General features: G+C 38.0%; 1 protein-coding gene and 1 long non-coding RNA gene across 2 annotated transcripts; both read right to left on the reverse strand.

The window, feature by feature from the left end:
- Window positions 1-27,879: 27,879 nt before the first annotated feature.
- On the reverse strand, window positions 27,880-49,232 carry LOC126725547 (exocyst complex component SEC6-like). Its single transcript, XM_050430329.1, has 10 exons — window positions 49,062-49,232; window positions 48,847-48,933; window positions 45,497-45,541; window positions 44,763-44,841; window positions 30,936-31,005; window positions 29,737-29,824; window positions 29,538-29,627; window positions 29,245-29,361; window positions 28,779-28,841; window positions 27,880-28,279 (listed from the first exon to the last, which is right to left on the reverse strand). Exons 1-10 carry the CDS (start codon window positions 49,218-49,220, stop codon window positions 28,148-28,150), a joined length of 930 nt encoding a protein of 309 aa, XP_050286286.1. The 5' UTR covers window positions 49,221-49,232; the 3' UTR covers window positions 27,880-28,147.
- Window positions 49,233-67,230: 17,998 nt separating this feature from the next.
- Window positions 67,231-69,567, reverse strand: LOC126729040 (uncharacterized). The gene is made up of 3 exons (XR_007656467.1): window positions 69,489-69,567; window positions 69,288-69,345; window positions 67,231-67,379 (listed from the first exon to the last, which is right to left on the reverse strand). It is a non-coding gene; the product is annotated as an uncharacterized LOC126729040 (long non-coding RNA).
- Between the last annotated feature and the right edge of the window lie 2,522 nt (window positions 69,568-72,089).

Consider the following 72,089-nt stretch of genomic DNA (forward strand, 5'->3'; position numbering starts at 1 on the left):
CTATCCCTTTAGATTCAATTTTTGAACATTTGGAAGGACGCTTGTTAGGCATTGAAGTATCAACATTTGTTTCAACAGAAGTCCTAAGTTCTGAATGACTAATATTTTTTTTCTTAAAGAATGTATCAATTGTTTGTTGTTTTCTCATTATTTGACACCTAATTTCAATCCCAAAAAAAATAAAAATAAAAAATCAATTCAACTAAATAAACAAATACACTTGCAGTTAAGTAATGACTAATGACCTTTTAGGATAAAAAAAACTAAATAAAAAAATCAATCAAAAGTATAAACAAACAACATAAACCAAATACCTAGACTCTGTGATAGACTCACGGCCCACTACTCCAATTTCCTTCCATAGATTTTTTTTTTTTTTTTTTTTAATTTACTTACACAATGCAAGCCGGTAAGCCCCACCCAGCCCCCACTTAAGGGACAAGACAAACAACACAAAAGCCAAAAGGGAAAAGGCTAGTCTGAGTCTCAGAGTCATTGGATCAAATAATAAAGAATACAATAACAACAAACACAAAAAGACAACAGAAAAGTAATAAGTATAAATTGCTTTGCTGGAAAGGGAAATCACATACTAACATACGCATATTTCATATTTGATATTTCTATTCAAGTATCAGAATTTAGTTCAGTACTTCAGTTGTAGAGAAAAAGAGAGAGAAGTCAAGTAAAGAATGAATGAGATACCTTGAGGAGGCAGCAGCGTCATGGTGAGCTCGTGGAGGCAACAGCGTCATGGTGAGCCAGTGGGGTTTCTGAGGTAGTCAGGCAAAGGTGTGAGCCGGTGAGCATGACACTATTGGAGTTGGAGGCATGAACTAAATGGGTAAAAAACTAAGGGTAAGGACGTAAGGCAGAGGCATGAGGTGAGGCATGAATGAAGATTGTTCATTTGTTCTCTCTTTTAGATTGTTCAGATGGTGAGGATTGAATGCCTTTTGTTTGCGTTTAATTAGGTGTTTTAGATTTTGGTTCGGGCTGGGCTAGAAGTGTTATGGTTTAGAAAAGAATAACTTGTTTGCTTAGGGAATTGGGGCTGGCTGGTGGGGTTGGATGTGGGCCAAGTTTTTTGGTGGGGCTTAAAGTTGTATTGGACTAAAAGTCTAGAACTCCAGAAAAATTTTTGAGAAAAATATGGGGGGGGCCAGATCTTAAATTTTGGGGGGCCAATGTAATTTTTTGACATAGTTTAGTGGAAATTTGAAAATTTTTGGGGGGGCCAGGAGCCAAGTGGCTTCGCTCCTGTTGGGAACCTTTATGTGATTGGAATTAAGATTTTCTTGAGTTTGAGAGTTAAGTTGTGATTCATGTATAAGTTTAAATACTTAAAAAGATTTGTCAGTAATAAGTTTTGGTCTTTCATTTAGGTGACAAGAACGAGAACGTGGACACCTGAGCTCCTCTTATTTAAATTTCTCTCATTTTCTGTTTTCAGGTAAGGGATATGTGACATGTGCGTTTGATAAGTATAAGGATTTTTTAGAAAATTTAATATGCATTAAAACCTTTCAATTAGAGACATTATATATAAGCATGATTTAAGTAAAGATAGATGTTCGTGAGTTATTGAATCTTATATATATGATAATTTTTAGCATATTGATGCTATTACTAATACCACGAACACAGTATTTAAGCATGAAGTGGATATGCTATTGTTATGAAATATTTATGTAAAAGCATAATTATTAGAAAATTTTATTTTTTGGCCATTATAAGTGGTGAGGACTCTGTTATACCTGCCCTTGCTAGGAACGGCCAACTTGTGGAGGATGCTAACCGACCCCATGGTTGATGATTTGATCACACCGAAAGGGGTGTGATAGTTTCTGATATGATCCTAGGATTTCCTAGCATTGTGGAGAATGCTGGATACCTGGCACAATGTGCTAGAAGCCTCCCAAAGTTGTGACATACTTACAATTGGACTGAGTAATATGTTATTAATAAGCGATTAAGCTATTTTGAATTTATAAGAAAATTATGATGATAAGAAAAGTATGTTGAATGTGTTATAAGGCTAATGGAAAGTTTATGATAAAGTATTTTATAGTCTATTTAAACATAAGGTTGCTGAATTATGTTAAAGTTCCTTATTATGTCTTTTTATTATATATGAAAGGAAAATGATTTATTTTCACATGAAAGTTCATAAGTTATTTTAAGAATAGTATAAATACTATTAAAGACTATTTATCAAAGCTGGCATATTCATAAAATACTTGTTTTACATGCATTATTATTAAATTTTCGTGAAGCTTAAAACTTTACTGGGTTTCACAGCTCACCCTATTATATTTTAGTGCACAGGTTCTTTCTTGGAAGCAGCGAGAGTATTAGAGATGGCAAAGAATCTATGGTTCTCATTTGATAGAATGTATGGTTCTTTTGTTATATAAAAGTTTAGCTCTTTTGTTGTATAGATGTACTTGATCCTTTTGAGCACAGATGTACTTTAGAACCTTAGTTTGTTTTGAACCCCAGTTGTATGTCTTTGGGGTTAGGATTGTAAATAAGAGTATTGCTAAACATTTAGTTATGTAATATTTACATGAATACCTTAAGTTTCAGCCAAGTTGTAATCTTGCAAAGTTCAAAATGAAATGAAGTTTCAAAGTTTTACGAATTTTGTATATTGTGGATTTTATGCAAGGAAATAAAAAGGAATATGAGAAATGATTTTTGATAAGCACCTTCAACTTTAGTTGGTTCGTGTTAGTATTGAGTTAAACTTGATATTAACATACCAGTCATTTTCTAAATTCTAAAGTACAGGTTTGAGTCGTGACACCAGTTGTACTATAATGTCATTTGTAGTTACATGTATCAAACTATATTCATATGAATTTCACATCTAATGGATTTTCAATATAAGTACTAATTTGTAAGTGACTTGAAGTATTGTTAACAATAATATTAATGATCAAAAAAATGTTAGAAGTAATTTTTACCTTTGGAAAATCGTTGAATACCTATTTGTACGTTATGTTTTTAGAGTATCCTTGTTCTTCTTTATCATTGTTCTTTATTGAAATCTTTAGACATAGTATTATAAAATTGGCCATTTTTAGGATATTGAACTATTTGAAGAATAATAACCTTTGTTCTAATTATAGAACCTATCATAATTTTTGCTTCCCGTATGTTGCACGGTTTTATACATAAATTTATATGATACATAATTTATTTGAGAAACAAAAATCAAATGAATAGTTTGAATTGTAAGAGAGACACTTCATGTAGATAAAAATAAAAATAAAAAACAAATGGCAAAGTTCTACATATAGATTAAAAACCTTTCTTAGGGTTCTTGGAATCTTTTATGACAAATTTGAAGAAAAAAAAATTCAAGAAGAAAATTATACCAAGTTAATAAAATAAATAAAAAAGAGAGAGAGAACCATATAGATTGTAAAATTGCATATGAGTCTATGACCACTTATTGCCAGGCTTTAAATTTTTTATTTTTTAAAGAGCTATCCTTTCCACTTTGATTCAAAAAAAGAAAAGATTAATGAAGAATTTGTTGGGAATAATACTAATAATTAGCAAAAAAGTATTAATTAATGTTGCAAATGGATACATAATTCTATGCAAACTAAAAAATAATGAAGCATATACTTTTAAGCCTAATTACATCTTGCAAAATAATAAAGCATTCAAAATATTGAAAGGCAATTTAAGTTCATGTATGCTTGCATGAGATACGCACCTGTCCACATTGCTATAGTAACGATGGAAGCCTCATCTTTGAGATAAAGAATCAATGTAATGTTAATAAAAGCTGCCTAAAAGAGTTAAAGATTTAATAAAGATTAAAGAAAAAATTATCAAGTGTAAATAATTATCTCACTAAAATAAGGGGTAAGATTTCTGCCTAGAATTAAATTAAATTGATAATTCCAAATTAAATTTTAAATTGATAATTTTTAATAAATAAAAACATACTAAGCAATTGATAAGTCCAAATTTGATATAATCTTGATAATATTTTAAAATTAAAATTGATAATTCAAGAATACACGTGTAGAACATCTTGATAATTTGACGGAATATAAAAATCAAATTCGAAAATTGTTAAAATTAATCTATTAGTTCTAACCATATTTAATCATTAACTCTAAGACCCTAAGCATATAAATTAGATCAAAGCTAAGAAAATTAGTTTAAACAAAAGGCAACCAATACACAAAACCTAATCAATTTAATAAAAACAAAATACAAAAACAAAGAAGGAGTCTTTAGAAACTTAACAAAGTTTTCGAATGTTTTGAATTCATTAATTAAAAATCACATGAAGACAAAGAATCAATAGTAACACCAAAGAAAATAATAATAATAATAATAATAAGAAGAAGAAGAAGAAGAAGAAAGAATGCACACCTGCATTGTCATGGGATTTAGGCATTCACATATTGGAGTAAGTTTCACTCCAAAAAGGATGAAGAAGAAAGAATGCACACCTGCATTGTCATGGGATTTAGGCATTCACATATTGGAGTAAGTTTCACTCCAAAAAGGATATATAAGTGATAGGCCAAAAGCGTATTGACCCCTTGTAATGAATTAATTGATTAATTAACCAAGTTTATTAATTAATCAAATTAACATGCAAATGCGTGGTAGCCCAAACAAATCACCAATAACTAACTATGCAACAGAAAATAAATAACACGGTGATTTGTTTATGAATGGGGAAAACCTAACGACAAAAACCCCATCGGGTGATTTTTAGGTCACCACTCCCGAAACTCCAATATTATCACAACAAGCGGTTACAAGTAAAGGAATCTCAAGTACCTTACTAACCTACAGTTGAACTCTTACCCCAATACCCAATTGGACTTGTTCTGTAGTAACAATTTCCCCTTTTGATGCATGGCTCCTAAGTACATGACTAACCAATTGCGCAGATCCCAGTACGCGACTTTAATCACCAACTAAGAAGTTTGTTGGCTGCAAAGTTCTTCAGTTCATCCATACAATGAAGATCAAGAAGATGCTTGGTCACAAAACCCTACGGTGCACATACACAGCAACTTCTTCAAGAGAAAGAGATGAACTAGGGCAAGAACTTCGTCTCCGATCACAATTTGCTTGAACAGAGTTTGCTCAATACTTGTATAACTTGTGAACTCTTTGACGGTCCTTAAAACAATCATTTTATATGTCTAGGATTAGGAGAAAAGAAGGCCTAAAGACACATCTACGGATCCCAAGAAAAACAAATCAGAAATTCTGTTTTTGTAAACCTCGACAGATACAAGTTGTTGAGCATCTGTCAAGCTAGTTGTCGAGCCACGGGGCTGAAACAACTTCTTAAACCTCGACACATGCTAGCTGTCGAGCTTTAGTAACTCTGCACATTTAGCTTGTTTTCTTGGACAGACTTGAAGGCTTCAACACTTGATCTTGAAACATGGTTTCTTGAAGTATTTAAACACATCCTAAATCTACCCAATTACAAGTAAAGTGTGTTTTGTCAAAGGATAAGCCAATTATATAAAATAGTGATATATGTTCTTAACAAGTGAATCACATATGTCCTAACAATAAGGTTATATATATTGGTAGAGTTCCATTTCATATAGAATTTATTTAAATCCTATTGAAATTAAGATATCTAATCAATGTGTTTGTTCTTATCCCATAAAAAGTGGAATTAAAAAAAGGTCATATGAATAGAATGAAAAAATAAAAAGTTGATATCAACATAATGTAAAATGTTGGGGAAAAAAAGAATGTGAATGGGTTACTAAGAAATATAAGATAGAATTTTTTTTTTTTTTTTTTTTAAGGATGTATAAATTGGTATAGTCCCATTTGTTATAAAATTTAAATCCTATGAAGTAATGAGGAAATATAGGATATAATTTCTTTTTTAAATGATGAATATGTTGGTAGAGTCCATTTGATATAAAATTTAAATCCTATTGAAATTAAAAATTATATATATTTGTTGAGTCTCATTTGATATAATTATAGAGTATAAATCCTATTGAAATTATAATTTCTAATCAACGTTAATATAAAACATAATGAAAAAGAGAAGCGAAAGAAAACGTGATTGATAGCTATAAGGAAATATGATAGAATATTTTTTTTTAAGTATTATCAACGCAGAAATTATCAAATTAATGGAGATATATACTATTTCTTGGATTAGATTTATATTAATGGAGTTATTATACAATTTGTTAGGATTATCTAAAAATTCCCTAATTAGGTGATAAGTTAGGTCTCCTTTAAGTATAGTAGTTGTATGGCCACCAAACAACTAATTTTTTTTTTTTAAGAAATTTTATGCAATTTGGTGCAGCCACTTGGTGCAACCACAACTTCTAAGCCCAAATTTTATTATATAGTATATGATATCGTCAAAGTTAAAAGAGAAAATTTAAAAATTCTCAATTTTGCCCCATGTGTTCATCTTTTGTGTGTGTGTGTGTAAGTGTGAAGTGAGTTATTGGATTCTACATACAAAGAGATTATCCATAACTTTGCTCCACAATCCCTAGAGACCTTGAAATTCTCTCTCTGTCTCTCTCTCTCATATACTTGTTGATCTCTAAAGGGAATTTTTTTTACCTTCCTCATGCTTATCTACAAAGGTTGCCCATCTTCCCATAAAACAAAACACCTAATATTTCTCTCTCTCTTATCTCTTTCAAGTGCCAAAGGTCTCTAAAACACTAAATTTCTACTCCATTTCAAATCACAACACATTACTATTGCAAATAGAATAAGAAATAGTCATTGCAATCCAAAACATGTCTCAAATCTTCTTTTTTTTTTTTTTTTTTTTTTCAAAAAGATGCAGGCTAAACTACTTCAATTCAAGCACTTCATCTTTCTTTTTCTTTTTCTTTTTTTCTTTTTTTTTAAAAAAAAAATCTTTTTCAGTGTTTTTGCATATGCATGGTAATGTGGTTGGCCTCTCTTAACAAAGATATATGTTTTGTTCATTCAAGTATTGCTGATTGGAACTAATAATTCCCTCTCAAAAATAAAGTTTCTCTCGCGGCTAGGGTTTAGGGTTTCTCTTCCCACACGTGTAGAATTTTGTACCTAACCTAGTTTAGGTTTTTGTTCCCTCCAAACTCTTGGGTTTGATAGGACAGTGGGGTCTAGTGGATAGTGCAGTGGTGGTCTCTTCTCAGTGTTGCTTCGGTCATGGCTAGTCTGGAAGAGTTATGGTCAAGGTTTTCGCTAACAGAGGAAGAAGAGGGTGGGGCAGAGGTGGCTCACCAAGGTGAGGCAGTGATTCATCAGCTGGCTGGTAAGTTCTTTACTAAGCGGGTTCTGAATGTCGTAGCGGTGGCTCGCACTTTCAAGCCACTGTGGAAACCTGGTGGCGAACTGAAGATCCGAGATATCGACGACGGTATTTTGTTGTTCGAATTTGAGGATGCTTTAGACCTTGAGGGGGTGCTAGAATACAAGCTATGGTCCTATGATAAGAGTCTAGTGGTGTTCAAGAAGGCAAATGATATAGAGTCTATCCCATTCTTGGAGTTTGACTGTGTGACATTTTGGGTGCAAATTCACAATGTCCCTGAGAAGAGTTTGAACCATAAGACCGATGAAGCTATTGGTAAAACCATTGGTTCAGTGATCCAAGTGGCAGACGCAAAGGACGATGGGACAGGCGGAGGTTTTTGAGCGTCAGAGTTGCCGTTGATATAACCAAACCTCTCCCTCGCTGCCGCAAATTATGGTCTGAGGGAAAACATATCGGTTGGGTTGGCATTCGATATGAATGCTTGCCTAACTTTTGTTATTGGTGCGGTCAGGTTTCGCATGGTGAGAGGGATTGTCCGGTGTGGTTGAGAGGGAAGGGTACTTTGAAAAAAAAGGATCAACAATATGGTGAATGGATGCAGGCTGAACAGTTCAAACAGTCAAGGAAATTAGTTGTAGTGATTTCAGGAAGTTCTCGCAACCAAGCACCATGGAGCAGGAAATTTAAGAGTCCGACTAGTAGTAACAATGCCCATTCAAATGATAATTATTCGGCTTCCTCCAAACATGGGTCCAAGGGTGTTTCAGTTTCTACCATGAAAATGCATTAGAGGAAGAATGATGTAAGGTTGAATTTAATCAACCATCTTGTTGACTTTATTCCGTGCAAAATTTGCTTGTATTTCAGCATTTAGTAACCCTGTATTTAGGTGAGTGTAAGGTTGAATTTATTCAACCATCTAATTGGCTTTATTCCGTGCCAAATTTGCTTGTAATTCAGCATTTAGTAACCCTGTATTTAGGTGGGTTTGTTGTAAGGGTAGTGAGTGAGATAGAGTGAAGATTGCTCAAGAGTGTGCAAGAAAGCAGAGTGTCGCGGCTGGGACTCGTGGGTGTCTCGCGGCTGCAAGCCGCCAGAAGCAGCACACGTGCCAAGCATGCTGGAAGATGAACAGTCATGCTAGCTGGAGCACTACAGGACAAAACAGGACAACTGGCCATACGGTTAACTCGCGACTGGATCTCGCGACTTAGTCAAGCCGCGAGGTCAAGCCGCGAGCCACCCCTGTTTTGTAAAACCTGACGTTTCACATTCCTCTCCCACTCCAGTATAAATACCCCTTTTACCCACGATTGAGAGAGAGCTTCCAGAGAGAATTTTGAGAGAGAAACCCTAAAGAAAAACCAGATTGTTTCACCCATAATCTCTACCTTAGAGTCTCTTCAAATTCCTCAACTCTCTTCCTCTCCATTGTCAAATCCTTGAGAGGTATTATACCAAACCTGGTTCTCACCATCATCATCACTGTGAGACAGCTATTTGGAGTTCTGGGAAACAGTTAGGAAGGAGCCAATCTTCATTGGTTGATGCTACGGTCTAGTAGCGGAATCCGGGAAGCTAGAAAAGAAAAAGGTTCGGCGCAACCTCGTTGGAGCAAGAAGCTTGGAGGGCTTAGATGCACTGGGTAGATTAGGCTTGGAGGGTCTATTGCTGTCCTTGTATCCCAACTGTATTTTCTAGTGGATTGATTACCGCTTGGAGGGCGGCGGAGAGGTTTTTCGCCGAGGACTTCGGTTTCCTCTTCGATAACACATTGCGTGTTGTCTTTGTGTTTGCATCTTCCTTCCTCTCTATCTTTGCCTTTTTATTATATGCTGTGGTTTTTATTTTGTTATGGCTTAGATAGTTTATAACCAATTTCATATTATAGCATATGTTAAGTTTCCGCACATTACTTGTTTGACATATTTCTTGATTTGGTTAAGTTGTATTTTGGGGGTCTAAACGTTCAAAGGTGTTTTGTACACGTTTTTGAACTTTCAGTGAGTTTTGTTGTAAGGGTAGTGAGTGAGATAGAGTGTTGAATGCTCAAGAGTGTGCAAAAAAACAGAGACTCTCGGCTGGATCTCGCGGGTGACTCGCGGCATCAAGCCGCCAGATGCAGCACACGTGCCAAGCATGCCAGAAGTTGAACAGTTATGCTAGCTGGAGCACTACAGGACAAAATAGGACAACTGGTCATTCGGTTATCTCGCGACTAGATCTCGTGACTCAGTCAAGTCGCGAAGCCAAGCCGCGAGTCACCCCTGTTTTGAAAAACTTGACGTTTCACATTCTTTTCTCACCCCAGTATAAATACCCCTCATACCCACAAATGAAAGAGAGCTTCCAGAGAGAATTTTGAGAGAGAAACCTTAGAGAAAAACAAGATTGAGTCATCCACAATCTTTACATAAAATTCTCTTCATATTCCTCAACTCTCTTCCTCTCCATTGTCAAATCCTTGAGAGGCATTTTTACCAAAACCTTTTTCTCACCATTTCTATTACTGTGAGAAGGCTATTTGGTGTTTTGGGAAGTAGTTAAGAAGGAACCAATTTACATTGGTTGATGCTATGGTCAAGTAGCGAAATCCAGGAAGCTAGAAAAGAAATAGGTTCAACGCAACCTCGTTGGAGCAAGAAGCTTGGAGGGCTTAGGTGCACTGGGTAGATTAGGCTTGGAGGGTCTATTGCTGTCCATGTATCCCAACTACATTTTCTAGTGGATTGTTTACCGCTTGGAGGGCGGCAGAAAGGTTTTACACTGAGGGCTTCGGTTTCCTCCTTAATAACACATCGCGTATTGTCTTTGTGTTTGCATCTTCCTTCCCTTTTATCTATGCCTTATATTATCTGCTGTGGGTTGTGATTTTAATTTGGCCTAGATAGTTTTCCAATTCTGTTTTATAGCTTTTGTTCATTTTCTGCACACTAGTTGTTTGACATAAAGCTTGAATTGGTTAATTTGTAAATTGGGAGTCTAAACGTTCAAGGGTGTTTTTATACTATTTGAACTTTCAATTGATATCAGAGCGGGTAGACTTCTAGTGGTTTCATTACCATTGTGTGATCCTTGACTCCCTATTGAGATGGATCGGTCTCAATCACTAAATGCACCTCCATATTTTGATGGTAGTAATTATGCTTTTTGGAAGGTTCACATGAGAGCATTTCTATGTTCCATTGATGAATCAGTTTGGGATGCTGTTGATATAGGTTGGACCAGGCCTGAGGAAGCCAAATCTACATGGGATAAGGCAGCACTCGCTGCATCTAATGCTAACAGTAAAGCACTCAATGCTATTTTCTGTGGTGTGTCTCCAAATGAATTTTACAGGATCTCTCACATTATCGTTGCCAAAGAAGCATGGGAGATATTGGAGACCACTTATGAAGGCACGAAGAAAGTAAAAAACACCAAGCTGCAGATGCTAACCACTCAGTTTGAGGAGTTAAAAATGAGTAAGGATGAGTCCTTTGACTCTTTCTATAACAAGCTAAATGAGGTGATTGTAAGCAAGTTCAATTTGGGAAAGAAAACGGAGGATTCTAAAATTGTAAGGAAGATCCTTCGATCATTGCCGGAAAATTTTCGTGCCAAAGTAACAGCGATTGAAGAGAGCAAGGACCTTGATGACATCAAAGTCCAAGAGCTGGTTGGTTCTCTTCAGACTTATGAAATGTCGCTGCCCAATCAATGGAAGAGTAAATCTCTTGCTCTTAAGACCATTAATGAGAAGGTAGAAGACCATGACTCATCGGGAGAAGATGTGGTTGACAAAGATGTTGCATACCTTGTAAAAAATTTCCGAAAATTCTTGAAATTCAAGAATAATGGCAAATTTGGTGATAAAGGAAAATTCCAAAGTTCAAGAAGGGAGAAAAGGGAATTCAAAAAGAAAGATGAAAAAGAATCCCAATCTACACAAGGTGTCACTTGTTTCGAATGTAATGAGCATGGACACTTTAAGAAAGAATGTCCAAATTATTTAAAATCGAAAGGCAAAGTGTATGCCACGACATTGAGTGACTCAGATTCATCCGACTCAGATTCTGAGGAAAGCTGTGACGGAGAAGGGAATTATTAAGCTTTTATGACTATTGCCCATGTTGAGTCTTCAGACGAGTTGAATCTGCTTGTACAAGAGCTTGGAGTACATAGTGATGAAGAATCATTTAGAGCTGTTGAGGAATCAGATGCAGAAGAAGATGAAAACACAGCCAATCTTCAAGACAATTATAACTCACTCCTGGAGAGGTCAGGTGAGTACACAAGGGTGGCAAAGGCAGCTGTGAGAAAAATGAAGAAGGCAGAGGAAGATTATAAAAGTCTCCTAATTCGCTATAAGGAGGCCAAATGTGAGATAGAAACACTGAACGGTGAGCTGTCAGAAGCTTACACAAAAGTGAGATTTCTTGAACAAGAGGTTGTGCAAGAAAATGCTAAAATAGAGAGGGTCACTACCAAGAAGTTAGATGATGTTATTTCATCTCAAAAGAGCTTTTCAGAAAAATCCGGATTGGGATATACCGGAAGAAGTAGCTCATCTGGAAATGTCACTAAAGAAGTGAAGTTTATAAAGGCCAAAGAATTAGCTGATGTTGGCCCTATTGCTGAGAAGCCCAAGATAGAGGAGATGAGGAATGTGGGGAACGAATAGTTGTTGAATTCACGTAATCAATCTGTGGGCAGGTCTGAATCCCGAGCCAAGTTTCGGCCACGACCACAAAGAGGTCCTAGATCAAATTATGTGTGTCATCATTGTGGACTTCAAGGGCATACTCGACCAAATTGTCAAAAGCTGAGAGCAATGAATAGTACAACTCCTCAAAGGTCACGAGGACCTAGAAATGATCGGAGAAATTGGGCTGGTGAACCATCAAGAGATTAAAATGGTGATCCCGGAATGATGAACGTGATGAAGATGATTTGTGCATTCACCAACTGCTTGGAAAGCTTCACACGAAGGCTCGAAAGCCCTAACTCCCGTACCCAATCCTATAAGAAAATCACCCCAAACGCAAGTGACGCGTGGGTGAAAAAGGGTACTCATGCATAAGCATTACAACATGTCCATGCATTAATACTTCCTATGCTTTGTGACAGTGTTTGATTGTTTGCTTATTGTTTATGTTAATGGTTGTTTGTTTGTCTTTTTGTGCATACTTTTGGTCATTTTTGTTTTTGATCAATCTTTTTCTTCTTATGTGTCAAAAATCCAAAAATCACATAAAAATTAGAAAATCAAAAAGTTTAATTGACATTGGTGAGTTTTGTCTCAAAACTTGTTTTGCTTTGTATCTTTGTGCTAATGGCTTTGTGCATTTTCGAGCATAGCTTGTTTCTTTGCACTCTTATCACTGTGGGAGAAATCTTGAAATCTATGTGATTGTTGTAAATAGATCTTCAAACTTGTCATGAATGATTAGTGAATGGTTATATTGATCTTGAGACATGCATAGACTTGTGACTATATATCTTCCCACTCTTTATTTTTGTTTTTGCTAAAAAGAGTTCACCAAATGTAAATCTCCAAATGAAAAGAGATATTGAGCTGCAAAAGCCTGTCGCACATACTAGTATTCGACTAGGAAAAAGGGAAAGCGACCAAAAATTAAAGTGAATGTTTATTCAAAAAGGCCAAAGGCTATCTCATCAAAGTGAAATATCAAATATCACTCTCACAATGAGAGGTGATTGTCTCAAAAGGATCAAAAAGATCAAATGTTATGATTGAAAGTGGAGTCAAATATAAAGCTCCAAATTATGTTATCAAGTCTTGTGGGAGGTCATATATGCATATTTCTATAATTGAGATAGGTCACATGATCTAGTGCTAATTGTGTATGCCTTGGTTGAATTGATCATTGAAACTTCACATTAGACTAAGGACTATCTCATTGTTGATATCCACACACAACACACAAGTTTATGTTCAATAAATGTCATATTCATTTGTGTGATTGTACTTGATAAAATGTGTTTTCACATGCTCAATCTTTGTTGATTCAAGCACAAAAATATTTTTGAGTGTTTTAAGTGTTTTTGGAAAGTATTTTGTTCTTAAAAACTGAAAATTTCAAAAATTATTTTTGCCCTGTTTTGGCGACTCAGTCGCGGGTAAGTCAAGTCACATGCCACAGTCGCGAGCTCGCGGGTCAATTTTGGCAACTTGTTCGCGAGTGGAAGGTCCAGTCGCGAGGGTTACACAGAGATTTTCGCGACTCAACTCGCGACTCTCTCGTGGGTAGACCTTCTAGTTGCGAAAAACACTTAGAAAATTTTTTTTCAAAATTTTGTCTTTGAGTGTTTTGGCGGCTTGACTTGGCGTCTTGTTGGCAACTCACTTCAGTCGCGAAAAACGCGTGTTTTGCACAGTAAGGGCAGTTTTTAAAATCTTTTTCAGTTGTCTCTCGAACTTTTTGTGACTATTCATTGTCTTTTCTATCTGAAACTTCTCAAACACACCGTGTTACCCACTTCCAACTCCATTGTTGCTTCATTTCTTCTCAAAATCATCAAGAAAAGGTATGGGTCTTATTTTCCTCATCTCATATTCTCTGTTTAGTGAATGTTTTTCTTGCCATTTGAGTAGATACTGTATTCGAAACATTCTTCTCTTTGTTTGTTGGGTATGGCTGATTGTGTTTGTTGTTGCTTTCATCCGTTTTCATATTGTTGGTCACAATGTGCTATTCCTTGTTCTGTGCTTTGGCTGTTGTTGATTTTCAAACTCTTTTGATAAATGGGTTTGGTACTTTTTGTGACTTACTCCATTCATTTGTGTGTGTGTTGAAGTATGCCTGCGGCATTGGATTACTTATCTCATATTACTATGTTTTTATGTTGACATAACATGTGTGTGCTTGCGTCTTGAAAGTATCTCTTTAAAACACTTCATTTTCTGAATGTTATGCCTCACTGCCATGTGCTCTATTTTGGGTGTTTGTGGTTTCCACTGGTCTTTCTTTTTGATGTTTTATGCCTGTTCCTATCTTATGTGGTCTTATTTATGCTATCCGTCCTTAATGTTCGAATGTTCTCAATCTGTGCATATCATGGTCATGGTAGACTGTCTCATTGACAGTTATTTCTAAATTTGTGTTTCTCTGTGATCTCTCGCTCTATCACCATTTTGATGCACCTGCTTCATTTTGCACTTTAGTATTGATTGTGGTTCTGTTTGGGTCTGACCTGTCTTAAGTTTGTATTTGTGTATAAAATAGTTTACACTCTTATTTGCATCTAATCATGTTGATATTCATCTTGTGTGGTGCTGTTTTTGGTTCTTTGCTATGTGCCTATTCTCTTGCAAATGTCTCGTCGATCCTCTAAGGGCAAAGACATTGTTACTGACGATCCAGCAACCCCAGTTGCTAAACGGACTCGACTCTCATCTCAGTCATCTCAAGACTCCAATTTGGAGAGGTTCAGAACCCCGCTTACCTCACACATCTACTCAAACATCTTTGACAAGGCATCTCCTATAGTGGATCGGGTAGTTGAGTTTGACACCTTAGGGACCACATTTATCCCTCAAATCTTTGAGCCACGAGATTGGGCAAACTTATTTGGGAATTTTGTCGATCCAATGGATGAACTGGTTAAGGAATGCTACTCTAATACAAGTGATCTTGGAGTTGAACTAATTTGCTGGGTCAGAGGAAAGGAGTTTGGCATTTCCCCGAACTCCATAGCCGATATTCTCTGCATCACTTAACCTCAGAATGTGGATCTAACTCCGTATGATGATCGAACTCCAGAGATTCAAGACATTCTACAAGTTCTAGGATCTGATCATGAAGTATCCAGTACAGGCACATCCATCAGCACCGCAAAGTTTGCACCAAAGCTAACCACACTAAAGTTGATCATGCTTTCTAATCTCTACCCACTGTCCAACACTACCTTCATAAATCTTGGGAGAGCTCAATTCCTTTGTGATCTTATTACAGGAGCCCCCATTGATATCTGTGCTTACATCTTTCAAACCATGAGGAAGACCACGGCTTGAACTGCAGCTCGAGGATGTATTCCATTTTGCAGTCTCATCATGAAGTTCATTCTTCGTGAAGGCATTGTTCCTCCTTCAGATGGAAAAATGTTGACCCGTCAGCGTCCAATTTCCATGTACACTCTACAAGCCAGCAGAAGTCATTCCTCTAAAACACCAAAGAGTGCACACATCTCTCCGGTTACTCCATCTACTCCTGAGTCAGAGACACCTGTACATACCACACCTACTTCGCGTGTCATCCCTGAAGTTCCACAAACTAGCATTCCGCAAGCACAGACTGATCCTCAAACTGATAGAGTGGGTAGTTTGCTTGAAAATATTCAGAAACGTATTGACGAAATGGTGAACCTTCTCTACTCCACCAACAACCATGTTCAAATGCGACTCGAGACCATGGAGAATCAGCTAGAAGCTATTCAACAGAAATTAGACAACAGCCTTTAGCTATTTGTGCCAAAAAGGGGGAGAGCATTTAGTAAGGGGGAGAAAGCTCAAAGGGAAGTGTGCATAGTAATAGGGGGAGTACACACATACTTTTGTTTTAAGACTTATCCTTTAAATTTATAGTTTTTTTTTTTTTTTTTGGATATCTTATTGTTGCTATGGGTTTGATACACTGTGGTTTTGGTGTATTTTTGTTTCTAACTCATAACTCATAAACTTGGTTTACTTTATATATATTGTTGATGTTATTCAGTATATATTGTGATTTGTACCCATGTTGCTTTTGTAAGCTTTTAGGGTTATGTTTTTATGCATTTTTGTAGGCTTTATGGTTTGTACCATGCTTTATGCAGCCTTTTATGCTTTGTTTAAATCAGTACTTCTATCTAAATGTCTTGCATTTTCTTTTAAGTACTGTCACTCTTGTGCCCTTGTAGGATTGTTTCTAGATGCATATACTTGATGTATTATGCATTAGTTGAGTGTTGGGCATACAAGTAACTTGCATTGTTCTTGTTAACTTGTATGTTCAAGTGTTCATTCCAAGTGTGAATAAGCACTGTGATCTCTACCTTGTAATGATTACTTGTTTGATCAAGCCTTGATTTGGTTCTTAACTTCATCTTTGCTTGATCACTTTATGCCTGTTTCATATGCATTTCATATTTTCTGCATACAATGATCATGGTGTATTATTGTGTTTCAGGAGTTTCATGTTCATATGATTCAAGTGCTTCACAGCTTCTAGAGTTAGGTATGAGTGAGTTTTGCTCAACTGCTTCCAACTCACATGTTAAGTCTAGAGTCTGTTTTAGGGTTTTGTCACGGAATAGCCAAAGGGGGAGATTGTAAGGTTAAATTTAATCAACCATCTTGTTGGCTTTATTCCGTGCCAAATTTGCTTGTATTTCAGCATTTAATAACTCTTTATTTAGGTGGGTTTTGTTGTAAGGGTAGTGAGTGAAATAGAGTGTTGAATGCTCAAGAGTGTGCAAAAAAACAAAGACTCACGGCTGGATCTCGCGGGTGACTCGCGGCTTCAAGCCGCCAGATGCAGCACACGTGCCAAACATGCCAAAAGTTGAACAGTCATGCTAGCTGGAGCACTACAGGACAAAATAGGACAACTGGTCATTCGGTTATCTCGCGACTGGATCTCGCAACTCAGTCAAGTCACGAGGCCAAGCCACGAGCCACCCCTGTTTTGAAAAACCTGACGTTTCACATTCTTTTCTCACCCCAATATAAATACCCCTCATACCCACAAATGAAAGAGAGCTTCTTGAGAGAATTTTGAGAGAGAAAAACAAGATTGAGTCATCCACAATATTTACATAAGAGTCTCTTCATATTCCTCAACTCTCTTCCTCTCCATTGTCAAATCCTTGAGAGGCATTTTTACCAAAACCTTTTTCTCACCATTTCTATTACTGTGAGAGGGCTGTTTGGTGTTTTGGGAAGCAGTTAAGAAGGAACCAATTTACATTGGTTGATGCTATGGTCAAGTAGCGGAATCCGGAAAGCTAGAAAAGAAATAGGTTCGGCGCAACCTCGTTGGAGTAAGAAGCTTGGAGGGCTTAGGTGTACTGGGTAGATTAGGCTTGGAGGGTCTATTGTTGTCCATGTATCCCAACTACATTTTCTAGTGGATTGTTTACCACTTGGAGGGCGGCGGAGAGGTTTTACGCCGAGGGCTTCGGTTTCCTCTTCGATAACACATCGTGTGTTGTCTTTGTGTTTGCATCTTCCTTCCCTTTTATCTATGCCTTATATTATCTATTGTGGGTTGTGATTTTAATTTGGCTTAGATAGTTTTCCAATTCTGTTTTATAGCTTTTGTTCATTTTCCGCACACTAGTTGTTTGACATAAAGCTTGAATTGGTTAATTTGTAAATTGGGGGTCTAAACGTCAAGGGTGTTTTTACACTATTTGAACTTTCAAATGATATGGGAGGGCCTGAGATAGCAAGAGGTGGCAGTCCGAAGGTCAGGGTGCAAAGTGATAATGATGTCAATGAGGGTCAAAGTGTTATCTTTTCATCTCGGATTGAAAGGGGTGTGGTGGGTCTATCTTTGAAGGAAGGATTGGCTGGAGGTAATAATGCTGCTTCTGGAGTGAAGACTCGGTTAGGACCACTTGAGGATTGTATGAAACTAAGTGAAGGAAAGTCTATCCCTCTAAGAACTTGGAAGAGAGTCGCTCGCTAGAGCCAAAAATCCAATGTAGACAAGCAGCCTAGTAGCATGGATAGGCGTCCAGAGCTGGAGTTCACTGAGGTAGCATTGAATAAAAAACAGTGTATGGTTTTGTCCAACTCCCATGATAAGGAGAATTTTGAGGTGGTGCTGGGAACCAGCCACCACCGAATGCCATTTGCCTTAGTTGGAACTATCGTGGACTTGGGAACCCATAGACAGAGGATGAACTAGTTGCTTTAGTCGGCAACAAAGATCCCAAATTAGTTTTCTTAATGGAGACAAAGGTTGACAAGTTTGTGTTGGAGCAAGTAGGAAGAAAAATTCAGAAATCTAATATTTTTGTGGTTCCGCGACATAATATTGGGGGTAGTTTGGCTTTGTTTTGGCCAAATGATATACAAATGGACATCCAATCTTTTTCTGACAATCATATAGATGCTATTATTGACCATGGAGTTGATCACGCCTGGAGGTTTATGGGTTTCTACGGTAACCCCGATACCGCCAGCCGGGAAGACTCCTGGTCCCTCCTTAAAACTCTTAGTACTTGGTTTTCTTTTCCGTGGATTTGCATGGGTGATTTTAATGAAATTATTTTGGCTAAAGAGAAACAAGGGTGGCTTGATAGACCGGAACGTCAAATGCAAGGTTTCCGTGATGCTCTTGATTTTTGTGGATTAAAAGACTTGGGGTTTAATGGATTTCCATTCACTTGGAATAATAGACGACCTAGAGATCAAAATGTTTGGATTCAATTAGATAGAGGTGTGGCTACAATAGATTGGATCCTCCGATTCCCGACCTCTTGAATTCATCACGTGGATGCTTTTCATTCTAATCATAAACCCATCCTCTTGTATCCGGATTCGGAGCTCAAACATTTCTATCGTAAAGGTCGTCCCTTCCGCTTTGAAGCTATGTGGTTGAAAGACAATACTTATGAGGGGGTGGTAAAAGATTCGTGAGGAGATGATTCAGTGGTGGGTTCAGCTTGGAGCTTCATTAAAAAGATTTATGCATGTCATGTATGTAATTTGCTGCAAAAGAAGTTGGCTGACTTAAAAAACATGGAGGAATCAGATGGGTATAGGCAGAATCCTACTCGGCTTCAAGCTCTCAGGGAGGAAATCCAACAATTAAAAACTAAAGAGGAGATGATGTGGAAGCAAAGATCTAGAAATGCTTGGCTGAAAGAGGCTGATAGCAATACTAAATATTTTCATTGCTAAGCCAACCAAAGGAATAGGCGAAATCATATCTTGGGTATTGAGGATGAGAATGGGGTTTGGATTGAAGAGGAGGCAGCAATGGGTAAGGTGATTGAGAGGTATTTTGAGGGCATATTCACTTCTTCAAATCCTTCGGGTTTTGAGGAGATTCTTGATGGTGTTCTTCACACTATCACGGCAGAAGACAATGTGGGAGTAGGCAGTGATTTTCATGTAGATGAGGTGCTCCAAGCTCTTAAACAAATGGCCCCTCTCACGGCTCCAGGACCCAACGGTATGTCACCCATCTTTTTTAAGTCTTTTTGGCATATTATGGGCAAAGATGTTACGGAGGTGGTTCTTAATGCTTTGAATTCAAGTATAATTCCTGAGTCTATTAATACCACATATATTGCTCTTATTCCAAAAATCAAAGACCCGAAAAAAGTGGCTGACTTTAGACCCATAAGTCTTTGTAACGTTATTTATAAACTTATTGCTAAAGTGGTTGCTAACCGTTTGAAGAAGTTTTTAATCCAAATAGTGCCATGATTCTCAAAGTGCTTTCTTGTCGGGATGACTTATCTCTAACAATATCCTGGTAGCATTTGAAACCTTGCATTATCTTAAAAGAAAGACTACTGGTAAATTGGGGTACATGGCTCTCAAGCTAGATATGAGTAAAGCCTACGATCGTGTGGAATGGGAATTCTTGGAGAAAATCATGATCCACCTGGGGCTTGATGAAATATTGATTCGTATTATTATGTCATACTTGAAGTCAGTTTCCTATTTGGTGCTCTTAAATGGCCAGCCAGTGGGTAGAATTAAACCTTCAAGAGGTCTACATCAAGGTGACCCGTTATCCCCTTATTTGTTCTCATTATGCGCCTTGGGATTGCAGATTTTAATTCAAAAAGCTGAAGTGAATGATGATATTAGAGGTGTTGCTATATGTAGAAATAGTCCTCGGGTCTCCCATTTATTTTTTGCAGATGACAGTGTGCTCTTCTGTCGTACTACGAAAGTTGAATGCCAAAGAATCTTGGAGGTCTTGGTTGTCTATGAGAGGGGTTCAGGGCAAAAAATAAACCGAGAGAAGACCAATATTTTTTTCAGTTCAAATACACAAGCCCATGTTAAGGCTTGGATCCAAGCTCTACTGGGGTCCCAGCTATTCGCCAGTATGAGAAATACTTAGGCTTGCCGACTCTTGTTGGTCGGGCTAAGAAGCAAAGCTTTGTCTACATCAAGAAAAGGGTCTGGAAGAAATTGCAGGGTTGGAAGGAAAAACTCCTCTCCCAAACTGGTAGGGAAGTCCTTATAAAGGCTGTGATTCAGGCCATCCCTACCTACACCATAAGTTGTTTCAAGCTTCCTAAAGGGTTGATAAAAGATTTGAAGGTCTTAACTCGTAAGTTTTGGTGGGGATATGGTGAAGGTAGCAGGAAGGTTCATTGGGTTCATTGGAAGAAACTTTGTCAAGACAAAGATTTGGGTGGAATGGGGTTCAAGGAAATAGAAAAATTCAATGATGCGTTATTGGCCAAGCAAGTATAGAGGATGATAAACAATCCTAACTCTCTTTGTCATCGGGTATTTAAAGCTAGATTTTTTCCGAATTGCTCAATTTTGGAGGCTAAAGATTCAAACTCGGGTTCATATGCCTGGAAGAGTATCATGAGTGCAAGAGATGTTATTAGAAAAGGAATGGTGTGGCGTATAGGGAATGGGCAAAATGTGCGGATTAAGGAGGATAAATGGTTGCCGGGAAGTCCCGCTTGCCCTATCACCTCACCTTTGCCCACTGTTGCAGCTAAGACAAAGGTCCAAACGCTTATTAATTCAAAGTTGGGCGTGTGGAAAGCAGACCTTATGAAACAACTATTCTTGCCGCAAGAAGCTTCTGCCATTTTGGGTATCCCTTTGAGTCGTCGCTGCCCTCCAGACAAAATTGTCTGGGCTTACACTCCATCAGGTGCATTTAGCACAAGCAGCGCCTACAAGCTCTTAGCCTCAGGTGCGGATGGAAGTCAAGCTGAGAGTTCAAACCGGTTTGCTCAAAAACAGTTCTGGAAGGGAGTTTGGGGGCTTCGGGTTCCTAATAAGTTCAAGCATTTAATTTGGCGAGCGTGTAATAATGCTTTGCCAACTATGAGCAACATGTATCGGAGACAAATCACACCTTCAGACAATTGTGAGCTTTGCAATCTCTATCTAGAAGACCCACTGCATGCTATTTGGTTGTGCAACGAAGTGGAGACAACTTGGAGATCGTTTCAGTGCTTCAACCATGCAACCTTCCCCCATCCCCAAAGCTTTAGCAACTTACTATCTCTTTTTTTGCAGGTCAAGGAAGATTATAAAAAGGAAGTATTTGCTATTGCAGCTTGGCTCTTATGGAATCGGAGAAATGCCATTCACTTTGGTAGACTTGTGTGCCCCACGGCCCAAATTCTGTCAATGGAAAGCAACTTGCTGCAAGATTTTCTGGCGGTCCAACAGATTAACGCGGTCCAGCCCTCTCATCCCATCAAGCAACATTGGAGCACCCCTGACTTAAGCTATCACAAAGTCAACTTCGATGCTGCCATATTCAGGGTCTCACATTCGGCTAGAATTGGAGTTGTTGTTCGAGACTAGAGAGGTGAATTTGCTGGTGCTCTATCTTCCCCTGCGACACTGTCCCAATCAGTTGCTGATATGGAAGCTTTAGCATGCCGCAAAGCTGTCGAATTTGCTGCAGAACTTGGTCTACAGAAGGTGCTTTTCGAAGGAGACTCAGCAATGGTCATCACTGCTTTAAACCAGAATAATGCTGACTTCTCATCATACGGTGTCATCATTGAAGACATCCGCAGTCAAGCTTTAGTTTTTCAGTCTTTTGCTTTTAACCATGTTGGTCGCTCTTGTAACTGTGTGGCTGATACATTAGCAAAAAAAGCAAAAGGCTTTAGGGGTGCTCGGGTTTGGCTTAATTTCCCACCTGAGGATATAGTTCCTTTACTATTGTTTGATATTCACTGAACTGTTTCCATTTTTTTTTTTTTTTTTTTTTTTTTTAGTTCTCAACTTAAAATTCATTAAACTGAAAAGGACTTCATACAAGTTACATCATGCTACACTTGTGCAGAAACTATAGGTGGAGTATCCTCCACCCAAATGACCCTATCTATTACAAACTTGGCATTTCTTGCCAAAATATGAGCTACATAATTTGATTCCCTGCAAATGTGAGACACATTCCATGCTTCAAAACATCGAAGATCCACTCCTATGCCTTCTATGACATGTTGGATGCTACTCAGTACCAAGCTTTGATCACAAATCGAGCTGACCACAGTTTGCGAATCACTTTCAATGATAATCCGTTTGAGGCTGAGATCCCATGCAAGTTGTACCCCATCTTCCACTACCTTTGCTTCTATCTCTAGTGCACCCAGAGGCAAGTCCCATCTTTTACTCATTGCTCCCATAATTTGTCCCTCTTCATTCCTAATCACCACTCCACTTCCACAACACCCAATCTCCCTGAAAACCACACCGTCTATGTTGATCTTATACTAGTCTTATTTAGGAGGAGACCAGGGAAGTGTGGTCTTAGGGGGATGCCTCAATTGTGGTTGTTTCTCCTACTTGATTTCGTCAACATAATCAGCCACAGACCGGATCAAAACCTCGTTACCTTTACATTTCCCTTCATGAATTACCAAGTTTCTATTGCTACATAAGCTCCATGCCGTCACAGCAAACATGATCCAATCAACCTGTGGGTGTGAATTCAATGTCTCCCATACTATATCTATGAACTCATTTAGTGGATCTTGCAACCATGGTAGCTTAATTTTAGTTCCACTCCAAATAGCCTTCGCATAATGGCAACCCCACAAGATATGACCCGATGTCTCACTTTGTCCACACAATGCACAGCAGTCTTCACTCCCCACACCCCAAGTTATAAGCCGATTCTTGGTAGGGAGGATGTTTTTGCAAGCTCTCCACATAAAATGATTTATTTTATTTGGGCAATTTAGCTGCCAAATTAGCTTCCAGATGGACCTCATCTTTGAACTATCTGAGCTGCCTCCTGTTTGAAGTCAAGTATTCCTTTCTTTCAGCCATTTTTGCGCAACCACATATGCACTCTTAACTGTAAACTTTCCGTGAGTGGTCCATGCCCATATAATTGAATCTTTTGGCAATCGAAAACTAACTACAATTCCTAAAACAACTTCAACTTCATAAGGGAGAAAAGTGCTTCTTACCTTAGTTATATCCAAGCTTCTTCTATCAACATCAATTAGGTTCGAGACTTGCACTGCTTCATGCTGGGGCTATCTTGGGCTGAATACTTTGAAGGATTCTGGGCTTGGGATCCACTGATCATCCCAAATATTTACCCTCTGTCCATTACCTATATTCCACCGATACCCCTTCACAATAACCTCTTTTGCTGCCATAATGCTCCGCCAAGCATAAGAGGGTCTTTGGCCCAACCGAGCATGAAGGAATGAATCCTTTGCAAAGTATTTCACTTTATATACTCTTTGCACCAAAGAATTGGGGTTTTTCAGAATTCTCTGTCCTTGCTTAGCTAAAAGGGCTAAATTGAAAGCCTTAAGGTCCCTAAACCCCATACCCCCCTCTGCCTTTGGTGTACATAATTTCTCCCACGATACTTAAGCTATTTTTCTTTCCTTTTCCTTCTACCCCCACCAAAAATTACCCATCAAAGAGTTCAGGTCCTTACACAATGAATCTAGCAGCTTGAACACACTTATTGTGTATGTAGGTGTGGCTTGTGCAACGGCTTTGATAAGGACTTCTCAACCTACATTGGATAACAGTTTACCTTTCCACCTTGCGGTTTTCCTTCCCACTTGGTCTTTAATCCAGTTAAAGGCTTTCCTTTTCCCCCTTCCAACTGGTGGTGGCAGACCAAAATACTTTTCATGATGCCTAACAATCTCCGCCCCGAACTTTCGCTTAACTTGGTCCTGAACATCCCTGCCCGTGTTCTTGCTGAAATATAAGAAGGTTTTGTCCTTATTAAGCTTCTAGCCCGAAACACGCTCATGATCCTCCAACACCTTCAACACCTTGTCACACTCCAACACCAAAGCTCTACAAAATATTATACTATCATCTGCAAATAACAAGTGTGAAATACTCGGTGCCCCTCTACTCACTGCCACCCCTTTAATGTTCCCATCTCTCACCTCTTTTTTCAACATTGCCGACAGCCCCTTGGCACACAATAAGAATAAATACGGCAAAATCAGATCCCCTTGCCTCAATCCTCTTGATGGAACAATTTTTCCTTTTGGCTCCCCATTTATCAAGACAGAATACAACACCGTGCTAACACACATCATCATTAACTCAATCCACTTCTCATGGAACCTCAATCTCCTCATTATGGCTTCAAGATACGACCATTCGACCCTATCATAGGCCTTACTCATGTCAAGCTTCACTGCCATTAGCGCTTCCTTGCCTTTTCTTCTCTGATCAATGCAATGCATCGTCTCGAATGCGACAAGCACATTATCTGTTATTGATCTACCAGGCACGAAAGCACTTTGAGATTCATCAATCACCTCCCTTAGGATTCTTTTCAACCTATTCGCCAGAACTTTAGAGATAGTTTTATACACCACATTACATAAACTTATAAGCCTAAACTCAGTGATTTTTTTGGGGGGAAGCAACCTTCGGAATGAGACAAATATAGGTTTCATTAAGCTCACGGGGCAACACACCAGAATTTAAGACTTCCAACACACAACTGATAACGTCAAAGCCAACGACATCCCAATACTGATGAAAGAATAAGGGTGACATACCGTCAGGGCATAGCGCCTTTGTTGGATGCATTTGCTTCAATGCTTTCCAAACCTCCTCTGCCTTAAACTCTGCCAAGAGCTCGTTGTTCATGTCTGAAGTGACCCTAGGGGATATTGCACCCAAACTTGCTGCAAAGTTGGAAGGAAAGTCTGACTTGAAGATATTTGCTAAGTATTCTAAAATTATGGTCTCAATACCCTCTTGATCATCTGTCCACTCCCCATTCTGATTTTGCAGCCCCCACTCTGTTTTTATTCTTCAATAAAAGCCCAGGCTTGTTGTCTGGTTTCTCAAAAAAAAAAAAAAAAAAAAAAGTATTGCTGATTGTATTCTGTTTAGGTGGCACTCTTATTCTTTGTTTTTAATGTCGTGGCATTTTTTATTAATTGAGCTGGCAATAGTCGATGACCAGCCTGGCCATACGTGCATTATATGTGTATTTCAAATGTGCACCTAGCAAAGCCCTCAAAAAAATATATATATATGCAGAGATCCTTTTCTCCCCAGTTGGAATGTAGAGATTCATTTACAAACACATTGTGTGCAAGAAAATATATTATTAGATAATTTTCTTCTTTTTTAAAATAAATTCCATGCAAATAATTGAATCAAAGAAGTGCTTGATTTTGGCGCCTTCAAAATTGAATTTTGGTTGTAATTTACGAACTATTCCTATTTTAAGATTCTCTTTGACAATTTTGTATGGCAGTTTAGAAGGTACCGATGTATTGGAAGAGTCTATGAAGAATTGCTATTAAAACTTTGAGAAAAACATTGTTAAGAGTTGTTTCTTACCAACATTTGAGTAGAATATATATTATGTATTGAGAATAAAAGAAAAGTAGAGACTACTGGCCTTCTTGTTGAGTGGTAAATCTTTCTTTTTTTTAGGTTCAATTTGGTGTTATTCAATCCATGGAAGGGAGGGCTACCCCTATCATGTGTAGCCTATACTAAAACATATTTAAAGAAAGAGTTGCATGCCAATAAATTAAAACCTTCCAAGTCCACCCGTGCTAATTGTGCAATTGTTTACAATGAAAAGCTTCAAATGCTTACCATTCTATAATTTGTTAGGATTTAGGTTGGAAAAATATTCTTGACAATGTAATTTGCATTGAGGATATAATTTTGTGGACCAAAAAAAAAAAAAAAAAAAAGTTTGGAGCTAAATAGAGAATTTCCTTTTGAAGAAGCCCTCTCAACTAGAGATTTCACTTATTTGCTGGACCATTTTAAGCAAGAAGCCCCCTTGAGCGAGCTTGTCAAATAGCGTTTTTTAAATAATCAAAGTATATTGAGGAAGCGTGATTTTTCTTATGCAGAGCATTCTTAATCTGTGTTACCTACATTTATTTCACACTTGCTAAGAGAATTTGTATGCGTGGGAAGACTTGAGACTTCACGCTCTTCTCTGGGAAGAGCAAAGAAGAATTGAGACGGGCAAATCATTTTTTACGCTTTAGAGAGTAGAGAGAGCTTTCTATGTTGAACGCATTGTTGCTACCATATTTTCATGACTTCCAATCTTTTGCTTTCAACTTTTTACGATTTATACCTGTTGTACTCTACTCTACTCCCCTCAGCCCTCCTTCTCTCCCCCTAATTTAGATAGACCATAAATGTTCTTAGAGCATCCACAGCAGTGGAGCTAAAAATTTGGCTTTTTTAACTCCACCAAAAGTTACTTTAGAGTGAACCGGATAGTTTTAGAGAGGTGAGATGGAGAGATGGGAGCTTGAGAGTGATGAGAGAGAGGACGATGAGATGAAGAAGAAAAGAATGAAAAAAAATAAACAACCAAGCATTATTTTAATCGGGAGTGCTGAATAAATTTTTTTTTTTTTTTTTTAATAGATGACTGCTACAGTGCACATCTATAGATAGATGTGCACTGTAGCAATTCAGCTAAAAATTATTGCTACGGCTCCTTTGCTGCGTGGCCCTTTTTGGTATTTTGGTGGAGCTAAAATAGCTATACCACTACCACAAATGCTCTTAGCTAACAAAAAAGAAACTGTGAAAGGACATATATAACCTAATCCTTAAATAATCAATACATACATACATACATACATACATATATATATATATATATATATATGGACCAATTAATTACCATTTATTTAATCCAGAAAAAAAAAAAAAAAAAAAAAAAAAAAAAAAAAAAAACCTTATTATAAACCAAAATAACTTAAAATTGAGTTCAGAAAACTGTCTAAAAATACAATTTTGCAGTTGTCCATTCATATTTCAAAATTGGTTTAGAACTGAACTCATTCAGTTTTTTCGAACTATTGAATTTCAACTATTGTGCCAAATTACCCAGCTTGAAGTAAAGTCCCGGCTATGACAAAGCTTATATTAAAATATTTTCCAACCGATAACATGTTTTCAAGGTTTTGAAAAGTTTTTATTACATGTATAATTATACTCGATTTTTTAATTTGTTAATTTTCCTTGATTTTCCATTGACAAAACACTGCCTTGAAAGACCTTTCTAAAATTGTAAAGAGATGAACAGAAAGAATTTATAGATCAAACAGTTCCCAATAATAACAACAAATCCCAAAAAGGGCGTCTGACAGATTATCTGACTATGCTGCCTAGATAAAATACCATATCAGATTAGTCGCTATCTCTGACCAGTTAGCAAAACCAATTGTCAAGTGGATACTTCTCCCTCTTATCGAACCTATATCAGAGAAGGCTACAGGAATCCAGAGATAAAATATATAAATTCATCAGCCTTCACAGAGATTCCTAACGTTTTCATGTGAGTTATTAAATAAACTTTATACAACTTAAATTTCATGTACGAGGGAGAGAGAGAGAGAGAGAGAGGGAACAGCATGCACAGGACAGAAAAGACTCTTCACTATTAATAAAATTAAAAATAATACAAATATCACCTTTCGATAAAAGAATAAGATTTACAGCTCTATACAACAAACAGCATTGTCTTTCTGATCCAAAGACTATTCACTATTTATAGAAGCAATATTCACTATTTATAGAAGCAATCAATACAAATGTGACCTTTCCATCAAAAAGAGATTACGTGTCTATACAGCAACAGTATAGTCTTCCCGATCCAAACACAGGTTACGGGTATCAAAATTGCATTACTAAGTCAGCTTTCGCCATAGATATCCCTTGGAAGCTGATAAGCACTTCACTTTTGGGAAAACAAATCCTGCCTTAGGGGGGTTTCCATCAACAAAAGAATTCTCGTAAATCTCTTTGCACTCTTGTACTACCTGTTTGAAAAAATAACAGAAATATCAAGCCTACAGAGGGCAGAACTCAAGTATTTTCTCCGAAGCAACATTGGGAAACGAAACAAAAGCAAAGAAATTTTAAACTCTGCAACACGAGACAATTATAGCTCCAAGTCACTGTAGGTCAAAATTTCTACTATAGAACTTTGGGTAACTGTACTCCCTAAATTAATGGAGGATGTAAAATGCCCCAAGGTTATATGTTCAACATAAGATATATAGATGGAATATATTCTATTGTGGTTTATACCCATATAACTTAGTAAACATGGTCCTTGTAACATTTATAAAGCAGTACACATCTCATGAGGCAGTGATTTGCACCATTACTTAGGATCGTCCTGTAAAGTACTATGAAGTAATTTTGGTCTCCATCAGACATCATAATACACCGTAAGGAAACTCATTTCTCATATTTTAGCATCCAACACTACATCTATGATTTAAAGCTGAGAAGAAGAACTAAAACATTGCATACCTCCTTTGCATCCTTCCTCGGTATGCCTTCCCGTAGACCAACAAGTTTCTCAACAACCTCAGGCTGCAAGAGGAAAATATCGATAATTAATTAATGAAGAATCTGTAATCTTCAGGTACTTTAGAAGAGGTCAAGATTTCTATGCCTTATCTTCTATGGCAGGAAATTAGCATTAACTTAAAAGAGAATAATGAAACACTGACCCAATTGACGGATAAACCATGATTTATAATAATAAAGTAAACCAGAAGATAATTCTAGGAGCACCGTATTGTTTATTAATAATAAGTAGGGGAGAAAGTGGATGACATGGTCTCTAAATATATAATTTATTTATATTTAGATTACTAAATTATTCTAATAACCTCAAAAGATTAATTGGTTTACTTAAAAGGTGCATTTTGAAATTTCCAGTAACAAAATTGCGATGGAAAACTCAAATTTCTTCATTAATAAAATAGATTACCGGGCAGTCAGGTTGATGTTCAAGAATATTTGTGTAAATGAGCGTGAAGGTATCCAGGCTCTCTGCTGAAGCAAGTTCTCTTAAATCACTCATTATCCTGACTCTGTTTTCAACTTTCTGCAACCCAAGTGAGGAAAATTAGAATAAAGAAGCATCGGAAGAAATTAAAAGATAAATTTAACCAAGAATTAAAATAAATAAATAAAATTCTCTGTGATAGGAATTCACTTCAAAAAATAAGGAGACTTTTCAAAAAACCACCCAAACACTTCCAAAACATATTCAGTACTTACAGAAACAGTCAAATATTCCCTAAAAAAGTCCATAAGAACTTCTTCATCCAGCCTCATCCGTTCTATAGTATCTTCCTTGATATAGTTTCTCTAAAGTCACAAGCATCATTAGGTTCATCATGTTGTAAAATAAAAATAACTATATAAATTACAGGGGAGTACAAACAAAAGCACAGTCTTTTCAATGTGAAATAAAAACCTGTATTAAAAGATGATCAACGTAAACAATCACTGTTTCCTCCAGGCAAGCTTCAACGAATCTCCTAAATGATCTTTCTTCAATGTACCTTAAATACCCAATATAACATGCAAAAATAAATGTCTTATTTTTATGTGAGACACAGCAGTACCATAATCATCATAATACGGTAATACCAAACCAAAGTATAAAAACCTTAATCTGTATTCTGCAACAACAAATTTTGTTAAAAATAAGCCAGAGTTCCAAAAATTGGTGATACTCAAGCAATTTTAAGGCAAATTAATAAGTGATTTTTGGGTTAATTTAAAACAAATCGGATAGAAGGAAGACTCAGGCACAAGCATTTTACATGTAGAGTTGGATCAAATCAAACTCTACTTGGGACAAAATCTAATGGAGAGACTAGGCCCCAATATCTTGATGCCTCAATTACATTCAATCAATATAGAAAGACTAGAGTTGGATTAAATCAAACTAAAATAGGGTTTTCATCATAACGCAAACCTTCAGAAATAGAAGGCATATACTATCACTGCTATCTTGGGAAGATAGGAAACTACAGAATATCTTAAGATCAATGCGGTACAACACATATTTAATAACATGAAGTAACTTTTAAACTGGTTTTGTGTGATATTTGGGATCAGCTATTCATTACTCCTGCTGTCAATCAGAGAATTTGGTGGAGACAAAATCAACCTAAATATTATACTCAAGCAAGAACTAGGAGAACTATATCATCCAACATTTCATCCCCTTTTAATTGGTTATCGTACTAAATTTTCTATTTCATTTAAAAATAAAACCAACTAAGTTAACTCCAAGCTTTCTTTTTTATTGAAGACAAAAGAAGGCATGTAGGAAATCCAATCAAATATGTTGTTTAATCTGTATGTTGGTCCCCAACCACCTCAAATGGTTGGCAGTCCCATCTCCATATAAAGTGATGCTCTAGAATAAAACTATTTAGAAGAAACAATTAATTTACAATGCCATCCCAATGCACACAAAATTATCAAGGATAATTGATGGCCATAAGATAGAAGAAGAAAACAAACTAAAGGCTGTAATCCTGTCCATGTCAAACACTACTTTTAATTGAAAACAATAAAAGTACGCAAATGTATGTTGAACCAACAAAAGCCTGCAGTACTGAAACCTAGAAAAATATTTGTAAGTCAGAGAAGAACACTCACGTTTTCACATCTGTAAAATAATCACCAAATGTTGCAACCAGGGACTCCGTAACTTGTCCTTCACACCACTCTGGAACATGCAAAAGGTGAAAACCCAACTCAGATACTAAGACAGTCGTTTAAAGAGAGAGAAAGAAAATCGATGAAGTCATTTCCAACTAAAACAGTTTCATCATTAACAGGTGCACAAATTGCATCAGAAAATCAATGATTGCATGATTTGAAATCACTAATTAATTAACATTGAAGCAATATGTATCAAGTTGTTCCATGGGATATATTGGGCACATACTCAAAATTGTCAAGTTTTTTTTTTTTTTTTGATAATCCTCAAAATTGTCAAGTTATTGAAACATAACAGACATAAATTTCTTAAGACTTTTAATCTACTGGGACGCTTCCAAATCTTCCGCATGAATACTATGAAAAGCCTGAATCACTTTTTTTCCCCCTACATGCATCCACTGATGGTCTGGTTGTCTCTTGTACATAATGACATCCATCATGAAATCTTTACTTCAGTGATAGCTTAGCTTATGTTCTAGAGACACTGCCTTCTGCCTACCTAATCTATTTTTCCCCTAGACAAACTGAACTTGACCCAATAACAACTTATTCTAATTACATGGGGATGTGCATGTGGACACTTTTGCACAATTCTACACCAATCACAACAATATCCGCTGTTAGGTCCTTAGCAATGTATGGTTTTGTTTTTCTCAGTCTCTGTCCACGTCATTTTGGACAATGCATTTGTCCTTTCAATCAGGGAGAAATTTCCTTCAATTTAAGGTGAAAGAAAACTCAGTACGGTTTTTTTTTTTTTTTTTTTTGATAAGTAATAAAGATATATATTCAAGAAACTACCTAATGCAGAAAAACATAAGGCAGAGAGAAAAGTACAATGGGAAAGAAAGAGAAAAAAGAAAAAAGAAAGGAAAGGATACTAATTACAGAGAGAGCTAAGAAACAAAGGGAGGGAATCACTAGAGGTGAGTCCCAAAGCTCTAGACCAGTCAAACAGAAAGCCACTGAAAGAGGCCCATAACTGGTCATCCGAACTTTCCATGTCCTCAAATGTCCTCCTATTTCACTCCCTCCAAATACACCACATCAAGCATAATGGAGCTAAATTCCAAATGCTAGACACATGCTTTCCAAGCCAATTCCACCAACCAAATAGAGTATCCGCAACCAATCTTGGCAAGACCCAAGAAATCCCAAAAGATCTAAACACCAAACTCCACAACCAATAAGCCTTACCACAATGAAGTAACAAATGATCCACCATCTCCCCATTACAACAGCACGTGATAAACCAATCAACAAAAACCATCCCTCTACCCCTCAAATTGTCACCTATAAGGATCTTATCCCATACAGTAGTTCACACGAAGAAGGAAACACGTTGAGGAGCCTTAACCTTCCAAACACCTTTCCAAGAAAAAATAATAGGCATAGGGTTTCTCAACTTATTGTAAAACGAACGGATATAAAAATCCCCATTTTTTGTCAACTTCCATCGCATACGATCTCCATTCTCAGTAGGAGGTAGATTTGAACCCAAAGTACGGAGAAATTCATCCACACAATCATTTGGTCTCCAGATAAAATGAACATTCCAGCTTCTCCATTCCTCTATCCCCAGCCGTTCAAGAGAAGAGGCCACCGATGCCTCTTTATTGGAAGCAGTCCCATACACACTCGAAAATGTCAATTGAAGTGGAGAATCCCCACACCATTGATCTATCCAGAACTTAACTCTCTCTCCCACCGCTACCACAAAGCGAATATTTTTGCTAAATTCCTCCCACCCCATGCGGATGCTTCTCCACAAGGCACACCCATATACCCCTCTACCTAGCTTGGAAGTCCATCCCCCCCATTCTTCCCCAAACTTGAGAGCTACAACTCTTCTCTAAAGCCTTGTCTCCTTAATCCCAAACCGCCATAACCACTTCCCTAGTAAGGCTTTGTTAAAAGTAGTTAACCAATCTGTGATAAAATTTTGTCCTGCGAAGGCAGTGACGATGAACCGTGATCCTTTTTCCGATGGGTTTCATGCCGGGGACTCACCGGCGACACTAGATAGGGCCGATCTAGCTCCATTCCACACCACAAGGACAAATACAATGTTTGTTTCTCCAACTGAGCTTATGGGTAGCCTTACGGAGACATCGGCAGAGGCAGAGTGTCCTTTTTCTATTGGGTATAGCACCAATGGGCCTCAGATCACACTGGGTAAGGCAGAAACTTAGGGTGACAAGGCATTAAAAGGTCTTGTGTTATCCAATTACGTTCTGAGTCCACCGAGAGTTGGGATTGAGGAATTGGGTGTTTCGGGTGGAGTTGAAGGTGGTCGGGTTAAGGGTGCTTGTGATATTTAGGGGATAGACACACCCCATTAGACTAACCAGCCGATGTTGGCATTGACTAAGGTCGATGAGGACCTAAGTGATGTGGATAGCTCTTCCCCCTTGATGACTTTTAATCCTCTGGGGTTGGTTGTGATGGCTGAATTGAATAGTAACACTGAGGTGAAGAGGTTGGATAACACATTGAATGTTTCTAATTGGGTGAAACGTAAACTCCCCGGTTTCAGTAAGATGATGGGGCTTTCTTTGGGCCGACATGACAAGAGGTGTATTATGATACTACAAAGACTTGAGACAGAGATTGAGGCGGCCAATCTGGTGCACAGGAATGCTGCCCACCGAAAAGCTGTCTCCAAGGATAAAGGGAAGAGGAAGCTGAGGAATTTGATTTCTTCGGTTAATTATGAAGGGAGATAGTTTTCTTTTCTTTGATTGCATTACTGTAGGTGAATTAGGGAGTTTACAGTTTCAATGAAGTTGAGAATGGTGTCATGGAATGTTCGAGGTTTGAATGATGCGCGGAAACATTTGGTAGTTAGAAATTTATTACAAGAATGGAATTGTGATGTTGTTTGCCTTCAAGAAACTAAGCTTGCGGGCATGGATAGACAACTGATTTGCAGCTTGTGGAGTTGTCCCTACGTAGACTGGGTAGCATTGGATGCAGATCAGACAGCTGGTGGGGTTTTGATGATGTGGGATAGGAGGGCTTTGGAAAAGTTGGAGGTACTGGTGGGTCAATTTTCCGTATCAGTTCAGTGGCAGGGTCTGGGGGATGGTTTTATTTGGGCATGTTCTGGGGTTTATGGCCCGAATGATAATAATTTGAGGGGGCAGATGTGGGATGAGCTGATGGGAATTTAGCAACTTTGGGAAGTCCCATGGTGTTACATAGGAGATTTTAACATTGTTCGTTTCCCAAGTACATGGTTGGGGGGGGGTCACGACTTACCCCAGCTATGGAGAATTTTTCTAAGTTCATTGAGGAGCTTAGCTTGATAGATATGCCATTGAAAGGAGGGAGTTATACATGGTCGAGTGGTTCGGATCAGCCCTTGATGTCTAGGATAGACAGGGTTCTAGTTTCTCATGATTGGGAGGATCACTATCCGGATGTGATCTAACGGGTTTTACCTCGTCCTATTTTAGACCACTTCCCCATATTAGTGGAGGCAGGAAGGATATTAAGAGGGAAAAGTCCTTTTAGGTTCGAGAACATGTGGCTAAAGACAGATGGGTTCAAAGATAGGGTTCATTCTTGGTGGAATCGATATTCCTTCTCAGGCACTCCCAGTTTCGTACTTGGCAAGATGCTGAAGGCATTGAAGGAAGATATTATTCAATGGAACTGGAGTGAGTTTGGAAATGTAGAGCGTCAGAAAAAAGAATTGTTGGGAGGCTTTGAAATTATTGGATGTTAAGGAAGGGGAGCATGGCCTTTCTGAAGTGGAGTTAGGTGAGAGGGCTATGTTGAGATCTCAAATACAGAACCTTCTCTCATTGGAAGAAGTCTCATGGAGACAGAAATCGAGGATGCTTTACATTAAGGAAGGAGATAACAATACCAAATTCTTCCACAAGGTGGCCAATTCTCGGAGAAGGTATAATCATATTAGCATGTTGGAGGTGAATGGGGTTATCTATGAGGACGAATCTAATATGGCAGACCAAGAGGTACAGTTTTATAAAACTTGTACAAGGAGTCAGAGGAGTGGAAGCCTTTTGTGGAAGGTTTGGAGTTTGATCAAATAGAGGGGTTGGAGAGGGACTGGCTTGAATGGAGATTTGAACAAGAAGAGGTTCTTTGAGTTCTCAAAGAGTTGGAAGGAGATAAAGCCCCTAGTCCTGATGGTTTCTCTTTGGCTTTCTTTCACCATTGTTGGGGAGTTGTGAAAAGAGATGTCTTAATTGTGTTTGAAGAGTTTTATTTACACAGTAAGTTTGAAAAATCTCTCAATGCTACCTTCATAGCCTTAATCTCTAAGAAGAATGGTGCATTCAATATTCGAGATTTTAGACCTATTAGTTTGGTGGGGAGTGTTTACAAGATTTTGGCCAAGGTATTGGCAAACCACCTGAAAGAGGTTTTGGATTAGTTGATATCTGAGTCTCAGAACAGTTTTGTGGGTGGTAGACAGATTCTTGATTCATTCCTCATTGCTAATGAGTGTGTTGATAGTAGGGTGAAGAGTAAGATTCCGGGTATTATTTGTAAATTAGATATTGAGAAAGCCTATGATCATGTGAACTGGGAGGCTTTATTTGATTTGTTGAAGAGAATGGGATTTGGGGTGAGGTGGTGTAGGTGGATCCGCACATGCATATCCATTGTCCAATTCTCAGTCTTGTTTAATGGGTCTCAAGCTGATTTTTTTGGGAGTTCGAGGAGATTAAGACAAGGGGACCCACTATCTCCCATGTTTCTGGTTATGATGGAGGTCTTCAGTAGGCATGTTGTCTCACTGTGCCGGCCATTACCGGTGGCACCGATGACTACTCAGCGAGAAAAACATCAGCGCCTTTGACGTCCTGAGCATCCGAGGCTGTGTAAGGTGCTTTGGACATCACTGATGCATGGGCTTCCTTATTTAAAAGTCTCAGGTCACCCACAAATGGGCTTACACCCTCTTCCATCCTAGATGGGCCGGTGGGCTCTGGAAAAGGGATCATTGGAAGGCCCACTTGAGTACCATCTTGGTCTAAGCCCACCACAGGTTTGTGAACCCGTGATACACTAGAAGAACCCACCACGTGATCCCTCTAACCCCTTGAAACCCAAATAGAACTCCTCAGACCACCTTTTTTCCATGTCACACTCCTTTTTCCTTCCCCATCCATTCACTTCTATAGACAAGCTTTTTCCTGTCCAATCTGACTTCCTCAGTTCACGTTTTTTTCCATAAACATGTTCAGTCCAATTTGATTTGAAATTCAACAGAAATCTCCTTTTATTTCCTACCGGATATATCTTTCCAAAATTAAAGTCTTCTTTACTACGCTGAGAACCCACTTTTGTACCTCCTAAAGTCACCAAACCTGCTAAGCTCACCACCGTTTCGCTCGGCAGGTTTTGCTTCTCCCCCTTATTATCCCCTAACAACCATTTCCCTTTATCATGGGCGCTTAACCGATAAGGCTGATTTCTGCCCCTTACTTGCACTTGATGCCCACGCACCGTGTCGGCAAAAGATTTAAAAGGTTGAACCCTCGATCAATCCTTATGAAGCTAAGCCACAAATTTCAATTGCCCAGTCCCACCATTCACATGGTTTTCAGGTTCCAATATCTTCCCTAACTCTAACCCAAAAACCCTCCAGCCATTCTTTGCTCTACCTACTGGAATAATAATGGACCTCCTAGACCCGCCAACTTTAAATTCAATCAGCAGTAGGAACAAGCCAAAAGAATTGGAGCTCCATTGGAGGGTGTAGGCTAAATCACCTTCCCTGAACGTATAAAAATACTTTGGACTGAACCCAACGACAATCTGTTCTATACTCTTCATCAACCATTGTGCCACATTCTTACCCATGAAGACCGACTTCATGAAGTACCTACTCCGCTCAAAAATCCTTAAAGAAAAATACCGTCCCCCTTCCTCTACCACCAATTGAAAAAGTTTGGATTCAATAAAAAAGCAACGAACGCCACCCATAATAAATGACAAATCACTAAGACCACAATCTCTATGGAACCTCAAATGGAACCTAAGTAGTTAGCAGAAAGCCATGTTTAATGAGAAGAGCACCATGGAAATACCCTTGAGCTTCCAGTTTCTTCTCAGAACCACCTTTCATATGATTAACAAAAAAGCCTACACTTAGTACGCATATTTAGAACTGAGGTATATAAACTTATAAATATGAGGACAATTAAAGGCAATAATACATTTTGGACCACCCAATTGAAGCCTGATACAACATACAGATTGATGCAGCAGAGGCCATTGGGCCCATTACACAACCAACTTGTGACTGTCGAAAATATTCAAAGGGTCAGGCTGACTGCAATCAAGCCATAGTGACATTCTAATGTCTGAAAAATCTTAATTGTTGATTGCAAATATATATATATATATATATATATTAGATAAGATTGGCAAGAAAAAATATTGACATTTACAAATTAAAATTCTGATTTTTGGCAGCTGTCCACAATCATATAACCTCAATGCGTAAGGGAATAAATTCCCTTTTTTGTTTATTCTCTATTAGGCTATAAGCCTCTGTAAATTAAGGGTATAAAAAAGCTAAAGTTTGACAAACATGCAAAGATAGCATAGTTCCACCATTTAGGTATCAAATCCCAATCACTTATTATGAGATGTTTTAATGCTCTGTACCAAAAAAAAAAAAACAAAAGAAGCCAGGTCATGTGAACTGTAGCAACTCATTGCTTTTCTGGTCCTACCAGTGTTTTAAATGGTTCAGACCAAATTCAATTCAGAATAAAAATTGGAGGTTAAATATGGGAGGTATAAAGAGAAAACACAAAAGTAAAGACTAAAGATCTAAAATTTAAAGGATTTAAAATTCCAAGAAAGATGAAGAACAAGATCTCTCAATTGTCCTCATCGAATCGAAAAACCACCTCAGATGTATTGAGTTAAAATATTGGTCATATCTAGTCCCATCAAAGGTCCTAACCTTGCTCTCCCTCCAAATACTTTACATAAGGCATAGAGGTGTAGAAATCCAAAATGATGCTACTCTGATACATACTAACATTCCAATTACCCAACCACTGTGTTTGTACTAACAACTCTACAAATCCCAAACAAAGAGAATACTTATGACCATAGAACAAAGTGGTTCACTGTGTCCCCTCATTTTACACAAGCAGCACTAGTCAGTTATAATCTTGCTATTCTTCCTGAGATTATCGACTGTCAATATTTTACCATGTGTTGCTGTCCAAACTAAAAGAGCCACCTTTTGCAGGCTTTTGCCTTCCAAATGGAGTTCTAGGGACAATTAACCTGCCCCTCTTCTATTTCATGTTCCTCTTCTTCTTTTTTTTCTTTTTCTTTTTTTGAACTAGTAACCTCCACTTCATGGGGCATGGCCCTAGATGATTGTGTTAACACTTGACAGTAGCATTCTATCTGATTCATCCCCACTCCAATTAACTCAGCCACGTAAAGCAAATCAAAGAGATGTTGAACAGATTCAAGAATGCAGTCCAATAATGCCCATGAATATGCTGGATTCCAATGTGAATCATCATTAGAACAACGCATATGACATGCTATGGTTACATCTCAATTGTCTGTCTATTGTAATTTCTAACAATCCCAGAAATAAGAGTATCTAAGATCTCCGCACCATAAATCATAAGTTGGGTAAAAACAGAATTATTGCCATCCCTAAAATTAAACCTGATAAAAAGTGGAACTTTCCCTAAACCAATCTAATATTTTTTTAAATTTCAGTCAATGTGTTCCCTTAACTTATTTTCTTCATTTTTTTGAACTTTTTTTTTTTTGATAGATAACGAAAAATTTTATTAAAAAAGTAGCCAACCCGAGTACATTGGGGATGTACTGTGGGGGCAAAAATCAAGAAACAAAATTACAATGATCAAATAAAACTGGAATGGAAGAACAAGTAAAATGCGGTAAAGCCACACTCCAAGCAAGGAGAGTGTGACAGAAAAAAGATTTAATCTCTAGCAAGGACCGTTCACATCCCTCAAAACATCTAGCATTCCTTTCACTCCAAATGCACCACATCAAACAATGCGGCACTAGTCTCCAAAGGCCTATATTGCGGTGACGCCCAAACTTACCTTGCCAAGATTCAAACACCTCAATTACCTTATGTGGCATAACCCAGTGAATTCCAAATAAACAAAACACCAAAGACCACAGCTCAAAAGCGATGGGGCAATGAAGAAGAAGATGATCCACCGACTCCCCACACCTCTTACACATATAACACCAATCAAGAACAATAATACGCCTTTTGCGAAGGTTATCTGTTGTAAGGATTTTACCTAAGGAAGCAGACCATGAGAAAAAAGCTACCCTTGTAGGAACCTTCGATTGCCACACCATTCTCCAAGGGAAAGAAGTAAGAGTAGGAGGGCAGAAAGAAAGATAGAATCCTCTAACCTCAAAACCTCTACTCCTAGCTGTTTTCCAACAAACTTTGTCAGGGCCAACCCCCCTCACAGTCGAAGAGTAGACAATGCCCATAAACCGATCAAAAGATTCTTGCTCCCAATCCTGAGGTGGATGACGAAATCTAACATCCCAATGAATCCTCCCACCAGACCAACCCATCACCTCTGCCACCGAAGCATCTCTTGCCCTACTAAGACAGTAAAGTTCTGGAAAAGCCTCTTTGAGGGTACAATCCCCACACCACACATGTTTCCAAAACTTCACTCTAGTACCATCCCCCACCTCATACCGTAGGAGTTTAGAAAAGATCAACCAGCCACTTCTAATATACCTCCAAAGGCTAACACCATATGCACTTGTCACCTTTTTCGTGCACCAACCACCCCAAACATTCCCATATTTCGCCTCTATAACCTTCCTCCATAAAGCATCTGTCTCTATACCATACCTCCATAACCACTTGCCTAACAAGGCAGAGTTAAAACTTCTCAAACGTCTTATACCTAGCCCCCCAACCTGCACAGGCCTACAAACCTCAGCCCATTTCACTAGGTTTAATTTAGAATCACCACTAATACCACTCCAAAGAAAATCTCTTTGTAATTTCTCAATGCGATTAGCCACCTTCCTTGGAATAGGAAGAATGAAAAGAAAATAAGTAGGTAAGGAGGAAAGAGTACTTTTAATAAGAGTTACCTTACCCCCTTTAGATAGATAAAGCCTCTTCCAACCTGCTAGTCTCCACTCCATCTTCTCTAAAATAGGATTCCATACTGAGAGCTCCTTGAATTTTGCACCTAAAGGAAGGCCCAGATATTTAAAAGGAAGGGAAGAATGTGTACATCCTAATAATCCCACTAGATCATCTAGATTGTGCACATCTCCAACTGGAATCATCTCTGATTTCCCCAAATTAATTCTTAAACCTGAAACCTCCTCAAATCTAGTCAATATCTCCCTTAAAATAACTAACTGATTAGGGACAGCATCACAAAAAATAAGGGTGTCATCTGCGAATAAGAGGTGAGTCACCATCATCGAAATACCAGCCGTATTACCTACATAAAATCCCGACAACTGTCCAGTATTTGCAGCCACATCCAACATATGGCTCAAAGCCTCCATGACAACATCAAATAGCAACGGGGATAAAGGATCCCCTTGCCGAATCCCCCTAGAGCTGCCAAAGAAATCTGAAGGACTACCATTAATCAGAATGGAAAATTTAACTGTAGAAATGCAATACATTATCCATTTTCTCCACTTCTCTGAAAACCCACAACGTTGGAGCATATACATCAGAAAACCCTAATTCACATGGTCATACGCCTTCTCCACATCCAACTTACACAACACCCCTGGAATCCCTGTCTTCAGTCTACTATCAATACATTCAGCAGCAATTAGGATGGAATCCAAAATTTGTCGACCTTTCACAAAGGCATTCTACGAATCTGAAATAAGCCCATGTGCAACCCTTCGAAACTGATTAGCCAACACCTTTGAAATAATCTTGTAAATCTCACCAACTAAACTTATTGGCCGGAAATCCTTAACCTCCATAGCATCAACCTTTTTAGGAATAAGTGCAAGAAATGAGGCATTAAGACTCTTTTCAAACACAGCTTGAGTATGGAAATTTTGGAACACATCCATAATCTCTTTCTTCAAAACACTCCAGCAAGACTGGAAAAAAGCCATGGAAAAACCATCCGGACCAGGAGCCTTATCACCATTGAACCCATTAACCACTCCAAACACCTCATCCTCATCAAAAGGCCTATCTAACCAAATAGCATCTTCCTCCGAGATTCTAGAGAATTCCACATCATCTAGGACAGGTCTATGGGTCACATTTTCAGAATAAAGCTGCCTATAAAAACGAGAGATACACTCTGCTATGGCCTCCGGATCTGAAGACAATTCTCCATCTACCATAAGCCTATCAATGGAGTTAAATCTCCTATGAGAATTGGCTACACGATGAAAGAACTTAGTATTCCTGTCACCTTCTCTAATACAAAGAACTCTAGATTTCTGTCTCCAACAAATTTCTTCAAAAAGAGAAGCTTTCTCTAACTCCCCTCGGATCCTTTCCAACTCCAACTTTTCCTCTTCTGTTAGACCACGACTATCCTCAATAGTCTCTAGAACACTAAGATCCTTCCACAATTGTTTCCCCCGTTCTTCTACATTACCAAAAACCTCTACATTCCATTTTTTCAAATCATGTTTTAGAAGCTTTAGTTTGTTAGCCAACACAAAACTCGGAGCCCCATGCAAATGATAAGATTCCCACCAAGATCGCACCCTTTCCACAAAACCCTCATCCTTAAGCCACATATTTTCAAATCGAAACGGCCTCCTGCCCCTATGAAAGGATCCACCTTCCAAGACAATCGGAAAATGATCTGATAAGAGTCTCGACATTCTTCGTTGGCAAACAGTAGGGAACTTATCCTCCCAATCTGGAAAGAATAAGAATCTGTCCAGCCTAGCCTTCGATGCAACTTCACGAGAATTAGACCAAGTAAAAGTTCCCCCTTCCAACGGGATATCAATCAGACCTTGCTCTGAAATAAACTCAGAAAACTCACGCATAGCAGCAGTAGACGCAGTAGCACCAGCACGTTCGGAAGGGAATCTTACCACATTAAAATCACCTCCCACACACCATGGCACATTCCACCAACTGCTCAACCCAGATAATTCCCCCATAAAAACCTTCTGTCACCTGCTAGATTAGGACCATAAACTCCAGTAAATGCCCATACAAACTGATCTACCACACTTTTAAACTTACAAGAAACTGAAAAACGTCCCACTGCTTCCTCCACTTTGTCCACAACCCGTGTGTCCCACATCAGTAACACCCCTCCAGAAGCTCCACAAGAACCTAAATATGACCAATCAACATGTTGGCCACCCCACAGACTTCGAATCACAACTCTGGTTATCAATTCCATTTTAGTTTCTTGAAGACATACAATATCTGGCCTCCAACTCCTAATCAAATTTATGACCCAAAGCCTTTTATCCTGCTCATTCAACCCTCTAACATTCCAAGAAATAATCTTCACATTCATTGATACAACACCACAGCCCGCTCACTACTAATACTCCTTCTCTTAGCTGACCCATACTCAACGTTCAAAGAAGTCGTTAAGTTTTTCAATTCTCGATGACCCTTTTGTCCCGATTTAATCACCTTCTTCTGACTATCTACCTCATGCCGTTTTTTATCCTTTTTCCTGGCCTCTAAGGCTAACAACAGACCCGTAATTTGCTCCTCAAAGCCTTCCAATAAAGTCCCCACAGATTTCCTAAACGCCTTAATCCGATTGGTTACCCACTGTGATAACTGTTTGCTATCAACTTTCTCCTCACACCCACACTCCTTCACTATATTGTGTTCATCCTCCAAAGGAATTTCAGTGGCCAAAGGTACCACAACTAGAGGCTCCCCATCTCTCTCCCAAGTCATCGACCTTACATCAACTTCCCACAGCTCATCCTCTGACCCAGTAACAACAGACAAAGAATCTAACACACCATCACACTCATCTGCCTAACTAACAATTTGGCCCTCACTGGCAATAGAGTTATTACCTGGTACAACTTCTCCTTCAATGATTGAGCACTCCGACCCGCTATCTAGAGACCCATTATCTGGAGACCGATAAAGCGACAGTGGAATCACTATCTGCCTACCATCACGCAATTCCAGCATCCAATCTTTAGAATTACCCCATGACTTATCCAAATCTCCAACCAACTCCCTAATCGTAGGACGAGAATTATGGGTCCCCTCCTCGGAGAAGACAATTTCAACAATTTCCGAAGCAACCTTTCCTTCACACCCCACTTGTGAGTTGTGACTCAACCGGAGAAGACCGGGACTCCACCGCTGTCAAAACCGGCAAAACAGGAAGCTGGACCTGGCTGATTGACATCTCCTGAGCATCACCGTCGCTATTGTTGAGTTCCACTGGCACTGATATGGACATCTCTGCTACCGTTGTAGACATTTCAGTTGTCGTTGACCCAAAAACAGAGCTCTCATGTTCCGTAAGAGACTTTCCAGGTATGTCTGGCTTTGGGGCTGAAGGACACAATATATTTTCAGCCTCAATCACTTTCGGGCTTGAAAGATTTTGGCTGAAACCAGGCTCAGAGCATTCACCAATTTCAAACACTAACGGGCTAGTCTCACATGGGCCCAAAGAGTCCTTAGTCTCACCAACTAAGGTGTTTTGGGCTTCCAAATCCTTTAGGCCCAAACTTACATACTCAGGAGGTGGAGCTTTAATTCCCTGTGCTACCCATTTAAAGCTACGAAATCCTCCCCTGGCACAATCCCATGAAACACGCCTTCTTCCATTCTCCTTCAATTCCACAACCAATCCTTCCCCTGTCCAGCGTGAGTTCCTGATTTCTCGCCCCTTCCCAGCATTAATGTCATTTGAATTCAAATTAAATCTTAAAGGAAATCTGCTTTTATTCATTGCCGGAATTTTCTCCTCTAATTTCTTCCCCACATTAATGCTCCGAAACCTCCCTTTCGCAGCACCCACGACTGTCGGCCAAGCTTTACCGACCTGAAAATCATCTTCCACCACCTGATCACGTGGTTTGCCAACCGGATATTCTATTGCTAACGACTTAGTATGATCGAATCTCGGAGTTTCCGCTATCTTCTCCACCATTCGAGGCTTCTAATGATCACTGGTAACAGGGAGTTTCCGCTATCTTCTCCACTAAAAATTTTTTTTTCTGGCTAATTTTGAACCACCCATACTAACAAGTGTCTAATCACCTCTACAGGGGCACATTTCTTAACAAGCAAATCAATATATGACCTCCTTTATTCCACCTTTTAAGATGTAGCTTCAGCCCCTTGAGCTTCCCACCTAAAACAGTAATGGAATCCTTTTGAAACTAAAAACCAAACCATTGTTGCATGCTATCCAAAAGTCCTTCTGAATTTAGTCACATGGTTTGGAACCTAAAAGGCCTTTCCCTTGATGCATACCACCCACCACCCTTCCCCCCCACCCAAAAAAAAAAAAAAAAAAAAAATCCAAAATAATTGGAGAGTGGTCTACCATGAACATACCCCAGCCAATTGCTCCCAAAACCCTCATCTAGCTCTATCATCATTAGGACAATGAACACATGGAAAATATCAAACAAAGCTGATCTCTATTGTATAACAGACAAGTAATGGTAAAGACTACTTGACCTTTCTAATAAAGCTTAATAGTAAGTCCCACTTCTGGATCTTCAGATATGGTAAAATAGGAACCACAAATGGTAAAAATAATTTACCTTTCTGATAAAGGTTTACAAGTAACTCCTGCACTCCTGGATCTTCAAATATTACACTAACTGTTTGCTGAACAGCTTCCTATCATCAACGCAGAATTTAAATATTAGTTCTGAAGATCTATTTCAAACACATTAAGCCATCAGGATATACAATGTATGCTAGTATATCATGAACAGCACATATAACAACTTTATGAAGCATGAAAAAATACACAATTTTGTAAAATATTAACTACAAAACAATTATGGTTGCATTTCAAATCTAGTCTGGTCGCCAAGTACAAGGCCATGGCACATATGTCATGTGAGCTTATGTGATTAAGTACCTTATCACAGAATTAGGTTTGATGTGCAATTGCCTATAGCTATGGATCTTTACCTCGGGAATATCTTTTCAGTTATTCCTATTCAGCTCAAGCCCACGGGGGCAGCTTTGGTTCAACCCCCCGCCCCACACACACACACACATATAGGTGCATTGTCATCTTGTTTGAGAAAAGAGTGGAAAGTGGTGTAATTCCCAACCATATGTGATGAGATATATTGTAAGGGATAACATAAATTTTAAGCTTTATGATGAAGTACAATTCACATGGAAGTCTAATGATAAAGCATTTAAATATATCATGCAGTAATAGAATTACAAAGATATACCATGTAGGGCATGATCCATGCGAAATTAGAAGGAAAATACACCAAAAAATATATAATAAAACCTTCAAATGTGATCATACCTTTGCAAACTCTAGGAAACCCTTGCAGGTGTCTTCAAAATTAACCTATATATGAAAAAAGGAAAAAGGCTTTGCATTTATTTTACAATAACATTTAAAAATTACATCAATACAAAAAGATAAGAAAGGCCAAACAAGAAAGTCAACCGGGGGGGGGAGTAGAAGATCTTTATAAAGGAGCTCAAGTCAACTACAAAAATAAAAGGAAGAAATAAATAAATAAATACACTAGCTGTCATTCTTTTTTGATAGGAAACGCTAGCTACTGTAAAATAGACTAGTTGTCATTCCTTATCAAATTGATTATGTAGATGGATTTTAAATGTTAGATAACAGATTATTGGTGTACCTTTTGTTATGCCCCAATGTTAGGATTGATCCCTTTGTTGCACTTTTTTAATAAAAATTCTTACATATTAAAAAAAATTGTTAATTTTTTTGTTGGCAAGGAATGCATATTCGTCGTCCAGTAGCAAAAACCATCTTTTATATTGGTATCGCAGTAGCACTTTGGTTGGGTATCATAGCAAAATTACCGATTGATAAACCCTTAACTTTAGTCTTTTTTAAATTAATTCAATTATGAAATAAAATATCGCAACATGTGTATCTAGGGAATAGTTGCTGCGAAGTGAATTCTCCTTAGATACATCTATGCAATTAAATTTTGGATCTATTCTGAGTACATGGATTATGCTAAAGATTCAAAACCCTTTTTTTTTTCCTTAATTTTTTATAAGAAATAGAAATGGTCCAATTTAGAGCATCACCCTACTCTGCCTTATGTGAACAATTTGGACAGAGAAACAACTGTACTTTCAATGGCACTAATTATCTAATTCTGAGCATAAATCCATATAAATTTGTGAGAGTGGTCGAATGTAATTGGCGATGTCTCTTCTCTATCTCTTGTAGGTTTCTTGATGATATTCAATTCTAATTATTTAAAACCCTTAGTAGAACATCTACACTTAGGCTGCTCATCTTTCTAATCAAACTTCCACACTACCTATATTAAGAAAGCATGTACATATATTTTTTTTATTATTATTATTGGTAATCTGCACAAGCACCTACTGGATTTTCAACCCATGACCTCACCCTCCATCTCATTATTATAAGAGAAGGACGTGCCAATTGAGCTATAATTCATTGCTCATACATACATACATACATACATACATACATATAAATAAATGTGTGCGTGTGGATGTGGGTGGGTTTGAAGTAATGACTATTGGTTTTGTGTAATTTGAAATTAAATTATGGGACTAGAATGAAGGTACTCTTGGGTTGAAAAATAGTTTACAAAAAAATCAAAAGGGATGGGACAAGTTTAAGTTTAAGGATGAGACTTTTTAAATGGGACAAATATGGGACTGTACTCCCAAATTTGTGTGGGATTGGGATGGATCTACAGCGGGATAATTGTCATTTATAATGTAAGTAACAAGAAGCCAATTTTATTTAAGTGTAAGGAGCAATTCTGAAATCTTTTTGTGTTTGGACGTGGGATGTGCTATTGGTCCATCGGGTCTTATTTTGGGTTTCTTTACTTTAGTGGGGTTTATCTGTGAGTTTAGTTATTTAGTTTAGACTTAATTATCAAACCCCAAGGAGCCAAAGTCATATTAGGGTTAAATATTAGTCATATATGACTCATTGGGCTTTGGCAACTAAGCCCAACTAACTAAACTCACAAAGAAAACCAAATCAAATAATTAAACAAGAAGCGCCTTATTGGGGAAGTAAAATATCATTTGGTTAAATAGGCTACTGTTTGTCTCCTATTTCTTTGGGTGGCTTAGGGATAAGGAAGATAAGACTTTTCAATGAAGCTTTACTTGGGAAGTGGCTTTGGAGATTTGGGGTTGAGGAAGATGCCCTTTGGAGGCAAGTGATAGAGATGAAGTATGGATGTGTGTGGGGAAGCTAGTTTACCAGAGCTGTGATTGGACCTTATGGTGTTGGTTTATGGAAAAATATCAGTCAGGGATGGCCTTCTTTCTCTCGCCATATTCTGTATGATATTGGTGATGGGTCTAGAGTGAAGTTTTGGCAAGACCGGTGGTGTGGAGAGACTTCTCTTGCTGTTAGATATCCAGACTTGTTCAGATTTTGCAGGAATAAGGATGCCAGTGTGGCTGAGCTTATGATGTCCACTAATGGTGTCCTCTTTTGGGATGTGAGATTCATTAGGAGTGTGCATGCTCGGGATCTAGAGGCTATGTCCGACTTCATGGTAACTATTTATGGTTCGCATATAAGGGGGCGAGGTGAGGATAAAATGTGTTGGATTCCTAGCAAAGTTAAGGGTTTCTTGGTTAATGATTATTATAGAATTTTAGCTGGCACCGCTTTCTTTGGGTTTCCTTGGAAAAGTATTTAGAAGCAGAAGATTCTCTCTAGAGTAGCTTTCTTTGTTTGGAATGCTGCTTTAGGAAAATGCTTGACGATTGATAATTTATGTAAAAAGAAGGTGTGGATTCTGGATTGGTGCTACATGTGTAAGAAAAATGGTGAATCGGTTGACCATCTATTTCTTCATTGTCCTTTTGCTTCGGATCTATGGTCTATGGTTTTGGGCCTTTTTGGAGTTTCTTGGGTTATGCCGCACACTGTTCTGGGGCTGTTATGGTGTTGGCAAGGCAGCTTTGGTCGTCATCGAAATGGTTATATTTGGTCCATCATTCCTCATTGCTTATTGTGGTGTCTTTGGAGGGAGAGGAATAGTAGATGTTTTGAAGATACTGAGAAATCTATTCCAGACCTCAAGCTTCTCTTTTTTAGAACTTTAAGGGATTGGTTGTTTGCTTTGCAAGATAAATCTTTCCCCTCTTTTATTGATTGCCTAGACTCTTGCAATTTTTGTATTTGATTTCTTTTCCCTTGTACACTCCTTGTGCACTAGGGTGTCCCCTTTATATCAATATATCTTATTATTTATCAAAAAAAAAAAATATATATATATATATATATATCACCTGGTTAATTGGAACACTGTTTGTTATCCAATACAGTCAGGTGGTTTGGGTAATACAAGTCTTATCCACTTCAATACTTCCTTATTAAGGAAGTTGTTATGGAGTGTGGAAACAGATTCACTTTGGATGGTAGTTATAGCTACAAAGTATGGTTGTTCTAGGGGTGGTTGGAGTTCTAACGTGTCCAATGAGCCACATGGTGTTTCCTTGTGGAAGCACATAAGTAATCTAGGTTCTTAATTTTTTGCCACTGTACATTTCCAATGTACTTAGGTTAGCTAATTTTTAATAAAAGTTCTTATGTTATTTATCCCAAAAAAAAAAAACAAAAAATGAGAAAAGAACTCAGATTGATAATAATATAACCTGTTCAGCATAGTTTTGTGGAAGAGCTTCCATGGTGCTATTACTTAGCTCCATTGCAAGATCATAGCAGCGCAGATTATTGTTAACCTGTACACGATGACAACAGGAGATTTTTGTTAAAATGTACAAAATGTCAATAGAGAAACATATGATAAGCTATTTCAATGCAAGCGCCAAAGATTGTCCCTGGCTAAATGATCAAATAACTCACAAACCATTGCACACAAAGGCTCCAGACCAATTTCAGAAGCAGGTTCTTCAAGTCTCTGCCTCTCAGCTGCTTGAAAATCAATCATCACCTGAAGCAAGACAAACCACAAGGTCCAAACATGCAGGGAAAATTTAAAAAAAAAAAACAACAACAACAACATCATCAAAGCTCTTAGTTACTTAATTATACTTTTAGCAATATTACTGATCAATTAACCCACCACACATGATAAAGAACTACATAAGATTGTAAGAAAGATATTATCATCAAGAGAAACCAAAGAAAAATCAATTGTTAATATCTCCATCCAGTGAAGCCATCAGACACATTCGTATATGAAAAAATTAACTTTTTTTTTAATATGAAATTTTATTGATGAAAAATTGTACAAGTAAATAGGGAACAAGAAATCTATATTGGCTGTATACGGTATACCAAAGAGTTCCTCTACAAAGATCATGAATACAATGAATCTATGAAATCATACAAATTGGAAGGCCTGTGATCTAGGGCATGATGATGTGGCATGGCCAAATAATCTACATGGGTATGATGAGTCAGGATACTATTGCACATGGGATGATGACATGGCTGAGAAATGAACATGGCAATGGACGCTCTTGAAGAACATATGACTAAGGTCCCATTTTGTAAGCTGAACTCAAAACAGTTTTCAAGTATTCAAATCCTGAAAACCATGGGTCCCACTATTAAAAACTATGTTTGGAATGAGAACCTTAAATAGAGTTTTTAAGGTTTAGTGTGGGTAACTTAGAGGGAAGATCCTTGGTGGTGTGTCATCTCCTCTTTGCAGATGACTCTCTAATTTTTTGCAATGCTGACCTAGATCAGATTTTGATTCTTCGTATGATTCTTATTTGGTTTGAGGCGGTTTCTAGTTTAAAGATAAATCTGGCAAGTCAGAATTGGTTCCCATTAGAGTGGTGCATAATATAGACTTACTGTTGAATGTCCTTGGCTACCAGGAGGGTACTCTTCCAATGAAATAATTGGGTCTTCCTTTGGGTGCTAAATTCAAGGATAAGACTATATGGAACCCGATTCTGGAGAAAATGGAAAGGAGATTAGCATAATGGAAATGCTTGTACTTATCCAAGGGAGGTAGAGTCACTTTAATCAAAAGCACTCTATCTAATTTACCCACTTATTTTCTATCTTTATTTCCTATACCTGCTATTGTGGTTAACCGAATGGAGAAACTTCAACGGAATTTCTTATGGGGTGGCATTGGTGATGAACCTAAATTTCATTTGGTTAAATGGGCTACTATTTGTTCTCCCATTTCTTCAGGTGGCTTGGGGATAAGGAAGATAAGACTTTTTAATGAAGCTTTGCTTGGGAAGTGGCTATGGAGATTTGGGATTGAGAAGGATGCCTTTTGGAGGCAATTGATAGAGGTGAAATATGGATGTGTGTGGGGGGACTGGTGTACCAAATCTGTTAATGATCCATATGGTGTTGGTTTATGGAAAAATATCAGTCGGGGATGGCCTTCTTTTTCACGCCATATTTTGTATAATATTGGTGATGGATCTAGGGTAAAGTTTTGGCAAGACCGTTGGTGTGGAGAGACATCTCTTGCAATCAGCTATCCTAACTTGTTTAGATTTTGCAAGAATAAGAAGGCTAGTGGGGCTAAGCTTATGAAGTCTGCCAATAGCGTCCTCTTTTGGGATGTAAGCTTCTTTAGGGGTGTGCATACTCAGGAATTAGTAGCTTTGTCAGGTTTCATGGAAACCATATACGGTTCTTCAATAAGGAGGTTTGGGGAGGATAAGATGTGTTGGAAACCGGGTAAAGATAAGGGGTTCATGGTTAATGATTATTACAAAATTTTAGTGGGCTCTACTAACTACTGTTTTCCTTGGAAAAGTATTTGAAAACATAAGATTCCTTCTCGAGTAGCTTTCTTTGTTTGGACTGTTGCTTTAGGGAAATGTTTGACGATTGATAATTTACAAAAAAGGAAGGTTTGGATATTTGATTGGTGCTACATGCGCAAGAGTAATGGTGAATTAGTTGGCCATCTCTTTCTTCATTGTTCCGTTGCTATGGATTTGTAGTCTATGGTCTTGGGTTTATTTGGAGTAAGCTAGGTTATGCTGCAATCTATTTTGGGGCTCCTAGCGTGTTGGCAAGGTAGGTTTGGTCATCATCGAAATGGTTATATATGGTCAATTGCTCCTCATTGCTTAATGTGGTGTCTTTGGAGGGAGAGAAATAGTAGATGTTTTGAAAATATTGAGAGATCCATTCCAGACCTCAAGTTATTTTTCTTTAGAACTTTATTGGATTGGTTGGTTGCGTTGCAAAACCAATCATTCCCTTCTTTTATTGATTTCCTTGATTCTTGTGATTGTTGTACTTGATTTATTGACCCCTTGTACACTTCCTGTGTGCTAAGGTGTCCCTTTTTGATATCAATAAAACTTATTACTTATCAAAAAAAAAATTTGTTGTGGGTTGTGATAATTTTTTATTAGATGAAGACTAGTTTTGAGTGAAAAACTCATGCCAAACACACATTTGAGCATTTTGGTAACTTCAATACAGTTTTTTAACCCAAATTCGAAAACTCTGTTCAAATTGTTTTGAAAACAAGAACACCAAATACTATTACCAAACGAACCCTAATTGTTTCTACACATGCAGATTATAATTACGAGTTTTAAGCATGTGATTAATTGTTTAACACGTGCTAGCTATAGTTTGTTATGACTTTAACAAGTGATTAATTATTTTTGCTCATGTGCTAGCTATAGTCTGTTAACGGGTTGTTATTAGGGATGATGTCCACGTGAGGTCAGCATAACCAATTCCTTGGCTATGTTGAACAGACACGGACACAGACACGGGGATACGGCAATTTTTGAAAAATAAGGACACGACACAGCAAGAATACGATGCTTAAATAATTAATTAAATTTTATATTTAGGCATATTTTTTAATATTTTTAAACATAAAATACGTTTATGTCTAGAATTTAAATTATGTAAGAACTACAAATAAGTAAACTAACACCCAAAGTAGTATAATAATACACACAAAATGTTTAGAGTACAAATCAAAAGTTTAAATAGGCTACATTCAAATACTAATACTAATAGTCAAAATAATAATATAAATTATTTTCTTTTGGACCAATAGCATATCAAAGACATCATGGCACTGACATATGGTACTCAATAGTTAAAATTTGAAATTGAATGTTTGAAAGTGACTTTCACGTGGGGTTGACAGAAGACACACAAAACAAAGAGGAAATATAAAAATGTATTAGAAAAGTTAAAATGAACTAGACTAGAAGACAGAAGGCATCTGGGTGAGAGAGTGAAGAAAAAGAAAACAAAAAAGAAGCAGAAGAAGAAGAAGAAGAAGGAGAGAGGAGGAGCTCGCCGATCGGAAGGGACAGGGCACGGCGTCGACGTCTATAGAGCTCGCCGATCGGCCCGATCTAGCTCCGGCGAGGGACAGAGGACAGCGGCAGCGGCAGCGGCAGCGGGCAGAGGTCAGAGAGAGGGTGGGTTGAGAACTTGAGATGTGGGTTTTAACTTAGACTTCTCAGACTCTTAAGAATTTTTGTTTTTGGGAATATCTCAAAATCAATGGTATTGGTAAGTCCATCTGTCAAAATCTGTGATTTTTTTTTTTTCACTACTAGCGTGTCGAAGCAATGTCAGCGCCGCGTCGGCGCCATGTCGGAGAAGCAAAAAAAAAAAAAAAAAAGAGACACTCGCCGGGCACCAGAATCCGGCGAGTCATACCCATTCCGGTGTCCGACATGTGTCTGACACCGACACGACGCCAAAAATGGCGTGTCCGTGCAACCTAGTTCCTTGGTGCATAAATAACAAGGTTGGACATTGTAAACTCAACCATCTGTGATTGAATAAAATTTCCTCTAGAATCAGAATTGAGATTTGAGAATTCTCTCATTTTATGCCAACACTTTCTCCCGTATCTTTGAATTTTTTGTGTGCAGATTCTCGAAACATTAAGCCGAACATGAATTTTGTGGAAGTGTAAAACCTCAAACAGATTCTTTGGTTTCAAGTTTACGCCAACTCAAATGTTCACTTTGTGCCTCAAGATGCTATAGCTGAATAGTGGGGACTAGTGGCTATTTTTATTTCCTAAATAGCCCACAATAGAAGGTGGGGTTAGGTTTCCTTTTAGCTCTCTCTTGATACATGTCCTTAGGTTCTATAGGCTCAGCCTTAATAAGTGTATGCCCAACCTCTTTTGCGTTGTTGAGTGTATAGAAAAGTATAATAGGTAGTTCTGCCTATAGTTCACCCACCATGACAAAAACAATATCTATAATTGTTGTAGCAATCTATCCTCAGGCTACTACATCAAGGTCTGCCAAGGCCGACTACGGCAGATTTTATGTCTTCTTAATTAGATCTCATACCCGTCTTCCTCGAACAAACCAGGTTTTTAGATCTAAGAGGTTGTTGCATATATCTAACACTAGGTGTTTTCTACTAATTCCCCTTTATTTGATTTTTGGTGTGTAGATTCTCCAAATGTTAAGCTAAACTTGAATTTGTGGAAGTGCAAAACCTCAATCGGAATCTTCGGTTTGGAGTTTATGCCCACTCTAATGCTCAATCCGTGCCTTAAGATGATATTGTCAAACTGCGGGTACCAGGGGCTATTTTTGTTTCCTTAATAGCTCGTAATAAAAGGTGAGGTTACATTTCCTTTTAGCTCTCTCTTCATACATGTCCTTAATTTCTATAGACTTAGCCCTGATAAACACTTGCCCAACTTCTTTCGCATGGTTGGGTGTATAAAAAATTTAATAGGTTGTTCGGCCTAAAGCTCACCCACTATGATATAAAATATATTTATAATTGTTGTGGTAACCTATCCTTAGGCTACTACATCTAGGCCCACCAAGGACAATTAAGGTAGAATTCGTGTCTTCAGACTCCAACAAGACTTCACAAGAGGAATTCTTAAAGGTCTCTGGGAACTGGTGTGCTGAGGAGATCTCATACCTCCCTTTCTCAAACAAACCAGATCTGTAGATCAAAGGGGATGTTGCATATCCTTTTTACGTAAATCACCTCTCTCTGATTTTTGGTGTGCAGATTCTCGAAATGTTAAGCTGGACTTGAATTTTGTGGAAGTGTAAAATCTCAATCATATTCTTTAGTTTGAAGTTTATGCCCTCCCTGATGGTCACTCCATGCCTCAACATGCTATAGCCAAATAGCGGGTACTAGGGGCTATTTTTGTTTCCTTAATAGCCTACAATAGAAGGTGGAGTTAGGTTCCCTTTTGGCTTTCTCTTGATACATGTTTTAGATTTGATAGGCTCAGCCCTTGAAAATGCATGCCAAACCTCTTCCGCATGGCTGGGTGTATAGAGAAGTTTAATGGGTAGTTCGGCCCATAGCTCACCCACCATGATATAAATTATATCTATAATTTTTGCAATAACCTATCCTTGGGCTGCTACATCAACTGAGGCCGATTAAGGCAAATTAGGTGTCTTCTAGAATCCAACAAGAATTCACAAGAGGAATTCTTAAAGTTCACTAGGAACTTGCATGCTGAGGAGATCTCTTGCCCGACCTCCTCAAACAACCCAAGTTTGTAGATCCATGAGGTTGTTGCATATCCTTCGTTTTTTTTTTTTTTTTTTTTTTTTTTTTTTTGGTCTAACACTAGCTGTTTTCTACTAATTCCCATTTCTTTGATTTTTTATGTGCAGATTCTCGATATGTTAAGCCAAACTTGAATTTTGTGGAAGTTCAAAACCTTAACCAAATTCTTCGATTTGAAATATATGCCCACAAGATGCTATAGCCAAATAGCGAGTACTAGGGGCTATTTTTGTTTCCCTAATAACCCGCAATAAAAGGTGGGGTTGGGCTTGCTCTCTCTTGATACATGTCCTTATGTTCTATAGGCACAACCCTAATAAATGCATGCCTAAACTCTTTTGTGTGGTTGGGTGTATAGAAAAGTTTAATAGGCACTTCTACCTAAAGCTCACCCACCTTGATATAAAATATATCCATAATTTTTGCAAAAACCCATCCACAGATTTTGTGACTTCCTGACTCCATCAAGAATTCACAAGAGGTATTCTTGAAGGTCACTGGGAACTGGTATGTTGAGGAAATCTCATGCCAAGCTCCTTGAACAAACCAAGTCCGTAGATCCAAGGAGTTGTTGCATATCCCTTTTTTTTTTTAATAACACTAGGTGTTTTCTACTAAATTCCCTTTCTCTGATTTTTGATGTATGCATTCTTAAAATGTTAAGCCAAACTTGAATTTTATGGTAGTGCAAAACCTTAACCGGATTCTTCGGTTTAAAGTTTACACAACCTCTGATGGTCACTTCATGCCTCAAGATGCTATAGCCAAACAATGGGTACTAGGGGCTATTTTTGTTTCCTTAATAGCCCATAATAGAAGGTGGGGTTAGGTTATGCTTTTAGCTCTCTCTTGATAGTCCTTAAGTTCTATAGGCTCAAACCTGATAAATGCATGCCCAACCTCTTCCGCATGGTTGGGTGTATAGAAGAGTTTAATACACAGATCGGCCTAAAGCTCAACCACCAAGATATAAATTTTATATATATAATTGTTGCAATAATGTGCCCTTAGGCTACTACATCAGGTCCACCGAGGCTGATTAAGGCAGATTTTGTGTCTTCCTTACTCCAACCAAAATTCACAATATGAATTCTTAAGGGTCATTGGGAATTAGTATGCTGAGGAGATCTCATGCCTAACCACCTCGAACAAACCTGATTTGTAGATCCAGGGGGTTGTCGCATATCCTTTTTTCCTTTTTTTTTTTTTTTTTTTTTTAAATCTAACTTTAGGTATTTTATTCTAATACCCCTTTCTCTGATTTTTGGTGTGCAGATTCTTGAAACGTTAAGTCGAAGTTGAATTTTGTGGAAGTGTAAAACCTAAATCGAATTCTTCGGTTTGAAGTTTACGCCCACTTTGATGGTCACTTCGTGCCTCAAGATGCTATCGCTGAACAGTGGGTACCTGGGGCTATTTTTGTTTCCTTCATAGCCCACTTTTAGTTGTCTCTTGACATATGTCCATAAGTTCTATAGGCTTAGCCCTAATAAGTACATGCCCAACCTTTTCCACGTGGTTGGGTGTATAGAAAAGTTTAATTGGCAATTCAGCATAAAACTCACCCACCATGATATAAATTATATCTGTAATTGTTACAGTAACCTATCCTTGGGCTACTACATCAAGGTCCACCAAGGCCAATTTAGGCTAATTTCGTGTCTTCCTGGATCCAACAAGAATTTACAAGAGGAATTCCTAAAGGTCACTGGGAACTAGTATGCTGAGGAGATCTCATGCTCAACCTCATCGAACAAACCAAATTCGTTGGTCTAAGGGGTTGTTGCATATCCTTTCATTAAAAAAAAAAAAAAAAAAAAAAAAAAAAAAAAAAAAAAAAAAAACTTCTTTATCTAACACAAGGTGTTTTTTACTAATACCCCTTTCTCTAATTTTTGGTGTGCAGATTCTCGAAACATTAAGCTGAACTTGAATTTTGTGGAAGTACAAAACCTCAATTGAATTCTTCAGTTTGAAGTTTACGCCCACTTTGATGGTTGCTTTGTGCCTCAAGATGCTATCACCGAATAGTGGGTACCAAGGGCTATTTTTGTTTCCTTCATAGCCTACAATAGATGGTGTGGTTAGGTTTCCTTTTAGCTCTCTCTTGACATATATCCTTAGGTTCTATAGGCTCAGCCTTAATAAGTTCATGCCCAACCTCTTCCACATGGTTGGGTGTATAGAAAAGTTTAATAGGCAGTTCAGCGTAAAGCTCACCCACCATGATATAAATTATATCCATAATTGTGGCTGTAACTTGTCCTCAGGCTACTACATCAAGGTCCACCGAGGCCAATTAAGGCAGATTTCGTGTCTTCCTAGCTCCAACAAGAACTCATAACAGGAATTCCTAAAGGTCACTAGGAACTGGGTAAGAGGAGATCTCATGCACGGCCTCCTCGAACAAACCAAATTCGTAGATCCAAAGGGTTGTTGCATATCCCTTTTTTTTTTTAATCTAACACTAGATGTTTTATACTAATTCCCCTTTCTCTGATTTTTGGTGTGCAGATTCTCGAAACATTACGCCGAACTTGAATTTTGTGAAAGTGTAAAACCTCAATCGGGTTCTTCGGTCTGAATTTTACACCCATTGTAATGGTCACTTTGTGCCTCAAGATGCTATAGCCGAATAGCGGGTACCAAGGGCTATTTTTGTTTCCTTTATAGCTCACAATTGAAGGTTAGGTTAGGCTTCCTTTTGGCTCTCTCTTGATACACGTCCTTAGTTTCTATAAGCACAGCCCTGATAAATGCATGCCCAACCTCGTCCGCGTGGTTGGGTGTAGAGAAAAGTTGAATAGGCAATTCGGCCTAAAGCTCACCCACCATGATATAAATTATATCTATAATTATTGCAGTAACCTATCTATAGGTTACTACATCAAGGTCAATCGAGGCTAACTAAGGCAGATTTCATGAATTCCTAACTCTAACAAGAATTCACAAGAGGACTGATATGCTAAGAAGATCTCATGTTCGGCCTCCTCAAGGGGACTGAAGGGGTTGTTGCATATCCTTTTTTTTTTTTTTTTTTTTTAAATAATCTAACACTTGGTTTTTTTCTACTAATTCCCCTCTCTCTGATTTTTGGTGTGCAAATTCTCGAAACATTATGTCGAACTTGAATTTGTGGAAATGCAAAACCTCAACTAGATTCTTAGGTTTGAAGTTTACACCCATTCTAATGGTCACTTTGTGCCTCAAGATGCTATCATTGAACAGCAGGTACCATGGGTTATTTTTGTTTCCTTAATAGCCCGCAATAGAAGGTGTGGTTAGGTTTCCTTTTAGCTCTCTCTTGATACATTTCCTTAGGTTCTATAGGCCCAGCCCTAATAAATGCATGCCCAACCTCTTCTGCATGGTTGGGTGTATAGAAAAGTTTAATATGCAGTTCAGCCTAAAGCTCACCCACCATTATATAAATTATATCTATATTGTTGTAGTAACCTATCCTCGGGCTACTACATCAAGGTCCACCAAGGCTAATTAAGGCAGATTTTGTGTCTTCCTGACTTCAACAAGAATTCACTAGGTGTTTTCTACTAATTCCCTTTTCTCATTTTTGGTTTGCAGATTCTCGAAACGTTAAGTTAAACTTGAATTTTTTGGAAGTGCAAAACCTCAATCGGATTCTTCGGTTTGACATTTACGGCCACTCTGATGATCACTTCGTGCCTCCTTCCTGGTTCTCTACTACTCACCTTTACACAGAGGTTTTCAAGATACCGAGGATATGTCAAGAGCCAACCACCCCTCCTCTCCTATATATAAGTGCAATTGAATGGATTTTTTCCCAACATACAAAGCTTAACAGGCTGGTCTTTGATGACAACAAAGCGATTCTCCTCCACCTTTCTTGGACAATACAGCTGACCGTTGAAAACAAGACCACTAAAAACCAAGAAATTGACGCAAAAACTAAAGCTACTAATAGATCCTATCATGGGGATATGGTGGTTCAACGTTGAACCCTAGTGGTTGAGGACTTCATGGTCCCCCAACCCCCAATGGCAACATAGGACAAACTCCCTAGACCTCGTTCCAACTAGCCGTGGTGATCACCCCTCCGGCCGCTCAGTGGAACAAAAGGCAAAGAGTGGGAGAAGGCCTTAGGAGCTAGGTGGTTACAACTATTGCTAAGCGTCCTTAAACAATGCCTCAATCTACCCCTCTCGTCTAAAGCAGGTGAAACGATTCAACACCCACCTCGTAGCCCCCACTGTAGACGCACGAATTCAAGTTGGGTAGTGGCCCACTCCTCCTGATAAAGACACTTGTTAATGAAGGAAAGGTGAAGGTGGGTGGATAGTAGACAACCTTGGTAAGACTTTTCTCATGCCCACCAATATGGACACATGGAAAAAACAGGACAACCATAATGTCCTATTGGCAATAAAGAGGCATACTATGGTGGTAAGAAGTTGGGGTATGAACCCCTCAGCCCCCACAACCACCATTTCTTTTTGGTACATATATTCTATCTCTTTTTGCATGCATTTTTCTTGGGTGGCCGCTCTAGATGTTCTCAATGTTCCACTCAACTCCTCCTACTGTGCTATGGAGAGTGTCCGTTATCCTGCCAAGATGTTAAAAAGAAAGGGGGATGCTCTTGAGTTATCAACTCTGACTCCTCTTGAGGGGGTCCTAAATGGCGGTGGTCAATGCTACCCCAACATAAAGGAGCTCATATCTGACGTGAAGGCCCAAGCCTTTGCAACTCGGAGGGAAGTGGTGGAGTTGGAAGATGATCCTCCTCTTCTAATAGGCACCCCTGCGGCGAACCTCCCTTTGCCCTTACACCCCAAGTTGTAATGCCTCTTCCAACCCTAACCAAAATGTAATGAAAGAGGGGGCCTCCAGCTCTTTTCATAATGGTTTTTTTTTTTTTTTTTTTCTTTTTTCTTTTTTAAATGAAAAGTACTTTCACATTATTTGCTAAGTGTCATTTCACGATCTATACTATTTAGGCTTATTTTTCTTTTCTCGCTAAAGCAACAAAAAACGATGATTCGTTAGACATAACAATGTTGCCGAACGTAATTAACCAGTGTAAGATATAACCTTGTAACTTATTCTAACAACAAAACCCATCACACGCCAAGAATATCATTATGTAAGAATGAATGATTTACTTGGTTTCTAACTTGTTGATGACCAAGGTTAGGATGATGTTAAACTCATACTTAGCAAAAGGAAACTTTAGGTTTCCACCTAGTTAGTGACCAAGGTCAGGTTAAGGCTAGGCTTCTGTCCTTAATGAATAAAATTTTAGGTTTCCACCTAGTGAATGACTGCAAGTAGGCTAACGCTAGGCTTCTGTCTTTAATGATTAAAACTTTAGGTTCCCACCTAGTTAGTGACCGAGGCTAGGTTTCTATCCTTAATGAGTAGAACTTTAGCTTAAATGGTTCTCTGGATGAGATGCCTTGAATAACATCTTTAATTCACATACAATTATAGTATGATTTGTAAGAAAGGCATACATGTTTAACAACTAAAATAAATAGTTGTTATTCACACTTCATGGCCAAGGTATAGGTTTCTCCTCCAATTTTTCTAAGTAGTAAGCCTAGGTCCTGCCACCAAGGTCACTATATATGGACCCTTCTAGTTTGGGCCAAATTTTCCCTAACTCATATCCTTGGTACAAACTCACGTGACTTGATATTTCTATTCTATCTTCGATAGAGCTTCTGCTACTAATCGGCTAGACATATCAATGCTACTCCCTGTTCTTCTCAACGAGGTCTAGCTGCTCAGTCATCATTTGGTTTTTACTGTCTAGAGAGAAGTCCTCATAGTGGGAAGGTCGACTTCCAAGGGTATTACAGCCTCAGTTCCATAGGTTATGGAGAAGGGAATTTTTCTCGTGAATCTTCTAGGGGTAGTTTTATATGCCCATAATACATTCGACAACTCCTCACAGCCCACCTCTCCTTGGATTCTTCCAACCCTTTCTTTAACCCATTTATAATGATATTGTTTGTGGCTTCGGCCTGTCCATTGCCCTAGGGGTAAGCTAGTGTGGAATATATGTTCTTGAGCCTGAGCTCATTGCAATACCTTCTGAATACTTTGCTGTTAAACTGAAGCCATATCGATGCTATCTCCCTATTCTCCTCAATGAGGTCTAGCTACTCGATCATCATTTGGTTTTTTTTTTTTTTTTTTTTTTTTTTTTTTTTTTTTTTTGGAGAGAAGTTATCTATCCTCAAAGTGGAAAGGCCGACTTCCAAGGGTATTACAACCTCAGTTCCATAGGTCATGGTGAATGGAATTTTCCCCGTGGATCTTCTAGGGGTATTTTTGTATGCCCATAATACATTCGGCAACTCTTTAAGCCCACCTCCCCTAGGATTCTTCCAGCCCTTTCTTTAACCCATTTATGATGATATTATTTGTGGCTATGGCCTGTCCATTACCCTAGGGGTAAGTCGATCTGGAATACGTGTTCTTGATCCCAACCTCATTGCAATACCTTTTGAATGCTTTGCAGTTAAACTAAAGCCCATTATCATTAAATATCAGGATCTTCGAGATGTCGAAATGGGTTACAATGTTTTTTGACATAAACTTCTTAACATTGGAGTCTCGTATATTAGCCAGGGGCTCAACCTCTAACCACATTGTAAAGTAATCGATGTCCACACAAAATCTAATCCCGATTAAGCAAAATGCCATGAACTAGATAGGGGGTTGAGGGATCCCCAAGGTTGGTGGATATCAAGTGCATATCTCTGGCATTGATCGCATTTGTTATGCACTCCTGAGCATTTCTCTACTTCTTTGACCACCAATATCCTTGCGTCATCACCTTGTGCATCAGAGAACGGCCACCTGTACAGCTCCCACATATTCCCTCATGTAATTCATAGAGAAGAACCTTAACCACGTCTAAATGGACGCAAAAGTATAGACTCCCAAATGACCTCCTACATAATTTATTCTTGGTTGATAACCAACACTTAGGGGGACTTCCTCCTCACCTTTTTGGCCTCTTTCTTATCCTCAAGAAGCGTGCCATCTGAAATAAATGCAACAATAGGATCCATCCAACTAGGCGAGGTAATGATGTTGAACACTTGGCTGCTTTCCTAGTGATAGATACTAAGGAAATCAACTAACTCTTCTGAGATAATCTGAGGTATAGACCCCCCAACTGAGGAAGTCAGTTTTGCTAAAGAATCTGAATGGCTATTTTATCCTCAGGAGATTCTTGTGACCTTTACCTTCTCAAACTTTACTTGTAGTAGCCGTGCTACCTTTTTGACATTCTCTCGTCTCTTGCCTTAAAATCTCCTTGAAATTGGCTAACCACTAGTCATGAGTTTGAGCACACCCCACATTTGTGATCTTGCCTTCGTGATGGCTCGGAACCCTACTAGCAATGCTTCGTATTCAGCCTCATAGGTTGATGGCTGAAATGTCAACTGCAAAGAATGCTCCATCCCTATACCTTTGGGTGACTCCAACATTACCCCAGTGATTGATCCTCGGGTGTTTGATGCCCCATCCATATATATTCTCCATGGACGGGCTGAGATTTGTTGTACCCACATACAACCATACTCTCAGGGGAGAACTCTGCAATAAAGTCTTCCAATACCTGCCCTTTGACTAAATTCCTTGATTTGTACCTGATGTCAAAAGCCCCCTAAATGGCCCCTCACTTGGCTGTTATTCCAATGAAATTCAACCTTCTCAGTAATGCTTGCAAGGGGGGTTCAGTTAGGACATAAATTGAATATATCAATGCTAAGGCTACCTTCTCCAATGGTAAGTACCTGGTCTCAGCATCCAATAGGGTCTTACTTACGTAATAAACTGGCATCTGCATGCCATCATAAACCCTAATCACCACTGTGCTTACTGTATGCTAGGATGCAACAAGGTACATGTAAAGATCCTTGCTGGGCTGTGGACTAGATAATATCAATGGACTTGCAAGATAGGCTTCAATCTTTGAAAAGAGTTATCACATTCCTTAGTCCATTGGAAGCCCTTCCATTTCTTTAGAGGCTGAAAGAAGGGATGACACCTATCAACTAACTTGGAAAAAAACCTATTCAAAGCTACTATCATGCCTATAAGCTTCTAAACTTTTTTGGGATTCCTTAGTGGTTGCAAATGTTGGTCACTTATTTGATTGGGATTCACTTATATTCCTTGGCAAGTGACCAAATATCCAAGGAACTTCCCCAAGCCAACTCTAAACACACACTTTGATGCATTAAGGCGTAATTTTTATTCCCTCAAGATATCGAAAGCTAATTTGTAGTCTTGCTTATTACCACCAATTTGAAGTGTAAATATTTGAGTAACCATGCTCTGATACTTGACCCTAGCGCTTTTCAAGTCAAAGGGCATAACAGTGTAGTGATAATTTCCAAGGCAATTTGGTGGCAACCCTGAAAAGCATCCAAGCTCATTTGTAGGATATGCTTTATTCAAGTCGATGAAGTCCACACAGGCTCTTCAATTCCTATTTTTCTTCTTCACCACTATAGTTTTGGCCAACCACTTTAGGTAGAAAACCCCCGTGATGGCCCCTACTTATTTCAATCTCTCTACCTTTTCCTTCACAGCCTCATCATGGGGTTTGGCTGATTTTCACAGCTTTTGTTTCTTAGGGGGATAGGAAGGATCCATGTTTAGCTTGTGCATTATAAAATCGGGATCCACCTTGGGAACCACATACAGACTCCAAGAAAAAACATCCAAGTTATGCATTAGGGATAACAATAATTCCACTTTATCTTGCTTGGGTAGAATATGAATCCTTTCAACTTCTTTAGTACTATCCACCCCAATAGCTTGGTTTGGGATCTTTAATTGCTATAATGGGGTGAGTGGCTCGATTTTCTTCTGCTCGACTTTGTGACTGATCGCAACTACCAAACACTACCAATAGGGAATTTTACCTTTAGATGTAAACTAGATGGCACAACCCCTATGGCACGTAAATCCAACTAGGAGTTTGAGTTACCCTGTAGGAGTCACCACTTTCCCATTAATTCCAACTAATGGGAGTATCATATTTAGTGAGGTCTTCATCTTTGAGCCCCAATCCTCGTTACAGGTTCGATACATGATCTCTGTACCACTTTCCTGGTCAATCATCACTCTTTTCACATTGAACCCTCCAATCCTGAGGATCACCATTAGTGCATCATCATGAGGTTAGGTGGTTCCCACAAGGTCCACATTCCCAAAGGCAATTCTTTCCTCAACCACTCTGCCTTTTGTCTAGCTGATCTCCGAGTTTAGAATCTTGTTGGGAGGTGATTGTCATTACCCCTCTATGCCACGAGTAACAATGTTGTCACTCTATGTAGCATGTATGACCTCAATTATTCTGTGGCTGCTATTACCTTGAAGTCCCAGCCCCCTCACTCATCACAAGCTCCCTCAAGTGACCAACTTTAGCTAGTTGTTCCAAATGATCTTTAAAGGTTCCTCCTTGATGGATCCCCACTCATCTTCCATAGCAAGCAGAAGGACGGTTTGTGTTTAATTTTCTCCAATTTCCTGTGGATTGGCTCTTTGAAAGCCAAATTCACCACCTTTCATCAGGGAGCTGGATTTTACCCTTTCAGGTCACGTCTTTGCCTCAGGTCACGTCTTTGCCTCAACGGGTAACCTTCCGCCCTAACCTCTTTATAATTTCTGCCGATCTCATTATACAACTCCTAATATTGGGCAGAATAAGCACGTAGGGTCTTTCTTTCCCCCTCAAAAAGAAAGCTTGAATTAACTTTTCAAAGATGTAAATAGAGCCCTTATCTAGCCCATTGAACCTCATTGTAGTTGGGTCGAGGCTAGATGTGAAAAACCTTACAAACCCAACATTCCAAGAGTAGAAGGCCAATACTTGGCCGAAGTGGCTCACATGTTCAATTAGGTCCTTCCTTCCATTGTAAATAACGAAAGCTAGTCGGACGAAACAATGTGGGACCCTTGATCTTTCAACCTCCTTGGATTCCTGTCCTTTAACACTCTATCCCTCTCGCTTGTAAAGGAGGTTTCTAGCATGTTTGACACAAACCTCTCTCACCTCTAGATGACACGTGAGTGCTATTTCCCAAGCTTTGAGAGATTTGAGCATGCTTCCAGCCTATTTGACAATGTCCCTCCTGGACCAGTCAGAGGGATTGTGATGGTCCCCTTTAACAATCATTCCTTAACTCAAGTGAATTCTCTCTTTCATGTCGTTCTTTCATCTAGCTACTACTGTGTCCTCTTCTAGACCTTCAGCTTGTGGAGGTGAGATCCCAACAATCCTAGGCTTGCTTGGCTTCAATCCCCAATTAATTTGTATTCTATTGGCTAATAATTGATGATTTGAAAATGTGGTACAATAGTTTTCTGATGGAAGTGTGACTATTTTCTAATCTCTCACCATTCACTCGTATTTCTCTCCCTAGAATTATGACCAAACAGTTATAGAACAAGGATCCAGAGTTTCATGGATATTGTACACAATTTTAAAAACATATACACTTCCCTAATATGATAACATTAGGCTAATTACGAGCTGAAGATTAAGTAATTAAAAAGAAATAGAAAAGAGATGAAGAGTAAAAGTGTGAAGCACGTACTTTGGATGCCACGTATTACCTTTACAGAAGAACATTTCATGCCATGCCTGATGTTGTGGGGTGAACTGCATACCTCCCAAGGATTGGAACATGACTCAATGAATCAGTAGCAGTAAAAGGGTCCTGCAGACAATTCAAATTGCTATCATGTTATAACAACAATAAAAAAGGGCAAATTCAGGCTCCACTCTTAGCTCTCACATTATCAGTTCTTTTTTCTTTCTTTTTCTTTTTATTGCAAAAGTGCATGTACCAAAAAATGGAGCTCAAATAGCACTGCCCTAATTAAACCAAATATTGCATGGAAGGAAAAATGAGGAATCAATAAAAGTCTGAGAGCATCACCTCTAAAAGTTCTGTTCTTTCACTACACCCTTTCTCTGAAGGAAGATACTGTTACACACCAGCAGAACCAGTATCAGGAGACTGCTTGGAGAAAATTTGAGATGCCTGCAAAGTCAGAGCACTCACTCTTGGCCATTGAGTCCAAGCGGAGTACTCCAGGACTATGGCAAGCATGCAGAAAGCAAAAGGATAAAATCTAACCACCTCAAAAAACAAATTCAAAAAGTAATAGAGAACATCTATCTAGAACCTTACAACTCTTATGGACTTACCTTACAGGAATCACCATCGCTGATGGGTAATAATGATGATGTACCTGAAGATGCAACTGCAAGAGCAGGAGCATTGTTGCCACAAGGTGAAATTGATGCAGTGGCAGAAACACCACCAATGGTTAATGCTGGAATTAATGTTATCTATATATTCAGTGTGCACATTGCCTGTAATGGGAAACGTTGACTTGGTTCTTAAAGGCGCAGCTGCAGGAACTGACAATTTAGAGCCCCCATTGTTTTACTGTCTGAAGCAGCCAGGGAAATCTTCTCCTAGTTAAAACTATCAAAAGCTACTGAATTATTTTCAGTGGATATTATCACAGATTGATCAGCTGAAGATGATATTACTAGTTTTTTCTGGGAAGGTTTAGTAACAGCATTGAAATCAATCCAGCCTCTTGAATATTCCCTTTCAATTTCCATGGCATTCCCATCAACGGATCCTATGCTACCAGAAGAGGGAGTTCTCTGCAACCAGAATTCTCGTTAGGATAAGAACCATGCATATATTTTCATCTAGAGTATGTTATGATAATGACAAAGAACGAGATGGCTAAAAAATAGTCATAAGTTTTATTTACAGTATGTTCACATTATGAGCAAAGTCATTTCCAAAAAGAATAAGGTAAAGTAAACTGAAAGACTTGGACAGCAAAGCAACTACATTTAGGAGTGCTGCTTTGCTAAAGCAGTTTCACTCCATCAACTCTATTTGGTTTTTGACAGGTGCCTTTGTGATCAGGTTGAAAGTTTGACTCAATATGGGAAAATCATGTCCTTGGTAAAGTGCCAGTTCAGACTTTTAGCATAAATCTGCTCTACACCATCACAATTTACAGTTTAAAACTGTACAGGAACAACACACATTCCTGTGGCTCAAAAGAGTAATTTGATGTAAGTACAGGAACAACAAAGCCTTGGTCTCAAAGTTTTGAGGTTGGTTATGGATCCTCAATAATTTGATGCAAATAGAGTGAAAATAGTCCAAAGGGAAGCCCAAAATAAGATGGGCAGAAGTAAAGAGGAAGGACATAATTATCAAAAATGTAATAAGGAAAATGGAATTAGTGCTAAATGATCGAAATGGATTCGTGTATGGATCAAATTTAGATCATGACACTCTCAACAACCAAGATAAATGAAATAAAATACACTGCAAAAATGCTGTCTACTTCAGAAATGTTAAAAAGCCAGTTGCATAGCAATCAATAAGAGTATAAAACACTGAGGGAAAAATAAGGGGGGGGGGGGGGGGGAGGCGAAGCATATTATTCACTTTCAAGCATTGATTGAACATAAAACACAACTCCAAAGCATAAGCAGCAGAAAACTCAATCTGCTTCTGAGCAGAATCATCAGCAGCTCCATCACTATTTGCTCTAGAATGTCTATCTCTCCTTAGAGTTGGAAAATGTTATCATCAGCAGCTCCAGTATAGGCCGAGCTCTTGTCAACCTACATAATTATTCCGAAACCTAAAGAAATATATACCAAGAATATAAAAATGCCCACAAAGAAAAAATAATTTCTTGATTGTTTTTACAATGCAAATTGCATTAACATGAGGGTTGTTTCATCAATAAAATTTGAACACCTTATGGGATAACAGGTAGAAATATAATAGAAGTATATTTGAAAGCCTACTACATTAGAAGAAAATGATAATAAGGAATAGCAGAAATATGCAGTTCATTAGATAAGGAAGTACCCAACCCAAGTCTGTACAAAAAAACAAGATCTACAGGAAAAAGTTCTTCTAAAACCCCACAAGAATCAGTTTAACCAGATAGCATATGCAACTGTCAAAGCTCCATATTCTAGAAAAAAAACCTAATAGAACAATCGATTCAAGAATGTACTAAATTTGTACAAATTGAAAGTTAGCAAACCTCTAAAAAAGGAAGAGTTGCTAAGGAGCAAAAATTCAGAATCTCCAGAAAATCCAAGATAGTAGAATAAGAATATGCAGGATATATGATTATTGGTGATGATCAACTAGTCTTACCAGAATTACACTACTCTAAGTGTAGAAGATCACCTCGATACAAAATTAAAGGTTAGAAGGCAAAAAAGGACGAGTGCAACATAAAAAACTACACTTGGATTAAAAATCCTAGAACAAATAAATTATCTTAAAAATCTAGCTGAAAAAAATAAGAAGATTGGAAAACCAAGATAAAATAGATGAGAATTTCTTTAGAATCCAAGAAAATATGAAGATAAAAGAAAATGAAAATGACAAGGCTAAAACAAGAATTGAGAAACAGGTCAAAGCTAGCCAAGGAAAAAATCGTAAAGAAAAAGAAAAGAAATTTGTGAAAATTATCGAAATAGAACCAAATAAATAATAGAAGGAAATCAGATAGCCTACAACCAAGCGGGTAGAATAGAATTTCCTCAAGCAGATTAACGACAAACCCCACACACATGCACAACCACATACATCTATCAAATGTATTTAAGAATGGATCCCAGATACTGGTTATTTGCAAACTCACATAATACACATCTTGAGTGAAAAACTAAGGTGGCAAGAAAAATTCAGAAAGGGGGGTGAAAATAAAGTATAAACCGCTATGAGTTGATAATTGGCTTAAATGTATCTCTTGGCATCTCAAAGAAATGCATTAGAGAGATATATCTCTTATTATCTTAGAGAAACAACTTGCCAGCTTAAAAGTGATTAAGCATCAACCAACAGGGGCTGCTATTGAATTAACATTTCTAGCAGTCTTCCACAGAATCTCCACCCGGGTCAATTCTAAAGAAACTTTCCTGATAAAATAGGGGTACAGAACTTAAAGAAGACAGTCTTAGCTTAGCCATTTGGTTGTTGTATTGGTAAACTAAGTTTCCTTCATTGTGCATGGTATTTTTCTGCTAGAAATTTTCGTGAAGGTCATGGATTCATAATTTCTACAAAAATTTGTGAATTTTCAAGAAAAAAAATTATGGTTTACAAGGAGGAAAACGATTTGTCACAAGTAGTGAAATGTAATTGCAACAGAAAGGGGCTCCTACTCAAACTTAACAATTCTATTTCAAACATGAAAGTATCAAATTACAACAGAACCATCATGATTACAGAGACAAATTAGGAATTTGACAAGATCCTTAGCAATATTGTTAACTGAAATTTGGTTTATTCTTGAAAATATTTTTTACAGAAAACTAATTTGATACAATCTCATTTTAACATTTGAATATAGCTTGGGGATTATAATCTATTAACATGCAATTGTTTCAATTTTTAAAAATAAAAATCTATCTTGTCAATTATTAATCTAACAGTTGCTCGAAATATCATAGAAACTTATCATTCATGAAAATCAAAGCCCAAATTCTAAATTAAGAGGAAATTACCTGTGCAAAAACCCATGACCGTGGCAAAAAGAAAAACCATTTTGCCTGCCCCATCACCCTGTGGATCAAACAAACAAAGTGATCTTTTGAGTTTTGACAAAGAAATACATAAAAATAGAGTCACAGATACATAGAGAATAATAAGAGAGACAAAGAAAGAGAAATGGAAGCCGCAAAGGGATTGATGAGAAAGAAGAATACCTCCGAAGCAAACGGAGACGGCGCTCTCTGCACTCCCCAACCTTTTGCCTCATTGCTGATACCCATCTCTCTCTCTCTCTGTGATTTCAAAATCTAAAACAGAGTGTGGGTTTATGTAAGGGATTACAACGGTAACATTTTTCGAAATTCAAAAGAATTTTGTAGTTGTACTTGGATCACTGTTGAACGGTATGGGCCTAAGCTCATTTAATTGGCCCATTACTATTATATTATTTTATTTTTTTGAAGAGCCATTACTATTATACTTTAAAACTAAATTACACAATAGTATTTTCTAGCCCATTAAAAAAATATGTATACTAAATTTATTAGTATATAAATTTAAAAAATCGGCAGTGTATGAAGTGAAATAAAAGTTTAGTTTGCTTTAAAAAAAAAAAAATTGTTTTGTTTTTTTTCCCGTAAAAAGTAAATAAATAAGTTGATTTTTTTGGTAGGTTTTGATTTCCAAATGTTGATAATATTTAGTAGTCCCCCTTTCTCCATCGTGATAATTAAAAAAAAAAAAAAAAAAAGTGGTAATGTTTTTATTTTTTTGGTAAATAAAAATGGGTAGATGGAAATGAGTTCTAAAGAAAACCATACACTTAGTATAAAAAAAAAAAATAATAATAATAATAATAATAATAAAACGTCACTTAGCATGAATCATCGTATTTGAAGCCATTATTATTAATATAAAACCTCACAAAATAAAGGTAATCCTCCCACACAAATTCTTTCCCAACAAAATCAATGAACTTTAGCTTTACCACTCCTTAGCTATAAAGGCCAGTGATGGTCATTACTTTCCGCTTATTGTTGATAAAAACATGTATTGTGTTGTAGAGAAAAAAGTAGTAAGTAACTAACAAAGACAAAGTAACAATCTACATTCCCTCTCGTGCTTGTAATGGCAATTCCATAGGATATCTATACAAGCATTAATAAAAGATTTATATATAAACTAAGAAAATACCTCAATATTATAATTAATATTTATTAAAAATATATATAATAAAAATGAAAGTACAAAATTACTTCAAGTTAAATGGCAAAAGGCATGTCAATTAACATCAAGACTTTTTTTTTATTTGGTTGAATGAGGATATCTTGCATTAAAATTAAATAAGCCTATTACAAAAGGTCCCTTCCTTATCAAGGGTACAAAACTGATCCACCGTAGGCGGTGGAAGAGAAAACAAAATAAATGGCTCGCTGCTAGAGCTGCCAATTCTAGGGCCCAAGGCATCCGAGCATTGGTTTGCTTCCCTATATGCGAATATCAAGACTTTGATTCTTGCCCATCCTCTTTTTTTTTTTTCACACCTAGAAATACATCTAATAAAAGAAGTATGTTGATATTCGCACAACCTTTTCTATACTTCTTTTATTAGATGTATTTCTAAGTGTGAAAAAAAAAAAAAAAAAAAGAGGATGGGCAAGAATCAAAGTCTTGATATTCGCTTATAGGGATTTTGGGTTTCATTCTTTTTTTTCCCCCTAAAATCCTCTTTTTTAAAAAAAAAAAAATTAACAAAAAGTAATAAGTTCAGGTAAAATTTCCTTCACTTTAATTATTCTTCTCCCCAATGAATTCAATATTTTACATATTTGCTTTTATGTTGCAGACCTGGATAACAGTGCGAAGCTATGTGATGAGCTGCTTCAGTCCATTAGTACACCTTTCATGTTACTGAAATAAGAAAGCAGTAAGACGCATATGATATTAAAGAAATATTTCAATATGGATCCTGGCCTATGCTCATATTTGTGTGTTCTTGTACTCAGTCCTGAATGCCAACTTTCAATTGCCATCATTTACTCAAAGCGGACATAAATTTGATAAACAATCATCTCAGGCTGAATCATTTACATTCTTAATCTGTGTGATTATAGGCTGGCAAAACCTATAACTAAAAGGAATGACCTACCATTCTAGGGAAAATTAAGGTGACTAGCTCTGGCACAAGGTAGCATATAATTCTATACATTTATAGAGTTATATACAACTCCAAAACTGTGGCAACAAGATTACAACTAAATGCCTATATATGAATGTGGAATCTCCAAGCAATCAATCCAACCCCTCTTCTTCTTTTTTCTTAGTACCAAATTTACATGGCCAAGTGTACATTTGAAGCTTCTCCTGCCCAGAAGTTATTAACACAGCCCCTAAGGTTCTGTTATCTAAAGCAACTTTGCAGTACTCATCTTCAAACAAAGCAAGAAAATCATGTTTATTTCTTCAGATATTTCAGGCATAGTTAGAACATGCTGCCTGAAAAGATTATCATACGATTAGCACTGTTTCTCATATTTATCGAAAATAGTTTCCTCCAAGGGAAGAGAAAGAACGCAAGGTTGCCTAGATAGTGAATCCTCCACCCAGCCTCTGATTTGTGTTTATGCTGTCAGAAACAGCTCATCACTACCAAAAACCCCCAACTCCTTGATGTCTGCAACAATAGCCATTAGCCAGCCATATAGATTAAATTTTCTATATACTATCTCCAAAAGGAGGTTTCAGGTGATTGATTGAAACTGTTAGGTAATCATGAATGGTATATTATCCTCTTCTTAAGCAATAGTTGATAAATG

This window comes from Quercus robur, chromosome 5 (genome assembly GCF_932294415.1).
Source record: "Quercus robur chromosome 5, dhQueRobu3.1, whole genome shotgun sequence".
Classification (NCBI taxonomy): Eukaryota; Viridiplantae; Streptophyta; class Magnoliopsida; order Fagales; family Fagaceae; genus Quercus; species Quercus robur.

What these genes read in the sequence shown, in the direction of transcription:
- LOC126725547 (XM_050430329.1), bottom strand. Translation starts at nt 49,220, where the DNA reads ATGATGTTGTTGTTGTTGTTTTTTTTTTTTAAATTTTCCCTGCATGTT. An exon ending in TGTAAACCTTTATCAGAAAG is followed by an intron (nt 31,006 to 44,762) that starts GTAAATTATTTT and finishes TGCATGTTCCAG; the next exon opens with AGTGGTGTGAAGGACAAGTT. An exon ending in TTGATCATCTTTTAATACAG is followed by an intron (nt 29,628 to 29,736) that starts GTTTTTATTTCA and finishes TTGTGACTTTAG; the next exon opens with AGAAACTATATCAAGGAAGA.